We start from the raw sequence: 59,595 nt of genomic DNA, 5'->3' as shown, positions 1-59,595 counted from the left end.
AGGGGTGCCTCTGTCAATATGACTGTGCTTTTTGTAGCTACTGCTGTGGGGCACCTGTTGAGAACAGAATTTTCTGAGACCCGCTGGGTAGAGTGGGAGAAAGACTGAAGCTGTACCTTTAGGCACCAACCATGTAACTATCTATCCTTCAGTCATATACTGGTTCACACATGCAAAATAAATACTAACAACAATTGGCTGTTATATAGAACTGAAGCTATATATATATTCCTCTGAACTTTTTTCTTCTTTCATTAAAATACATTGCTTGTGTGACTGTATGGGAGAAGCAGAGTAGGCTGACTCTGGATATGTTTGTATAAGTTCTGCTATCAGTTTCTTGTGGTCCTTCCTCCAATCCTGGATGTGTACCAACTTTGACATTATTTTTTCATGTGTTGAAACTGTTCATCCCTTCAGTATAACTACTGAAGCAGGATGTGGGAAGGAAGCACTTTCAACATGATTAAAAGGGTGCAATAAAGATTCAAATTAAACGTTAAGGAAAAACTAATTTCATAAAGGCCCTTCTATGAAACTTTAATATTCTATTATTAGGACAGGTTATTTGCATAAAAAGAGCCACCATGTTAATTTTAGTATAATTTAGGTTAATAAAAACCAATTTCCAGATGGGCTAACTCTGGTTCCAGATAAGATGGAGTAAATACATTTCTGCTAATTCCTCCCACAGAGTGTCACTGAGATATTGAGTAATGAGGAAAAACATAGTTGTGAGTTCCCTGAGCTTTCCTTTTGCCTCCTCTATATCCTGGAATGGGTAGTAAAGAAGCTGGAAGACCATAAATGCCAATGCTAAAAGATCAAAAAAGCCTCAAGAAAAGCCTATTATCTCTGGCCACAAGGCAGGGAAAGGGCTAGTCTAGAAAGACAGAAACAAAGCACCACAAAAGTTATCCCCCCTCCTGTCAGCAGAGGCCTAGTGGGAAGCCAGGACTACTGTATTACCATTCCCACCTGGCAGTAATCAGATAATACACCCCTTCCTTCCCCAATGTAGTGTAAGTGGAGGCCTCCTAATTTGAAGATTTAATTATAATTCAGAGATTCATATGGTCGATTTTTTAGGACACAATGAAAAAAATTACCTGTCAGTTGGCAAGATGGCAGAGTGGGTAGAAGCCACACTAACCTCCTCCCAGGGCCAATCTGGAATTACAACTACATTGTGTAGAAATCACCGGGAACAAACAACTGAACAATAGTGAGAGAGAAGGCTTATAACCTTGGACAAACAAAAGAATCAAGAATAATCTTCACCACTAACTGACTGGTAAGGAGTAGTACAGTGGAGCCTCAAGAGTGCTGGCTGGGTGCTTACAGGTGGCAGCACCTGAGGGATAATTAAGTGGCTGGTAGAATCCCCCTGAGAAGAGTGGGATCTGAACTCTAGGCTGGGATCCCCAGCCTAGAGCACCAGAGCAAAAAATTACACAGATAACAACCAGTGATCAAAAGTGCAGGGTTGCTCTCTGCCAGAGATGGGGAGCTGGCCACACAAAAAGAGCTGTTTATAGGGCCAACACACACATTTTCATTTGCTACCACTTACCCAGGGCTCTGGGAAAAGTGGGAGCAGAGTGGCTAAAGACACCCGAGGAGAGGCTGGAGATAGACACTTTAAGGAGAGACCTGAGAGAATAGACACTGGGATCCTGGTGCTGCATCATACCCCATTAGCAGCAGCCATCCTGCTCAGGCAAACCACTCCCCTACAAGCTGCAGCAGCTTGAGGTGAAATAATACCTCAAACCCCATAAGGGATTCTGCCCCACCCTATGAGGTTTAAGCCTCACTGCTGAGTGCAGAGTGACTAGACTGACAACGGAAGGAGACAGCTGCTGACAATTTATCTCTGGCAATCTCAGGGCAGGCTGCCTAAGGTCAGATGAGGTCAACATCTGATACTGTCAGAAGTGGATCCAGAAAGAAAAAACAGTGGTAAATACTAGAGGCTACTGAGATGAAATCCATTATGGTCTTCTCCATGATTAGTGATATTTTCTTGCCTGCATAGGTTTTTAACATTCATTGCTTATCCAGCAAGTTTGTGCATATTGAATCACTAGAATTTCTACTATAGTTTATCTCTCTCCTTTCTTACAACAGTCTTAATCTCTTTACACCCTTATTAATACTGGTTCATTTGATGCTAATAGTGGGATTGTGGGAGGAGATATTTTTATGGATGAGAGTTTGTTCCCTGGGCTGTGTGGTTTTGTTCTGGCAGTACCTGCACAACAGCACACAAGATGTGGTTGGCGGAGTGACCCTCAGTCAACCAGCTGGAGGGAAGGACCCACCAAAGAAAGACTCAACAACAATAAAAACCCAAAGACACCCAGAGAGCCAACATAAATGCCATAAAGGGCATCTCGGGAGCATCAAGTTCAGGAGATCAAGGAGACTGCACCACTGATTCTCACAAGTCTCCTACCATAGAGGTTCACATCACAAACTCAGGGAGTCAGAACAGAACAATTTAGGAAGCAGAGGCTAACAATATGAGACTCACAAACAATGGGAAGACAAAGAAACAAACCCTAAACAAAAGGAAAGGAGGAAGCCTCAGAAAGAATGCTAAATGAAATAGAGGCAAGTCAACTATCAGATAGTGAGTTCAAGACAATGGTTATAAAGAAGCTCAATGAGCTCACTGAGAATTACCAAAAACTACAGGGAAACTACAAGGAGCTTACTGCAAATTAAATCAACATGAAAAAGGAAATACAGACTATCAACAAGAGCCCAGAGGAAATGAAGAATACAATTTCTGAATTGAAGAACACAGTAGAAGGAATCAAAAGCAGGCTAGATAAAGTAGAGGATTGACTCGGTGAGCTGAAGGACAAGATAGAAAAAACTCCCAAAAGAATCAGAAAAGGAAAAAAGACTCAAAAAGAACAAAGAGGGGTTAAGGGAAACGGAAGACAACATGAAACAAAATAATATCCATATAATAGGGATACCAAAGGAGAAGAAAAGGAGCAAAAGATAGAAAAACTATTTGAACAAGTAATGATGGAAAACCTCCCTAATTTGATGAAAGAAAAATCACACAAATCCAGGAAGCAGAGAGGGTCCTAATCAAGAGGAACCCAAAGAGGCCCGCTCCAAGACACATCATACTTAAAATGGCAAAATTCCAAGACAAATGAGAATCTTAAAGGTGGCAAGGGAGAAACAGGAAGTAACATACGAGGGATCCCCATAAGGCTAGCAGCTGACTTCCCAATGGAAACATTACAAGCCAGAAGGGAATGGCAAGAAATATTCCAAGTAATGAAAAGCAAAGGCAGGCAACCAAGACTACTCTACCCAGCAAAGATCTCAATTAAAAAGGAAAGAGAAACAAAGAGTTTCCCAGACCAAAGAAGACTGACAGAATACACCTCCACCAAACCAGCATTGCAAGATATGCTAAAGGGATTGCTTTAACAAGAGGAAAAAAAGAGTGTGAGAGAGAGGGGAACACAGGTACGAAGGGAGTAAAATGGAAGTAAAAAGGGAGTACCTATCAATAATAACCTTAAATGTAAATGGTTTAAATGTCCCGATCAAAAGACACAGAGTAGCTGAATGGATAAGCAAACATGACCCACACATATGCTGCCTACAAGAGACCCACCTAGACAGACTAAAAGTGAAGTGTTGGGAAAAAACACTCCAAGCAAATGAACAGTAAAAAAAATGGGGTACCAATACTTATATCAAACAAAATAGTCTTTGAAACAAAGACCATGAAAACAGACACAGAAGGACACTTCATAATACTCAAGGGAAGAATCTTTCAAGAAGACATAAACATTATAAACATATATGCACCCAACATAAGAGCACCCAAATATATAAGGAAAATTTTGGAAGATTCCAAGAAAAATATAGATAGCAACACACTTATATAGAAGATTTTAATACCCACCTATCAAAAATGGATAGATCTTCCAAACAAAGTATCAATAAGAATACTGCAGCATTGAACAATGCCTTAGATCAAATGGACTTAACTGATATTTAGAGAGAGTCTTTCATCCCAAATAAACAAATACACATTGTTTTCAAATGCACATTTGGAAACATTTTCAAAGATAGACCATATGATAGGACACAAAACAAGCCTCAACAAATTCAAGAACATTGAAATCATACCAAGCATTTTCTCTGACCACAAGGGCCTGAAAGTTGAAACCAACCTGAAAAAAAAGTCAGAAACACTCAACTTCATGGAGATTGAATAGCATGCTATTAAGCAATGAATGGGTTAAAAATGAGATCAAGGAAGAAATCAAAAAGTTTCTGAAAGCGAGTAGAAATGAACTCACAACATTCCAAAATGTATGGGATACAGCAAAGGCAATCTTGAGAAAGAAGTTCATAGTGATACAAGCCTACCTAAAAAAGATAGAAACATTTCAAATAAACAACCTAACCCTACATCTACAAGAACTGGAGGAACAATAAAGACAGCCCAGAGGTAGTAGAAGGAAAGAAATAACCAAGATCAGAGCAGAATTAAATGACATACAGACTAAAAGAACTATTCAAAGGATCAAAAAATCCAGGAGGTGGGAGGGGATATGGGGGGGAAAGAAGGAAGGGTCATCAAGGAACATGTATAAAGGACACATGGACAAAGCCAAAGGAGGGTAGGATCAAGGTGGGAGGTGGGTATGGCTGGGATGAGGGGGAGTGATGGGGGGAAATTGGAGACAACTGTACCTGAACATCAGTAAAAATGATTTTAAAAGAAAATGGATAAAAGACTGAAATAGATATTTTAGCATAAAAGACGTATCAGTGGAAAATAAACACACAAAGACATGTTTGACATTATTGACCATGAGAGAAATACATATTAAGACCACAATTGAGGTATGCTACACACCTATTAAAACAGCTGAATTGAAAAAATTTGGTAACACCAAATGCTGGCAAGGATGTAGAGAAACTGAATCTCTCATACACATAGTCATACACATAGTCATTTCTGACCCCTCACTATGTGGTAGCTGCTATTTTCCAAATGCTATCTATATACTACATTAATATTTTCACAAAAATTCAATTATTATATTATATTCATACACAAACAGCTTGTGTGTCTCAGAGTAAGCTCCCCGTGCTCTCAGCTCTGGGTAGCTCTGTTTTAGTGGCCCACTTCTTGAAAAGGGTAATGAGAAGTGCAAACTGTCACAAGTCTACTGTCTACTCTCTGTGAGAAATCATTTGATTCCGCATATGTTGAGGGGGGAAATAAAGGACCTATAAAAATAAAGTACCATTCAACACAAACATGATTTAATCAGCTTCTGAACATCCAGGGTACCTATTGTGTGACCAAATAGAAGTAGGAAGTAATCTCAGAGGTCACTGAATGCAAAGATTCTCAACTATGTGCAGGTCTTATTCTGCTACACAAACCAAAGATGGTACCATCTTATGTCTCAAATTTTAAGCCAAAAATCTGTAAATTTTCTTTTTCGGGTTTGTATTGCCACAGATGAATAGTTTACCTTAGCATAGTTGTCAAGATTCATGCCAAGAAATTGAAATTCAAATCATCCCACATTTTACAATATAAAAAAAGACCTTACCATAGCAAGCCTTCTTACAGGCTGTACAGTACAGTGGTCATTAAGAGTGTGGACTCTGTGGCAAGACTGTCCGGATTTATATACCAACTTGTCCACTTAAAGCTTTGTGACCTTGGGCAAGTTATTTCTCTGTGCTTCAGCTTCCCCAACTCTAAAATAAAGACAATAGTGGTAGTCCCCTTATAGGAATGTCATAAAAATTAGCTTAATATACATGTGGCATCTTAAACACCACCTGTGATCATCACTGATAAGCCCCACATAGATTCTGCAGACCCACCCACCCTGAGGCTGAGACATGCAAACCCAGAAATGGTAGGGCTGGCAGTGGCCAAACCCAGGAATCCCTGCCTGTCATCAATACAAAAGTTTTGAGACTATTCTCTCCAATTCCAGTTTTATCCCTGATTCCAAGGATGACTAAGAGATCCCTGTTCATTTTTCTCTCCTCTAAGCTAGGTATGCTTTGCAGCTGTTAGTCCCATATCCTACATTCTAGAGAACTAAATACAAACTAAAACCCAACAGAGAATGAAAAAAAAAAACATTGCCACCCTGTGGCTTTTCAGAGAATTCTTCACACCTCTTGCATTCGTGAAGTGTCTTCTGGTTCTGATCACTTTCACCCTCTGCAGACCCAAAACTGATGCAGGTGGTGAGAACACCTCAAAGATTGAGGTTGCTCACTCAGAACTGAAGGTTATCTGGAGACAATCTGACAATGTGCTTTTATTTACCAGTAAGAGAAAATGAGGCCCAAAGACATGAGGGGCTTGCACTAAACCAGTGCCAGAGTTGGGCTGTGGGTCTTTTGACTCCTGTTCCAAAGTCCTTTTTGCCATAGGATGTCAGAGATCACAAGCCCTGTTTGGAATTTAAATGCTCTTTAAAACAAGAAAATCAGGTCAGTGCCCCCCTTCATTCCTACATAGCTGCAAAACCACAGGCAGGGGATGTCCATGAGGCTGTGACAAATGAGGGTTATGCAGGAAATGTCACCTATTTTGCGCACTCAAGCAAGAAGAGACACAGCAGTTTCCTCCTAAAACAAAACTGTAATTGTGAAAAACAAAACTTGATTGTGAAATAGCAGACATTGCCAATAGCTATGTCTATCCTCTCTCCTGTGGCTTTAAGACTTTTTGGATTCTTGTCCTAATGTCACTGCTCCAGCAAGGTGCAGGTGTTTCTAATTCCTTGTGATTTTGTGGCAACAAAAATTTTAATGTCAACAGTTTTTTTTCCTCCTGGAAATTTCAACACTCTGAATTTTTATGTTTTTTAGTTTCGATCTCTCCGCAGAACAACAAGAACAAAAACAGTAAAAACCTTCCATGCACTAAGCTATACCACTATAGCATGGGCATAGTGGTATAGACAAAAAAAACTGGCCTCAGTTTCAAACCGACCTTATATTAAGCCATGACAACATGGGTGTTGTGCCTCCACCAACAATCCAGACAGTGAAGAAGACAATGAGGAGCGTGGTCGTGAACATCATCTGGCGAGCATAGGATGCTGTGTCTCGGATGGCGAGTGCAAATGCCATTGCTCCCCTGAGGCCTGCAAGGACCAAAGAGGAAGTTGCCCTGGTTATAATGACAAATGGCAATGTGTCCTCAAATACACTGCTACCTCTTGGGGCTCATAAACCATATCCACTTATGCTTCTGGAGTCAAGTTGTTTTATTCTGAAAGAAGAACTTTAAAGGAATATAATTTTTTCCTGTTTGAAAAAATTTTTCAAAGTTTTCAAGTTTTCTTTTGCAAAGTGTCCAAATGCAATGATAAAAACACCGTACAGGATATTTTTTATTAATACTAATAACACTTTTTCATTACTGAAATAATTATCCTGCTAGTAATACGAAATAAAAAGAAATATAAATAAGAAATAATTTAAGCTCTCCAAGTCTGTGATCCAAGCACAGACCATGCCCTACATAGTCACTATAAACTTAAGAAACAGGCTACATAGGAATATGTCAAATGTATATTTATGGTTCATGTATTATAATACCACAAAGCAGTTCAATATTTAGTTAGCAAGGCCACACAGAGAAGTAACAATATAACCTGATCCACATCAGGGGTTGGCAATATTTTCTATAAAAGATGACAAAGAGTTTATGCTTTGTGGACCATGAGGAAAAATGAAGGCTATCATGTAGGTACTTATATAAAAGAAAACAAATTTTCACAAAATTTGATTAACAAAAACTAGAATATAATAATAATGAGTACAATTATTGTAATACAGGTCTACTATTAAAAAGAAAGGAATTATTTGAGGGGGCAATGCTGATCTGACTTGCAAAGTTAATGTTCCCAATTCTTGAATAGATTATAAATATTCATCTGTAAAAGCCATTCTGAGCCCTCAGGGTATATGAACACAGGCAGCACCTAGATTTGGCTCAGGCACCACAGTTTGCTAGCCCTGACGATCTACATTAACATGTGTTAAGATTAAGCATGAACATTTTAATATTTATCTTTCTAAGCTTTTTTGTTACTTCCCCATACCATGCTCATAATTTGTTGTATAGTGAAGGCTGAATCCATGTTATTTAATACATATCTAGTTTAAATTCCTATTCACCGTGAGCAAGATTGTGTGTACAAGAATTAAAGTTATGCCCACTATATCTGTTTGCGCATTTTCCCACCTTTCCCAATAATTTCACAATTAGTCTGAGAACTTCATTACAAGTTACTAAAGAAGAATTATTTAACAAAAGTTATATTAAAAAACAGAGTGAAGTTAATGTTTTCTATTAATCTGTCCTAGGGAAATATTTATCCATATCTAGATCACCCTACAGGCCAGTTATGTCATTGACCAATCAATCAATATTTAAGCCTCTACAGAGATGTCAGCTCAAACAGGATAACTTGGGGATCATAAAAAGACAATGTTTGATATATATTTCTTCATTTTATTAGGTAAACATTGTAAGCAATATGAAAGTGAAATCTCAGGTAGTTCATGACTTTGAAGAATGAGTTCTCCCAGCAGAAAATAATTTTTATAAGAGATGTCTTTAAACAGCACTATGTACTTCTCAGTCTTTTAGCACAAAAGATAATAAACATATTTTAAGTTTATCTAGGTGACTATGTCCAATTAATCTCTTTTTTATGCCATCACTTTCCTAATACACGAGGAGGATCTTACCATTGTCCTCACAAACCCCTAATGCTTCCAAACTGCTTCTAAGTAAAACCCAAACTGGTACAGCACTAGAGCTTCTCTGTGGTCTAGACTCCAGCAGTAGTCCTCAAAGTGTGATCCTCAAACCAGTAGTAGCAGAAAACATGTTAGAAATGCACATTCCCGAGGCTTCCCTGTACCACTTTAAGCAGCCCAACAGGTGATTCCAATGCAACCTGAAGCTTCACACCACTTTACAGGTAATTTTCCATTCCAACCTTACCATCTTTCACCGTTACCCCATGTGTCTTACATGTGAACCAGACTGCTTACCTCTTTCCCTGCAAAAGCTACACGAGGCAATCCTTCCTGGACTTTCTAACCAGCTGCCTCCTGAAATCCATGTCTTCCAAGCTCAATTCAAAGGTTACCCCTTTGCAAAGATGGCCCTGGCTCCTCCTCTCCTCTGCATTTATTCTATACTTCTTTTGTGCAATTCATCCCACTCTCTTCAGAGAAAGCACTTTGTACACCTGTCTCCCACCAGAAGACTGTGAACTCCTTGAAAGGAAGCTGGTTTCTGTGTCCTCTACAACCTAGAACTGTGGCTTATAAAAGAGAATGCTCAATAAATGTTTGTCAGAGTGAAAGGCAATCATTATAGCAGGTTGTACATTTAAGGGCAGATGCAAGTAAGTACTAGATAATGACTACTTTGCTGAATAGTGCCAGTTGGTGTGGTTTCACTATGACTCTCTAAGGCCCCCAAGAATTACTGCATGGCCATAAAGAGCAGTTACTCACTTTGCCTCTTGTACAGCCCCTTCCTATCCCCCACACAGTAGAGAAGTAACTTTAAGGGTTACAGTAGCCTTTTGTGCCACCATTTCCTCCCTCTTCTCTGCAAAGATACTGTAACTTGGGTCTCATTTATCAAATCTGATGCTTACCACCCTTTGCTGCACTATCTATTCAGGCAGACTGTTCTCTCCCTTCTTTATCTGCACATATTTCCTCATTTTCCTTTATTCCCCCAGTGGCTTCTCCACACTTTCTAGCTTTATAGTAGAGAGGGGGCATCTGGGAGACAGTGTAAATCAGCAGAACTATCACAGCTGTTGTTTTCTGGTTTGGGTCCATCTTTCTTAGGAGTGTATTTTATTTCTTTTGCTCCATAGAAAGTTAGAGCTAGGAGGGACCTCAACTAATTAGCTCAATGTCATTATTTTACAAGAGGATACTGCAGCTGGGAGAGGGGTGTTGAGTGACATGGCCTATGTTCTTTCTCATTGAACACCTATTTTACTTAATTTAGTTCTGGAGCCCTTCTTGAAGATTAAGAGTTATGAACAATCTAGAGAACAATCAGGCACTTTCATATACCTCCAAGCCCCTTCGGTGATAGGAATGAAATAGAGATGCAAATATTTTAGGGGTGAACGTTCACATTTGGTAGTAGAGTTTGAAAAATCAAGATAAAGTCAGTTTACCATGTGCATCTGTCTACTCAGCACTGCAGTGTATAAAACAGATCCAGAAACTTGAATTTTTATCTTTTTATGAACGTTATCAATACTTTAATCATATTAACACTGCCTGCTTAAAAACAATCATTTTGTATGCATTTATACTGTTTTACCTGAAAACATCATCATATGCTGAAAATTCCAGCCAATCTTATGCCTTCTGCCCAAGTTGAGGAAGAAGGACAGTGGGTAGATATGCGCAGCTCTGCCCAGGAAGATGGCAACCTGAGCACCAGGTGGAAGTTAAGGGCCCAAAAGTTTTCCAGAATGCCACTGTCACACAACCTCTGGTTAAACAGAGAATTTTAGGAATGCCATGACATCTCTCTTGTATGATTAGGAGAGCTGCACCAAAAATGTTAGGCTGTCTAGTTTCCCTCTAAACAAGTCTCAACAACAAGTACGATTCAATTGACCAACTTTCCCAATCTGCTGGCCCACAGAGGTCACGCCTAGCCCATTATATACACCATTGTAGTTTCATGATTTAATTAAACTGGTATGACACATCCAATATATCTTAAAAATAAGTCTGGAAATAAGGTAAGGTACCATATCAGGGGAGGGAAGCTGAGAGAAGCAAACAGTGTGTTGGGGTCTTTTGGTTGAAAAACCACAAGAAGAAAAGATTACTAACCCCTGAGTTAAACTATAAGGAGAAAGTTTGTTGAGTAAAAAGCTCATAAGCTTTGGTTGGAAGTAAACACCAGGGGCTTGAATGACCAGAAGAGTCTACAAATAAGAGGTAGGGAAACTTAAAGTATTCATGATACTAAGACACATTTATGTTCCTCACAAGAATAAAACTGGGAAGATTTCTCTACCTAAGTGGCTAAAATGTCTTTCAGAGATATAAGAAATGGAAAACGAAGAGTGTGGAAGAGGAACTCTACTGTGGACACCAAAGAATTCAGGGAAACCAGTCATTCGTCACCTGCTGAATTTAGAACAGAGCCCAACAGAGAGCCACACATGCCCTGCTTACAGAAGGAAAGCCCAGTGGGAGCCAGAGGAACAGGGAGCTTCCGTTCCAGCAAAGCACCAGCTGCCAAAGCTGCAGCTGTTTCAGATACATGCAAGGGCAAAAGTATCTTCTGTCTTCTCCAGGGGAAAGCACTGACTAAAATTTTCTTTTTTTTTATCTTCCTTTTTTTTAGCAAAAGGAAACAGGTAGTGCGTATAAAGCCCATTCTACCCCAGAAGTCATGCAGAGATCCTCCGTGTAAGCAGCCTTCAGGATTCTCAGAGGATCTGATTGGCCACAGTCCAGGGTGCTCATTTGTAAACAAGGGCTGCTTTCTGACTCTCACAGGATGCCGTGCCAGGAATACAAAACAAAATGACATGCAAGGTCTTTCCTAATCAAGAATAAAAACACTGATCCTGCAGACTTTCAGCTATTAGACTGAAAGACTTTCAGACTTTCAGTTTGTCAATCCAAGAAAAGAACCCCAGTTGGAGCAGATAAGTGGAAGGATTCTGACATGGCATTAGACCATTGTCACTATCTAGCTGTTTGGTGAATATCATTTATTCCTGCATAAGACATGAAAAAACCAGAAGAGGAAAATGCTCCTTTTTTGCCAGCATCCCAAGACCTAAGGATATCCATGAGGCTTTGGAAAAGGCAAAAGTGAGTGCCCAGCAATATAGAACTCCTGCTTGGGATTTTGAAATCCAGACTGAGCTGTAGAACTACAGTTCCAAGCCTCAGAAGAGTTCACTTGAATGAAAACAATAGGATCTGAGGCCAAGTGAGCAAAACCCTCAGCTGTCAATCCACTGCTAGGTATTCACATTCTTCCTCACTTGAAAGAAGCCAACCCTTAAAATTGTGTCTCTCTTCCAAAAACTGCACTCCCAGTGGGACTAAATCAAGGAACCAACTGTTTTTCCATTTGATATTTTCTATGTTTCCTCCTTCTTTTTTGGGGGGGGGGGGAAGAGTCGTTTCCACCTCGATATGTTAAGCTTGGGTGAAAGCATGCTTATTACCTGCAAGCTCCCCTGGGAGGTCAGGGAGGGCTGCCCGTATCAGTGTCCAGTCAAGAACATCAGTAATAGAACCTTTGAGTCTTTTGAATGGGAAATCTCCTGGATTGAATTCATGCAGCAATGAAATAAGAATAGGAACTGACAGGAACTGACATGGGTGCCCACTCTTAGATCTGCTAACAAAGGCTCTTTAGAAAACAAACAGCCACCTGCCAGCACTGGCATAATAGAAAGGTCATTTTACACAGGAAATGCAGAAAGGGCAACCTCAGAATAAATGGTAGTCCTTTAAATCAAATACATTTAGCTTCATGAACCACTTAAGAAGCCTCCTTTTTCTCCTCATAAAAACACCATGAACTCGCCCTGGCTGGTGTAGCTCAGTGGATTGAGCGCAGGCCTGTGAAGCAAAGGATCACGGTTTGATTCCCAATCAGGGCACATGCCTGGGTTGCAGGCCAGTTCCCAGTGGGGGGACACATGAGAGGCAACCACACATTGATATTTCTCTCCTTCTCTCCCTCCCTCCCCCTCTTTCTGAAAATAAATAAATAAAATATTTTTAAAAAACACCATGAACTCATGCTGGCTCAGTCATGCACCCACAACAGAAATTATTATTACTATAGCTTCCTTGGCAATGGTCACCTCTCCGTGTAGAAAATAGTGGAACCAAAAAAGGATACAAAAGCCCCAATGATGAAAATTGGGCTGAAAACGTGCTTCTGGAAGGTAAATAGTGCCAGGCCCATGTAGGAGAAGATGAAGTTCTCTGCCAGGAAGTGCAACACCTCAAAGAGCTGCACGGAAAAAAAAAAAAAAGGAAGCATGAAGCCCGGCATCAGTCACAGGTAACTCATGAGGATGGAGGGTTCTCGCTCACCTGCTTTGTTCGACCTCTTGACTCCACCGACAGATTGTTGTAGGTATAATGAGCTTGTGTGATTCCACAGAAAAGGACAGCTACAACACCTGGCAAGAGTTTTTTTTTTTTTAATCAGTGGAATAAAAAGCAGCAGGAAAAATCCCTGTGAGACAAAAGCTTAAGGTAGGCAATCCCAGCATACCCAAGTTCCTGAATATTTTTGAGTTTCCTGTTACTGAAAGCTCCCCCTGCACCCACCACTCATATTAACCTTTCTTTGTTCCAACCCTGCTTTCCTTCAAACCCAAGGTCCCGGACCTCATCTTTTACTCCAGATTTAAGAGTATCCTCTCTCATCCTCTAAACTCCTACTGTATTACCATCTGTATTTTGCATTTAGCAATCAGAGAGACTGTGAAGTCCTATCATACACTTTTATCATATTCCTCTCTGTTCTTAGAACAAATGAGTTTAATTTCAAACCAGTGCTTTATATTTTTGCACGGTCTAGAGATTCAGACAAAATGGATCCAGAGTGCTATTCCATTTATTCAAGCCCTGATGATCTAAACTTCTGGTTAATGGTAACCAGTTTGTTATGTAAGGCAATTGATGCACTTGGGACTTAGCCTATAAATTTACAGGTAATGGTCAAGTTTTAAGGAAGTTGGGCATTTTATAATGCTGCATATAAAGACAGGTTGCAATTTTGAAAAGGTGACAAAAGAACTTCCTCACTACCTGGATTATGTGTGATATTTAAATTTTCTAATAGAAAAAAAATCAGTGATTTGGTTTTGTAATGAGAAAATGTGAGGAACTAAAACTACATGATCACTTGAAACTGGCACCATAAAAACATGGTATTGAAAAACAATGATTAAACAGGCCCAAGGAAAAAACAAGGAATATCTGTGTTCCCACTTATCTGAGTAGATACAAAATTACCTTTAAAAGGATACATATTTTGCTTATTATTGCTGCTGTTTGTAAACAAAGATAGCAATCTAAGGGAGGATACAACTAAGATGTTAATATGTTCAGTAACCCTTGCAACTAAACATATAGTTAGAATGAATACTCAAAGATATAACTGAGTTTGAAACAATAAACTTTATCCTTTAAATTTATGCAGCTTTGGTAAATAATTATTCATAAGGCAGAACATCAGCCTTGCTCAATAATCCACCACATGGACATTCGGTGAGCTGTTAATCAACTCCATGCAGCTGCTACTTAAGAATTTTTCCCTCCCCTCAAGCTCCCACAACCCCTCATACAGTGAGGGGAAAAGTGGCCCAAGGGTAGAGAAAACCCACCTGTAAACCCACAGGCTTCCGCCAAGAGGAACGTGCTCCAGGACATCAGGAAGAAGAGTGCTGTCTCCAGCAGCGGGAAGCAGTGCAGCTTCGTAAACTTGGTCACGTCAGCCCCTGTCAAGGAATTCATCTCCAGGAACAAGTACCAGAGTCACCAAGAACCACATTCTATTAGCTCAGGATTCCCTCCCTAAGGGTCATCCCTTCCCCTCAACTCTTCCTTTGGTGTCCCAAAGGCGCTGCTTGCTTTTTAAAGTAAAACAAAACCTAAGCTTTCCAGTAGAACAGAGATTATCAAGGGCTGGGAAAGGAGGATACTGTTTAATGAGTACACAATTCTGTTTGGAATCATGAAAAAGTTCTGGAAACAGATAGTAGGGATAGTTACACAACACTGTGGTTGTACTGAATGCCACTGAAATGTACATTTAAAATGGTTATAAGGAGCCCTGGCTGGTGTAGCTCAGTGGATAGAGCACAGGCCTGCGAACCAGAGGATCACGGTTTGATTCCCAGTCAGGGCACATGCCTGGGTTGCAGGCCAGTTCCCTGCAGGCCAGTTCCGAGCAGGGGATGCACAAAAGGCAACCATACATTGATGTTTCTCTCCCTCTCTCCTCCCCCTCTAAAGATAAATAAATAAATAAAATCTTTTAAAAATGGTTATAAGGGCAAATTTTATATACATTCTACTACAATTCTAAAAAATGAATAATGTCAAATACCAAAACCATCAAGTTGTACACATCAAAAGGTTGAATTGTACAGTGTGAATTTTATCTCAATAAAGCTGTTTTTTTAAAAATTAGGCTTTCTAGAGAGACTGGAAATGTGTTCTCTGGGCTCCTTGCAATGCCCGTGGGTCTGAAAGGCACAGTCTTGGCATGTGGTGTGACTGTCAGGTTAGTCCTGACAGTGCTAGGACTGCCTAGAGCTGGCCTGGGAAGATGATACTGTGAGACTTTGTCCTCTATAGGCCACTGAGGCCTGAGTCCATAGCAGGTGCCTAATGAAGGCATGAGAAAGAAAGAAATGTGTCATGCCAGGGTAACTACAAGGTATGGGTATCACCTTTTAGGACCACAGATTTTTCTCCTGACACTGTCATTCCATGGAAGGCCAGCATGGAACCATCTCATGAGTTGTTTTGCTGAACAATATAAATCTCTGATGTATCTAAAGGGACTTTGTGAAGAAAGCAATGTGCTATCTAGTATGGTAGTCACTAGCCACATGTGCCTACTGAACACTTAAAATGTGCCATATTCCAAAATACTGAACAAAATCTACACCATATTCCAAAGATTGCATATAAAAACTGAATGCATAAAAATCTCATTAATAATGTGTGCATTTTGTTCATTTGTAAATTAATTACAGGCTGCAATCTGGCTCACATATGTGGCTCCCATTACAATTGTATTTGCTGGACAGCAGCGAGCGATCTAAATGCTACTGAAAGAAGATATGATGAAGGACTCAGCACATGTGTGGAGGGGCCGCCTGCTCATTGCACACTACTTTTATGTGTGTTTGTGGGTTGGTTGGCTGGTTAGTTGGTCTTAAGCTAAATATTGTGCAGCCCACTTAAGGAAGACCACCTCATAGTAATTCCCACTAATGGCCCCCAGATAGTTATGGCCACGTTAGACCTATATGGCCCAGAATGACTGACAGGGGCAACAAGCTTGGGGCTAAAGCACTTCCCAGCCTACTTCTTCCTGGCCTTCTGTGAGGTGATTTCTGATTCCCAGCCTCCTCCTGGTTCTTTCATCCCCCTAAAATTAATCTCCTTATTTCCCACCTCCAACTGGTTCATAGGAGGGAGAGAAAAATGCAAAGGTAAGGAAATACAAAGCTAAGCCTAGAGTTACACCCCAAACATTTTCTCAGACTCTTAGCTAGACAGACACTCAATTGTCATTTTTTACCAAAGGGACATGTTAGAAGTCCCCAAACCCCAGTGGAACAATAAATTTAAGCTTCACTTTGAAAGGAAAAAAACGACAACTTTATTTTTGCAAGTGCAATGTCATATAATCATACCCACACAGGGCCAGAAATTACAAAAAGGATATTAGAGCAGTCACAACACCAGTCACAGCTCCCATGGTAAAAGAGCCACTAAATATACCTAGAAAAATGCCAACTGACTTAAAAAATGCAGCAGCATCAAATGCATGAGTGTTCAGCCCTGCTGGCTGGTAGGCAACAATAGACCTGAAATTTAAAAAGAGGAGAAAATTTAAAAGACTGTGCTGATTTTACACCATGGTACTAAAAACTATCAACAGACATATGTATGTATAGTTTACCAGGCATTTCCCGTGGTGTATTCATTTAACTTAATTTGCAGTCACCATGTTGTGCTAGTACAGCATTCTAATTGCTGCTGACTGGACAAAGCAATATCACATTATTAATAAAGTTGAGAAACCTCATTTAGAAAAACACCCAATTTAATATTTAACACTGTAAGATGGATCTCTGAATTTAGCCCAGGGCATTTAGGAAGCCAGAGTCTCTCTTCCCTGGGCAGAAATATTGTTACTTACGAGGATAGCACAATGGCAACAGCATCATTTAGGACACTTTCTCCAAACAGAAGTGCATAAAGGTCCACATCTGCATGCAACTCATTAAATATCGCCAGTACAGTCACTAAAAAGTAAGTCAAAAGCACATAAATTAGTTTCCATTTCTGGCCTTAAGCCATGGATGACAAATTTATAGAAGCAATTCTTATCTTCAGTGGGACTGGGTGGTTTGGTAGACAGGAAGTCAAAGGTGGATTGTCTGTCTATGGCAGAAACAAAAATGGCAGTCTTCTTAATCAGAATGAGTTGTGAGATGATGCTTGATTCTAATAACACTGCACCAAAACACTGCCTTTCCTACTGTAATCCCATCACAATTTCTAAAAAAACTCTTTAAAAAGGTTTAACTAATTAGCCTTGGCTGGTGTGGCTCCATGGTTTGAGCACTGGCTTTCGAACCAAAGGGTAGCTGGTTTGATTCGCAGACAGGGCACATGCGTGGGTTGTGGGTCAGGTCCCCAGAAGGGAGTACACAAGAGGCAACCACACACTGATGTTTCTCTTCCTCTCTCCTTTTCCCTCTGTCTAAAAATAAATAAATAAATACAATCTTTTTAAAAAGATATAATTAATTAATTTTTCTAGAGAGGGGAAGGGAGGGAGAAAGAGAGGGAGAGAAACATTGATGTGTGAGAGAAACATCCATTGGTTGTCTCTCTTACACACCCCAACTGGGGACCAAATTCACAACCTCAATATGTGCCCTGCCTGACTGGGAATTGAACCCACAACCTCTTGGTGTATGGGAGGAGGCCCAACGAACTGAGCCACATTGATCAGGGCTATTATGAAACTTTTAAAAATAATTCTAATTAATGTGATTCAGCTCTACTATTGGGCAGAACCTATTCTATCAACCATTGTGCTCCCAGAACCAAGCTAAACCACAGGGCACAAAGAAGGCTTTAATAACAGTTCATGAAATAAGTCTTTGTTTATGGCGGGCTATACATAACTACACTTCTCATAGTCTCCATATTTCTTAAGCATTTAAAAATATGCTAGTCTCCAGACCAGTGCTTCTCGTATTTTTGTCTTCAGGACTCCTTTTATACTCCAAAAAATTATTGAGGCCCCAAAAGAGCTTTAATTTCATAGACTATAGCTATCTATATTTATTATATTGAGAAAAACAGAAAAAAATAAATATTTGATTTAAAATTACCAATAAACCCATGATATGATAACATATTTTAATGGAAAATAGTACTTTCCAACAAAAAATAGTAGTGAGAAGAGAGACATTCTTATATGTTTTCTCAAATCTTTTAAAATCTTGATTAATGTAAGACAGATGTTTCCTGTTTCATTTGATCAACAGATAGTCAATATCACACATTATGCAGGCAGCGGAAAACTCCACTCCACTGTACACTTGTTTAAGAATGAAAGTTAACATGACAAATAATGTACTACTATTGTTATTAAATCAATTTTGACCTTATGGACCCCTAAAACATTTTTGGAGTTTCACAACTTTGGCTCCATTGCAATTTGGGACCAGGAAATTCTTTGTTGTGGGGGACTATCCTGGGCATGGTAGGATATTTAGCAGCATCCCTGGCCTCTCCCCACAAGACACCAGTAGCACTGCACATTGAGCATCTGGATGCCCGATTGTAGCAGGAGCTGTGGCACCAGCTCAGGACTGCTAGCCAAGATAAACAGCTATTTGTTTAAGCTGGCATTGCCAGATTTTTTTTCTTTGCAGCCAAATGCATTACAAACTGATATAATTAGAAAAAAGTAAACCAAACAAATGCTTAGCTTAGTGAGTTATAAGCCAACCACTCTTGTAATCATCATCCAGTTCAAGAAATCAAACTTGGCCAGCTCCACAGAACTCCTCCCATATGTTCCATCCTAATTTCAAACCCCTTCCTTCACTCAAAAAAATCACTAATATGATTTTATAATAATTGCTTTTTTTCATTCCCTTGTAGTTTGATCACCCAATGTATATCCCCTGACACTATCATTTGGTTTTGCACATATTAACATTTTTTAAAGATTTTATTTATTTACCTTTAGAGGGGAAGGGAAGGAGAGAGGGAGAGAAATATCAATGTACGGTTGCCTCTCATGTGTCTCCCGCTGGGAACTGGCCTGCAATCCAGGCATGTGCCCTGACTGGGAATCGAACCGCGATCGTCTGGTTCACAGGCTCGCACTCCATCCACTGAGCTACACCAGCCAGGGCTTATTTTTAAATATTTTTTTACATCTCTTTTACTTCACAGTTCCCCTTTCCACTCCTTTCTGTTAGCTCCCTTTTCATAAGCTCTATTGTTTAGTCCTCTCATTTCTCAATTCCCCAATACTGATATATATATATTTCATAATTTCTATCATGTTTAAAATTTTCCTTTAGGTTCTGATGCAATATTAATAAAGTTTGGTCTGACTCTGGGACCCTATTTTTTGTATGACTTCATTATTTGTAACTATTATTCAGAAGGATTAACTTCATTTTTCTTACAAAATATTTGCAAGTTCAATCTCAATCTATTTCTGCTCCTCACACTAAATTAGGGGTAGAAGGCCTAGAATACACTTCCTACTTTCATGGCTCTGGGGCTCCCTCTTCTGGTTTTACATTGAAGTATTAAAAACGTGGCCTCTGGGTGTACCCACCTCCCCAGCACTCTGAGATCTATATTCTCTGGTCTCCTCCATAGTATCTGTGCTTTCTTTCTCCTTTTTAAAGAAGATTTTATGTATTTATTTTTAGAGAGAGGTGAAGGGAGGGAGAAAGAGAGGGAGAGAAACATCAATGTGTGGCTGCCTCTTCAGTGCCCCATACTGGGGACCTGGTCCACAACCCAGGCATATGCCCTGACTGGGAATGAAACCTGTGACCCTTTGTTTCACAGGCCAGCACTCAATCCACTGAGCCATACCAGCCAGGGCTCTTTCTCCTTTAATGCTCCATCGAGGTCTGTGGTCTTAGCGGTTCATGTATAGGGAGTGGTTTCCAGATAGATCCTCCCTGTGCATTTTCTGAAAGTCCTGAGGACCCAGGTCACTCCAGAAGTCTCACACCTCCTGTAGTTTCCTTGCCATCATTCACCAAATGAAGCCAGTAATGCCTCTTCCGGTTGTTATCCAACATACCTATGAAGTTATTTACTACCTGTAGAGACCCCTCATTTTGATTGTGAATACTTGTGGGAAATTTCTGGGTTCCCTGACAGTCAAAATTATCTTCCCACCACTTCCTTAGCACAGCTGCTGTCTCTAACACTAAGTCTCAATGGTGCTAGTGGTTTTACCCCACCAATTGATAGCTGGGAATCCATGAAGATACTCTGCTAGCTAGCTGTGTCTCTGTGTTGTTCCTTTTGCTGTCCTCCTTTCTCTATTTTTGTTATAGATTAAGGGAGATTCCAAAACTACACTATCCCCATCATGCCTTCCTTTTCAAAACATTTAATTTATTGATAGTAAGCAAAGAATACATTGGATTTGAAAAGTGCACACTATATCATGAGGCTGCTCTAGATAATTATAAATATCAACTCTAAAATCACTACTCTAAGTATTCAGATGCTAACCAGATATTAACATGGGTCACTGTTAGCAGCTTTAGTTACTAAAGGACATTCATCTTCATAACACAAAACACAATGTCAGTATCTTTCATCTAGTCTTAAATACAGTTTATCAGGTTCCACAAGAGGAAAAATCCTTAAGGATTATGCTAAAAAGTTATTTTCTGGATTATTTTTTTAATATTGTATTTATTTATTTTTAGGGAGAGGGGAAAGGAAGGAGAAAGAGAGGGAGAGAAACATCAGTGTGTGGTTGCCTCTTGCACTTCCCCTACCAGGGACCTGGCCAGCAACTCAGGCATGTGCCCTGACTGGGAATCAAACCAGCTACCCTTTGGTTCACAGGCTGGCACTTAATCTACTGAGCCACACCAGCCAGAGCTATTTTCTGGATTATTTATTATATAAATAATATCTGTGGTTCCTTACAATGACCTGTAATGGTTAATTTTATGTGTCAACTTGATTGGGCCATGGGGTACCCAGATATTTGATTAAACATCATTGCAGATGTGTCTGTGAGGTTCTGGATGAGATTGATATTTGAATCAGAAGACTGAATAAAGCAGACAGCCCTCCCCAATGTGGGTGGGACTCATCCAGTCTGTTAAAGGCTTGACTTAGAACAAAGACAGAGTAAAGAAGAACTCTCTCTACCTGGCTGTCTTTGAACTGGATTGTCAGTCTCCTCCTACCTTTGGACTCGGACTGAAACTACACCATAGGCTTTCCTGGTTCTTAGGATTTTGGACTGCCAATCTTGGGACTTCTTAGCTTCCATAACTGCATGAGTCAATGCCTTATAATACCTCTCTCTCTCTCTCTCTCTCTATATATATATATATATATATATATATATATATATATATCATTTTATATATATCTTTTATATATATTTAAAAATCTCATTTTCTCACTCACTCCTATATAGNTCCTATTTGTTCTGTTTCTCTGAAGAACCCCAAGTAACACAAAACCTTTACTCTACTACTTTATCATTATGGTTGACCTTAAATGACATGAAAGTTAGGGGTGCTGACTGCCTTGCACAGTTGAAAATCCACATATAATTTTTGCCTCCCCCTAAACTTCATTGTCCCTCAGCATCCACAAAGGATTAGTACAAGGACCACCCCCTCAAATACCAGAATCTGCAGATGCTCAAGCCCCCTATATGAAGTGGGATAAATCAATGCATACATTTGACCCTCCACCTCCAGACTCCCGACTATGAATTGAAAACAGTATAAGTATTTATTGAAAAAAATGCACATATAAGTGGACCCATGCAGTTCAAACCCTTGCTCAAGGGTCAACTGTATATGACATAAGAATTGTCTTGTTTTTAACCCAATGTTGAAGAAAAATTAACAATGATAACAACTGTGCTAAACATTTCACAATCTCATTTAGTCCTTATAAAAGGGTGTGGGTAGCACTATCATTTTCCCCAATGTAGAGAAAAGAAATCAGGTCCTTCATGATGGGCTGCTTTCTACTGCAGTATCGAAATTCCTAAAATCTTGGTGTTCAACCCAGGAATAGTTTTAACTGTTAATCATACAATATGTCCACTGGGGGTTGGCACTAGAGCCCTCTGTTCACATTAGTCACTCAGGGACTCAAGACTGATGGAGATTAATCTCCACAAACATAGCGCAAGGCTGGCAGCCTGGGGCATCTGTGTCTAAGGACTTTATCAGTCAGGGTCCTGGCAGGAAACAGATGGCATCCCCAAATTAAGCAATTGAAAGAGTGTTTAATAAGGGATTATTTATACAAATGTGGTGAGAGTACAGAAAAGCCACAAGGGAGAGGGCACTACTTGAGGCTGAAACAGGGTGCTTTATACCATCCCTAGGCCCAAAGGGTCCAGGGAAGGAGTGATAGTCAGAACCAGGAACTATATGGAGAGGGTCACCTGACAAGAGCTGTAACTTTTGATCAAAGGACACAACCAGCCTTAAGGGGCCCTGCATCTCCACCTCCCTTCTTTTGATCCCCCTCGAACAAATCCAATGGGAAACTAGAAAGCAAAGGAACCTCTGAAATCTTCCATACAAATCAGCCGCTTCACATAGAGAGAAGAGTGGAGAAGGGTGACAAGTAAGTCTGGAGGGGCACATAGAAGTATGTAAGATAGCCACCAACTATGAGAACTTAGTACAAAGCAAAGATAAAGATTTCAGTAAAGTGTTTGAGCTGCCTGATTTTCAAAAGCTCTTCTGAGTTTTACATACTATTTTCCTAAAATATTACAATTACCAGTGGTAAAAAAAATGTACAGCTAACTTATATATCCACAACAATGAAGGCTAGCTTACATAATTAATAATACTAATTAGCATTTCTTTTAATTTTGTATAAATAAAATTTTTTTTCTACTGTTTACACTCATGTTCCTGCTAAGGGCCCTGGAGATTTCTGAGCAGGGAAACAGCGTAAACTGATCAATGTTTTATTTTGTTTATTTTTATTTATTTAGTTTAAAGATTTAAAAATGCTTTTTATTTTAATTGTTGTTCAAGTACAGTTTTCTGTCTTTTATTCCCATCCCAGCCCATCCCCCCAGTGCTACCCACCTCCCTCCCATTTCCACCCCCCCCTTAGTTGTTGTCCATGCGTCTTTTATACTAGTTCCTGTAAACCCTTCCCCTTTTCCCCTGAAATTCCTTCCCTTCTCCCCTCTGATCACTGTCTGCCTATTCTCTATTTCAGTGTCTTTGGTTATATTTTGCTTGTTTGTTTGTTTTGTTGTTTAGCTTCCTGTTAAAGGTGAGATCATAGGTATCTGTCTTTCACTGCCTGGCTTATTTCACTCAGCATAATATTTTCCAGTTCCATCCATGCTGTTGCAAATGGTAGGAGTTCCTTCTTTTTTGTGCTGCATAGAATTCCATTGTGCATATGTACCATAAATTTTTGATCCATTCATTTACTGACGGGCACCTAGGTTGCTTCCAACTCTTGGCTATTGTAAATTGTGCTGCTATGAACATTGGTTTGCATAGGTTCTTTTGGTTTGGTGTTTCAGGGTTCTTAGGATATAATCCTAGCAGTGAAATTGCCAGGTCAAAAGGTGGATCCATTTTTAGTTGAACTCCTTCAGTCACTTGCTCCCATAGTTCTTGAGTCATTTATTTTGTGCGCAATACTTGCTGCTTTGTACTGAGTGTTCATAAGTGCTAAGTGCTCTTTAATACACTGATGAAGTATTCAGGAAAAGTTAGTTGAATTAACTAATTACGGTTCTTGGTCTTTCCTTCTTCCTCTATCTGCTACTCTCTTATTTTTTCCACTGTTTTTTAGAAACCTGTACCAGCACTCCTCAGTCAGTTCACTGTAATTTCTCTGTTCATAATACAGTTGGAAACAGCTGTTATGACCCTGTTCTCTTTAATTCAAAGGTTCTGTTGTGGGTGGGACAATTTGTTTACTCCCCACTTTTAGAAGCCACTCAACTAGTCTGCCATCCCCCATCATCTTCCTGGTGTCAGCACCCGTATCCCTTATCATGTGTGGGCACAATCTTCCTCAGGAGGGGAAAGGCAGAGCTCCTGCCTTGTTTTATAAGATGATAGATGGAAAGAATGAGAACTGAAATTCAGAGCAGTCAAATTCAGACCACTGCTGTATAAATGCTACTTGTGGACTTCTGGCCAAGATGGAGGTATAGGTAGATACACTTTGCCTCCTCACACAACCAAACGAAGGACAACAACAAATTTAAAATAAAAAAATAACCAGAACTGCCAGAAAAAAAAAAAAAACAAATTGTGTGGAAGTCTGAAAACCAAGGAATTCAAGAAGAAACATTCATCCAGACCTGTAGGAGGGACAGAGATGGGCAGCCAGGGGAGAGAGGATGTGTGGCAAGGCAGTGGCAGGAGGACCAGGGTGGTCCCACATTTGTGTGTGTATAAGTTGGGAGGAAGAACTATGGAGCAAGACAGACTGCGCAACCCAGGGTTCCAGTGCAGGAAAATAAAGCCTCAAAACTTCAGTCTATAAAAACCTCAGTCTATAAAAACCTGTAGGGCTTCAGGTGGCAGAAGAAACTCCCAGCCTCACAGGACAGTTTGTTGAATGGATCCACAGGGTCGTAGAATGTACACAAACCCACCCACCCGGGAATCAGCGCCAGAAGGGCCCAATGTACTTGTGGTTAACAGGGGGAGTTACTGAAAGCCAGCCGAGAGCTGAGCAAGCAGCATTGTTCCCTCTCAGCCACCTCCCCCACAGACAGTGCCTTGGTGAATACCTAAGGCTTCACCCCTCAACAAGCACACTGAGACCAAAAAAAATATGTCCCAAGTGAAAAAACAGATCAAAGCTCCAAAAATAGAACTAAACAATAAGGAGATAACCAACCTATCAGATGCAGAGTTCAAAACACTGGTATTCAGGATGCTCACAGAAACAACTGTGTATGGTCACAAAATAGAGGAAGAAGTGAAGGCTATGCAAAGTGAAATAAAGACAAATATACAGAGAACCAACAGTGATGGGAAGGAAACTGTGGCTCAAATCAACAGTTTGGACCAGAAGGAAGTAATAAACATTCAACCAGAACATATTGAAGAAGCAAGAATTCAAAAAATGAGGAAAGATTTAGGAACCTCCAGGACAACTTTAAACATTCCAGCATCTGAATCATAGGGGTGCCAGAAGAAGAAGAGGAATAGCAAGAAATTGAAAACTTCTTTGAAAACACAATGGAGATCTTCCCTAATCTGGCAAGGGAAATAGACTTCCAGGAAGTCCAGGAAGCTCAGAGTCCCAAAGGATTTGGACCAAGGCACATTGTAATTACATTATGCAAGATGAAAGATAAGGAAAGAATCTTAAAAGCAGCAAGGGAAAAGGAGACAGTTACCTACAAAGGAGTTCCCATAAGACTATCAGCTGATTTCTCAAAAGAAACCTAGCAGGCAAGAAGGGGCTGGGAAGAAGTGCTCCAAGTCATAAAAGGCAAGGACCTACACACAAGATGACTCTATCCAGAAAAGCTATCATTTAGAATGAAAGGGCAGATAAAGTGCTTCCCAGATAAGATCAAGTTAAAGGAGTTCATCATCACCAAGCCCTTATTGTATGAAGTGTTAAAGGGATTTATCTAAGAAAAAGAAGAAGATCAAAAGTACAAACTGTGAAATGATAACAAACTCACAACTATCAACAACTGAACCTAAAAAAAAAAACTAAGCAAACAACTAGAACAAGAACAGATTCACAGAAATGGAGATCACATGGAGGGTTGTCAGCAGGGAGGTCAAGGAGGGAGGATGGGAGAAAATGTACAGGGATTAAGAAGCATAGTGTCAGGTACAAAATAGACAGGGGGAGGTTAAGAATAGCACAGGAAATGGAGAAGCCAAAGAACTTATATGTATGACCCATGGATATGAACTAAGGTGAGGGAATGATGATGGGTGGAATGTCACAGAGCAGAAGGGAATAAAGGGGAGAAAAATATGAGACAACTATAATAATCAAGAAAATACATTTTAAAAATAGAAGAAAAACCATGCTGAGGTTATGTGACGACTTATTATTTATTTTTAAAAATACTAGGAAAACAGAGAAATCTATGCCTGTGTCAAATGCTATGTTCAATGCTGACATGTTATTTCATTTAATCTTCACAATAGTCCTAGGAAATAGGTACCATTATTCCTACTTCATAAATGAGGAAACTGACACCAGCTCAGTGACGAGCAAGGCTAAAATGAAAACCTCTGCCTGCAACTAACTCCATATTCCACATTGTTTTCACAAAGCAGGGTGCTTTAACCAACCAATTCTTCAATGTCAATTTACTTAGGGTGTTTGGAATAAAATATAGGATTTAGAAGGTCAATGGTTTGGGGGCCACTGAGATTTTTTTGAATTACATAACTGTCTGGAGTGGTGCTATTCACATGTGGCCATTTAAATTTAAATTACTTAATATAAAATAAAATTTAAAATTGTTCTTCAGTTGCATTATCCCACATTGGAAAAATCCACATGTGACTATTGGCTACCATAATGGCCTGGGAAGTTTACAGAACATTCCTAGCATTACACAGAGGTTAATGGGATAGCTCTGATCTAGAGGATCCCCAAGAGGCATAGTGAAGTTGTAGGGAATCTTATTATCTTTAAGATCATTACTATCCAGGATACTAGAGGACATTGTAGACCTTTCCATCTCCACTATTAAGACAGGATCAGTTTTTTCTCTGTAAATTCTCCTCCTAAGGTGTACAGGAATAACCGTAACTACTTTATGCAAACTTTTTTACTTATGTTTCCAACTTGGAGAAGAGAGGTTTTTGTTTTGTTTTGCTTGTTTGCTTTTGAACTGTAGGGGACAAAAGACATATAATAAGAATTGGTTTACCTTTTAAGAATTGGTTCAACTAACACTCAAAAAATATAAGGTAAGAAATTTATGTTTAAGAACCGCATCACAATGTGCAGTCATGTAGAAACACTGCACAAAAGGAGTTTACAAATTAAATTATACTCACTACAGGTACAAGTGTGCATTTCCACTAACACAAAGTATTATTTATACCAAATGGTATGTTTCCTGAAAGAAGTCAAAAGCACATACTGAAAAATAAGACAGTTTATGTGTAAAAATTATGAACAAATTAGACATTTGCAAATGAAAGACAAAAAGGAAATAGAGGTGGAAGCAACCCAAGTGCCCACTGGCAGATGGAAGGATAAACAGAAATGCAGTATCTACACATGATGGAATATTAGGCTTAAAAAGGAAGAAAAATTTGACACATGATATAACATGGATGAACCTTAAGGATATTATATGAAGTGAAATAAGCCTGTGATAAAAAGACAAATAATATATTCCTGATACCACTTATATGAGGTATCTAGAGTAGTAAAACTCAGATATAGAAAATAGAATAGTAGTTGCTAGGGGCTGGGAGAAGAGGATACGGGGGATTGTTTACTGGGTACAAAGTTTCAGTTTTATAAGATGAAAAACTTCTGGGGGTTGGTTGAACAACAATGTGAATACACTTAACACTACTGAACTGTACACTTAAAAGTAGTTAAAGTGATCATTTTTAGCCCTGGCTGGTGTAGCTCAGTGGATTGAGCTCGGGCCTGAGAACCAGATGATTGCGGTTTGATTCCCAGTCAGGGCACATGCCTGGGTTGCAGGCCAGTTCCCATCAGGGGACTCACGAGAGGCAACCATACATTGATATTTCTCTCCTTCTCTCCTTCCCTTCCCCTCTAAAGATAAATAAATAAAATCTTAAAAATAAAGAGTAAGTGGAACAACAACAAAAAACGATAATTTTTGTTATGTGTTTTGCTACAGTTAATCATAATTAACAATAGCGAAATGAATGCATGCCTTTCTCAGAAAAGCCATCTTACTGCTCTCTTCCTCTACCATTCCATGTTAATCCTACATTCTCTCTAATACAACAAAAGTTCATGATTGCTCTGAAATTTTTAAGATTTAAATAATGAAATATCATAATGATAATGTAAAATATGCAAATACCTGGGTCGGTGGCAGAGATAATTGCTCCAAAAAAGAGACAATCTGTGTAGTAAAATTTATCTGAGAGCTGTCCCACTATCTTCATGAGCTTCACCACACCATACATGAGATTTCTATAAGGAGGGAAGATAAACTATGTCAGAAGAGGAAAAAAAAATAAAAGAAAACTCTCCTAATTGAGTAAACTAGCAAATGTGCAAGCAGAGTAGTACTAGAATACTGTACTTCAAGACAGAGTCATGAAAACATCAGTCAGCTGCTGTGGTTGAACACTTACCAGGAACATGTGCAATTAGACTTTGGCACCAAGTAATAGTTTGCAATTAACATCATCATGCTGAAACCTCTGAATATTCCATTTTTAAAAGTTGTGCTTACTTATAACCTCAAAGTGTGGTCCTCAATTAGCAATAAAGATATCTTAAGCAGCTGGGTAATAGAGAAGAAAGAGAAGGAACCCTGCATAATGGGTAAAAGATTTCTATAGCACCCACAGGAATCTAAGATAGTGTGTTTAAAGTCATGGACATCAGTGGACTGGATTAAGTTGGAGAGGAAAACAAATGAGTTTGCCACAAAGTTCAAGTGAGCAACATTTCCTGCCAAGAATTATTTCAAAAAAAGGGAAGAGGCAAAATTATCTAAACATCCAATTAAAAATCAGTGTACCCATCAACATATCTGGCTTCTTCTTTGCATGGATTTGACAGGCCAGGAGCCGTCCTCCTTATGCTATGCAGAATATGATGTGGTGCAAGAGGGACCATGAAGTTCAATATTTGAACTCCGTCTGGAGCACATTTCCTCAACTAACAAATTGGGAGGAGTGAGGGGTGTTAAAAGACCTAGTGACTTTTACTAAGGTTACTAATGTTACTAAGGTTGTATGTGTGTATATGTGCATGTGTGGGTGTGTGCCTGTGTGTGTACTGGCAGTAGCTGCAGGAGTTAAGGGAATAAAAATAACCACAAAATAGACTCTTTGCACCCTAAAGTCAATCCTCTGATAGTAACATTGATGGTCAGAACCATGTCTTGCTCACCTTTATATTCTGGGTGCCTAGAAAAAGTAGACTAAGATAGGAGCTCAAGAACTATTTGCAGAATTTAATCCTTTTGAGAATAAATAACTGTAGGTTAATGCTTGCTTTACTGTGTGCCAGTCACTGTTCCAGACACCTGAGAAGTTCTATTTCAATTTATAGTTAACTCCATGATACAGATTTGATTTGCCCTTTGTTGCTTATTTCATCTACCTTTTAAATATTTCCTAAAAGCATACCTTCCTCTTCATTTCCTTCTACCACAAACTTAGACATGGTTACCAGATTTCTTTCTGGCAGCTTTTCCCCCATCTTGCTTCCATTATCACCAATGTTTGTTTTCTGAGCATTTCCTCACTTTTGGGCATTATAAGGTTCTCCATCCTCATCTTGTATATATATGCTGCCCCAGCCCTAGAATCAGCCATGCATGCAAAGGGACATGATTCTTTTTATTGGATAATGATATTAGAAACCAAGGCCTAGGAACTAGGTGTAATTCTATTTCATTCTAATTAATGTTAATTTAATTTAAATAGCTACAAATGGCTAATTGCTACCACACTGGACAATGTAGCTATAGATTTTAACTGCAGTTACCATAAATGTCAAAATACTAGACTCTGGTGATTGCCAGGGGCTAGGGGGTGGGGAAATGGGGAACCATAGCTCAGAGCATACAACTTCCAGTAATAAGATTAACAAGTTTTTGAGACCTACAGTATGGTGATTATAGCTAATAATGCTGTGTCATATTCTTGAAATTTGATGAGAGTAGGTCTCAGATGTTCTCACTACAAAAAAAAGAAATGGTAACTATGTGACACAATGGAGGTGTTAGGTAAGCTATGGTGGAAATTATTTTGCAATTTATAAATGTATCAAATCAATACATTGTACATCTTAAACTTACACAATATTATGTGTCAATTATATCTCAATATAGCTGGGGAAATACTGTATTCTGTGGACCCATGTGGATCCCATCTCTTTGGAAAATGTGTTAAGTTATATGATAAAGCTTCCCTTACCCGATAATGAAGCAGGAAACGGCAGTCCCCAAAAAGGCGTAAGCCAGAATAGACCCAAGATTTCTGAAAAAGTGTCTCTGAATTTAAAAAAAAAGCAGGGATCAAATTGTAATTTTTGACAGTAAGCATTAGAAACACATTAATAGTCTCTAAAAAGTAAAACTTTACTTACTGCTTCTATGATATCAAGTCGTAATTGAAGTTACTCCTGAATAATGCTATTTAGCCTTAAACATCATGTTTTTTAAATATCCTTTGTCTTACCAATCACTGAGGAAGCAAGCAAGGGCTCAGTAAATTTCAGGCAAAACTACTGCAGCTACTTTTATTAAATTACATTAAATGTTTGTGTTTGTGTACACACATGCACATGTATAAGTACAGCAATCATTTCCATATATTGAAACCAAACCATTTTACTTTAGCGATTCAGCTAGTCACTTCCAGTTCTGGTGGAACCTTAGAAGATCATTACAGATATAAGTTTCAAACTAATAAAATATGAAAATGCTATCTAAGGAGGTTTCTGCTTAATTCAGTTTCAGAAAACAGAATGTCCTAAGTATCTGCTCATGGCATCTATGGTGTCTCCTGATATTCATCTGGATTAATCTTTAGAGCCTAGGAAATATAGATGTGAAGAAATGAGAAACAACTAGTTCCACTTAAGATGGGCATTTTTAAGTATATATATGTATATAAGTATGTACATTAATATACTTACAGTGATACAAGGTGTAGTAATTATTCAGAAAGAGGGGGCGAAACTGTAGTCCTCTAATTGTCTCTGTTCATTTATTGGCTACCTTAAAATGCACATACACAAATATACACACATGCACAGGTTTACTTCTCATAAATCACTGTGCCTGTGGGATATTCTGATGGGGGAAAATCACTGTTCTTGGGATTCTGAGGCATGGTTCTTACTCTTTAAGGCATTAGCTGTTTTCATTCTACAATCAAAACTATTTACCAAAAACAAACAAGCAAAATCCCCCAAACATCTTAATTAAACAGGGGCTAGGAACACTTTATCTTAAAATTAAAAAATGCAGGAGAGTTCTAGCATGCCAGCTGAGCAACATCAGGAACACACGGGGCACAAGAAGAACTCAGCCTGGATTGAGTAGCCACCATGAAGTACTACCAGACAAAGGACTGCAGGCACCCTCTGGCATGCATTCCAGAGGATCTGAGTAGTTTTGTTTGTTTTTCCCTAATGTTTGCCTCTCTCTGAGGCTGAAGAAGGTACCAAGGAATACCTGCTGTCCCTGAGCCACCTACTCAGAAGAGAAGCCTTCAAGGGCTTGCTACACCACAGTCACCAAATGAGGGTGCTGCTTGTACATATTATGGACTCACTATGTTTGCCTCTTAAACCGGTCATTTTTCAAGCTAATGCATGTTATACACCAATGTTTTGAAAAAATAGATTTCAAAAAAATCAACAACTGTGATCTTGTTTGCCTCTAAAAGCCCCATGAAGGGCTTAAATCAGAGAGGGGTTGGAGTGCATCAAGGGTGAAACATGAGACCAATAAAACTTATAGAAAGTATTCAGGAGCAAATTTTAATAGCAGATATATTTTCCCTTGCCACTCAGCTTTCTTTTGGATAACCATTCATATGGTTAGTTTGAATATATTAACTAAATTCATATTAAAGATATTAGTCAAAGCCAAAATTAGTAGTGTAAATCTGCTACCAAAATACATTTATAATATATTCTAAAACCACACATACACACAATTAGGAATCCCCATTTATATCTGCTGATATAAACTGAAATATTATTGCACCTGGAAAAGGTATAACATGCCTCTTATTTATATATTATTACACCTAGTATTTAACTGTATATTTCATGGTTTACAAAAGTACAGTTACTCCTCAAACAATTTAGAGGTTAGGAGCACCCACCTGCCCCAGTAAAAAATCCACATATAACTTTTTACTCCCCCAAAACTTCACTACTAATAGCCTACTGTCGACCAGCCTTGCTGATAACATAAATAGTCGATTAACATATTTTGTACATTGTATGCATTATATATTGTATTCATACAATAAAGTAAGCTACAGAAAACAAAATGTTATTAAGAAAATCATAAGGAAGAGAAATACATTTACAGTATTTGCTGAAAAAATCCACATATTAAGTGGGCACATGCAGTTCAAACTCATGTTGTTCAACAGTCAACTGTAAACTGTACTTTTACATACATTAGCCCATCCATTTCTCACAACAACCCCATCAGAAAAGATATCTAGGTTCAAAGGTTCACATGATGAGAGCTGCCTGAAGTCACACAGAAGTCAAACTGAAGCACCAAATCTGTGAAGCAGGCACTCTGACTTTAGGGCACTGCATTCTCATTACATTGTTTTAGGGACAAAAAAAGCAGGTGTCTACTGGAATCATATCTTTTGTTTTCTTCTTTAGTCATGACAGTACACACAGTCAGGTGCAGTTTAACTGGCCATGACTGGTTCAAGTGTCCCCTGCTTGAGCCTCTTCTTTATAGAATGGAACAAAGAGACAAAAGGAGATGGCATGCCTTGGTACAGCCTTCAAGAATATAAGCCTAAGACAGATCAGTACAAGAAAGTGTGCTTACCATGAAAACCCACCTGACCTACCAGTTCCTGTCATTCCAAGCCTTATATTCCTACTCCTTGGGAAACCTCATCTTCTGCCACTGACAAATTGTAATGTGTATGTGCATCTGTGTTTTCGTTCATTAGAGTGGACTTCACAAGCATTGATTTGGTTTCATATGAAAGCAACTTTGACCACAGTTATTATACATTAAGATTGGTTATTTAAAATACTGAGTTATTCATGACAAAATTTGATCTTTTATGAAAATAAAATTATTTTCTTTTATTATTTTTCTTTTTTATTGTTGTTCAAGTACAATTGTCTCCATTTTCACCTCATCACACCCAGCCACCCCCCCCATCTCCACCTCTCACCCTTGAACTCACCCCCTTTGGCTTTGTCCATGTGTTCTTCATACATGTTCCTTGATGCCCCCCATTATCCCCTATTATCTCTCTCCCTCTTTCTCTCTGGCTACTATCATATTGTTCTTTATTTCAATATCTCTGGTTGTATTTTGCTTGCTTGTTTGTTTTGTTGATTAGGTTCTACTTATAGGTGAGATGAAATGCTATTTGTCTTTTACCACCTGGCTTATTTCACTTACCATAATGCTCTCCAGTTCCATCCATGCTATCGAGAAGGGTAGGAGTTCCTTCTTTCTTTGTGGTGCATAGTATTCCACCGTGTAAATGTACCATTGATTTTTATTGTTATTAAATATATTTTATTGATTAGGTGATTACAGCTTTCCCAATTTTTCCCTTTGTCACCCTCCACCCTGTACTCTCCATTCCCTCCAGCAATCCCCTCTTAGTTCATGTCTATGGGTCATGCATATAAGTTCTTTGGCTTCTTCATTTCCTATACTGTTCTTAACATCCCCCTGTCTATCCTGTAACTACCAACTTATACATTTTAATCTCTGCACCTTTTCCCCTATTCTCTCTCTTCCCCCTCCCAGCTGATAACCCTCCAAATGATCTCCATATCTATGATTCTGTTTCTGTTCTGCTGTTTGCTTAGTTTGTTTTTAAGATTCAATTGTTTATAATTGTGAATTTATTGCTATTTTAATGTTCATCATTTTGATATTATTTTAGGGCAAGGGATATAAAGGACGGAATAAACAAATGGGACTAAATTGAATTAAAAAGCTTCTCCACAACTAAACAAAACATCAACAAAATGAAAAGGAAACCAACTGTATGCTAAAATATATTTGCAAATGATACCTTGGACAATGGTTTGACCTCCAAAATATATAAAGAACACATGACTCCACACCAGGACAACAAACAATCCAATAAAAAAAAATGGCAAAGGACCTGAACACAGACTTTTCCAAGGAGGACATACTATAGCCCAGAGACAAATGAAACCAGACAAATGATGTTGAGCATCATTGCCCATCAGAGATGCAAATGAAACCACAATGCGGGGGCAGGGCTGGGAATATAAGACAGAACACTGTAGTTGAACAAGAATTAAATTAAAAATAAATAAATAAATAAATAAAAATAAAAACAAATAAACAAACAAAAAAACCTACAATGAGATACCACTTCACACTGGTCAGAATGGCCATCATCATCAAATCAATAAACATGTGTTGGCGAGGGTGTGGGGAAAAGGGAACCCTGGTGCACCTTCGGTGAGAATGCAGACTGGTGCAGCCACTGTGGAAAACAGTATAAAATTTCCTCAAAAAAGCAAAAATGGAACTGCCTTTAGACCCAGCAATTTCACTGCTTGGATTATACCCTAAGAAGTCTGAAACACCAATTCAAAAAACCTTATGTACCCCAAATTGATTCATAGCAGCATTATTTACAATAACCAAGTGTTGGAAACAGCCAAAGTGCCCATCAGTAAATGAGTGGATTTAAAAACTGTGGTACACTTACACGATAGAATACTATGCAGCAGAAAGAAAGAACTATCCTTCATCACAGCGTGGACAGAACTGGAGAGTATTGTGCTAAGTGAAATAAGCCAGGAGGTGAAAGACAAATACCGTATGATCTCACCTATAAGAAGAACTTAATCAACAAAACAAACAAACAAAATAGAACCAGAGACATAGAAATAAAAAATAAACTGACAGTGACCAGAGAGTGGGGGGACAGGAGAAAGAAGGGGAAGGGCCCAGTCAAGGAACATATATAAGGATCCATGGTAATGGACAACAGGGTGGGGACTGACTATGGGAGCAGGGGGTGGGCAGGGCAGGGGAGAACAATGGGGGAGGGGTAAATGGGGACAATTCTAATAGAAAAACAATAAAAAATGGGGAAAATACCCTTTGACATTTTATATAATAATAGCTTGGTGATAATGAACTCCTTTAGTTCAGCCTTGTCTGGGAAGTACTTTATCTGCCCTTTCATTCTAAATGATAGCTTTGCTGGACAGAGTAACCTAGGTTGTACGTCTTTGCTTTTCATCACCTTGAATATTTCTTGCTAGTCTCTTCTAGCTGACACAGAAGCTACTTAGCCTATCCTCTTTTTTTACATCCTTTTTTCTTCTTGCTGTTCTGATAGAATGCTTTTTTCTTCCTTATGTTCCAAATCATTGAGTTGATTCTTGGCTTCACCCCCTCCACTGTTGGTTCTCGGTAACATTTTCTGTATTTCATTTAGTGCAACCTTCATTTCTGCCTGGGTCTTTTTTATGCTGCTGAACCCAGTAAGTTCCTTGAACATCCTAATAACTACTATTTTGAACTCTGCATCTGATAGATTGCTTATCTCCATTTCGTTTAGTTCTTTTCCTGGAGTTTTGTTCTGTTCTTTCATTTGGGCCATAGTTTTTGTCTCCTCATTTTGGCAGCCTCCCTGTGTTTGTTTCTATATATTAGGTAGAGCTGCTTTGACTCCCTGTCTTAGTAGTGTGGCCTATTATAGAAAAATGCACTGGTAAGTTGGATGGGGTGGAGCACTAGGTAATCACCAGGGCAGGGCAACCTGTGTGACCTAGATTGATAGAGTCTCAGATATGGTGTTGCTGCTCTGTGACTCTGTGTAGAGGAGGACTCAACAAAGTCACAGTGGCCATTGCCTGGCCTCTGGAGTTTTTTTTTTTCTGGGAGGGTACTGTTCCCCAGCATATGCCCCGATACCAAACACTTCAATTACTCTCTATATGCTACTAGTGCCCTTCAAGCTGCTGTGCTGGTGTTGAAACCCAAAGGGAGTAAGCTTATATAAGTCCTAAGTCTGTTGTGGGGTCTTTAAGAGGAGTCTCTTGAGAATCCCACAGTTTCTTCTGCTGCCCCAAACCCCACTGTTTTTTACAGCCAGAAGTCATGGGGACTTATCTTCCCAGAGGTGGTACCCTCGGCTGGGTGGTCTGGTGTGGAGCTGGGATCTGTCAGTCTCGAGGTATCCCTCTCAATTTTTATCCACTACATATGGGTATGGATCCACCTATTCTGTGTCTCCTCACCTCCACACCTCTCTGTGCATCTCCATATCTTTGCCCATCCTATCCATCTGAATGAATGTGGCCTCTTTAATTCCTTGGTTGTTGGACTTCCACACAGCTCAATTTTCTGATGATTTTGGGTGATATTTGTTTTTTAGTTTACTTGTAATATTTGCTGTGGTTGTGTGTGGAGGCAAGCCATGTTTACCTATGCCTCCATCTTGACCAGAAGTCCTCCCATTTGATCTTAAGAGGAGTTCCCAAATTCTTCATTTAGATAAAGAATAATATTATTCGTATCTATAAAATCATTTCATATCTGTCAATAGATATAGATTCAAATGACTTTGGCAATCCAATAGATTAGTCAGAAAAAAAGAATCATTTTTATACATAAAACATAAATCCAGAGGGAGTGTAGCACAGATGAACACACTTTGCCTTGGCATCAGACAAAGAGGCTATAACCTTGTCTCAGTCCTGCTATATAACCTCAAAGATGTCACTTAATAACTCTGAGTTTAGGTTGATTTTCAGTAAAATGCGAGACACTCTCTACATGTCTGGAAAACAAAATGTATGTGGGGCTTGTGTGCTGAAATGAAGCCTCCCACTCCTCAAGCATCCGTCGTGCAAAGGGGACTTATATTTCATCACCCCTCCCTCAAAGGTGATACAGTAAGTAATAGTCATTTGATCTATGAAGGGGGAGACTGGCTTGACCCTGACTTGCAGTCTTGAACCTCTTGTGCAAGGTGGAAAATTGTTCTTGCCCTTCTAGTCTCCACTCTGTGAGCAAAAGAGGCTGCCTTTAGTGGGTCCAGCAATTTCTAGAATCTCTCCATTTCAGCCTCCATACCTGTGACTGTGACTGACATGGGAGCTAAAGGATATCTGTCTTCAGTCCATGATGTGTAGCAAGGAGCTCTAAAACTAAGGACTAAACTACATCATCCATCATGTGTTACCAGGGACTTTGGGTCATAAATGGATCATTCAATTGCCAGTGAGCTTCTTGTGTCTGTTTATCAATGAGTTGGAAACCTGAGGGAGAAGGGGTGGAAGCTAATCTAATACCCTCACATTCTTAATAGAGTTTGTGTCAGATGGTCCATAAAGAATAACTGTATTTATATTGGTTGGAAATAGTTTTAAAACCTCTGACAATTGCAGAGTTGTTTTTGACAAAAGAACAAGCCTAATACACAGGTATCTTCTCATAAAATGAGTTGGAAATGTCCCCTCCTACATCTTCTGAAAGAGTTTGCATAAAACTAGTATTATTTCTTCATTAATTGCCAGAAAAAAATAGCAGTGGAGACATCTATGTGTGTGGAAGGGTTTTAAATCATGACCTCAATTTCTTTCATTGATATAGGGCTATTCAAGTTTTCCATCTCTTCGCAGTCAGTTTTGGTCATTTGTATCACTCAAGGAATTTTTCCATTTCACCTGTGTTAACACATTTAATTCTACAAAGTTGTTTGTAGTATTCCACTACTGTCCTTTTAATGTCTAAAGGGCCTGTAGTGACGTCCCACCTTTCATTCCTCATATAGGTAGTTTGTTTCTTTTTTTCTGGATTGATATATCTAGAGGTTTATCAATTTAAAAGACATATTCAAGTTCCTCAGGATGTCATTGAGTTGTACTGGCAGCCAAAATTTTCCTTCTCTAGGTTCACTGAAAAAGTTTCCTTTAGTCCCTATTCAGAAAGACAGCTGAACCAAGTTCCTCCCTCGAGGGAGGAAGGCCTTTTAGGAGGTGATATTTTCACAGAATACCCCCACAATGGGGGAGGAAGGGAGCCACTAACACTATTTGAAAAGGTATTCAGTATTTTTAATAATTAGGGGCTTAGGCCCACCTTGCTGCTAAGCACAATGACTCTCAACAATCAGGATGAATTTCTTTAAACTTTTTATTTTGGGGTAATTACAGATTCACAGAAGTTGCAAAGCTAGTACAGAAAGATCCCATGTACCTTTACCCAGTTTTCTCCTCTGGTTATCCCTGTAGTACAACATTAAAACCAGGAAAATTATATTGGTACAATGCATGTGTGTAGTTCTATGTCCTTTTTTTGCATGTGTAGATTCATGTAAGCTCCACTGCAATCAAGATATAGAATAGTTTGCCCTGGCCAGTGAGAATCAGTTGGTTGCAGCATTGCCCCATAAACCACAAAGTCACTGGTTCAATTCCCATTAGGACACATGCCTAGGTTATGGGCTTAGTCCCCAGTCAGGGTACATGTGAGACAGGCGACTGATGTTTCTCTCTTATACCGATGTTTTTCTCCCAGTCTCTCTTCCCCCTCCCCCTCTCATTAGAATAAGTGAGCATGCCCTTGGGTGAGGATAAAAAAAAGATGCAGAACAGTTCTAACAACACAAAAATCTCCTTCATGAGTATGACCCTTCATGACCCTTTGTGGTCATACTAATCCCCCTCTCGCTTCTGCATTCTTTTTTCTCAGAGGTTTTATTTATTTATTTTTAGAGAGAGGGGAAGAGAAGGAGAAAGAGAGTGAGAGAAACATCAATAAGTGGTTGTCTCTCGTGCAGTCCCCACTGGGGACCTGGCCTGCAAGTCAGGCTTGTGTCCCAACTGGGAATTGAACCAGTGACCCTTCGGTTCACAGGCCAGCACTCAATCCATTGAGCCACACCAGCCAGGGCTTGGTCCTGCATTCTTAATCCCTGAAAACCACTAATCTGTTCTCCATTCCTGTATTTTGTCATTTCTAGAATGCTATATAAATGATATAATATAGTATGTGACCTCTTGTGATTAGATTTTTTCACTCAGCAGAATGTCTTTCAGATTCAGCCAGATTGTTGTATGTATGAATACTTTGTTGCATTTTATTGATGAGTAGTATTCCATGGTATGGATGTTAATTTAACCATTCACCTATTGTAGGACATTTTAGTTGTTTCCAGTTTGGGGCTATTACAAATAAAGTTGCTATGAACAATCACATACAAGTTTTTGTGTGAACCTAAGTTTTCATTTCTCTGGGATAAATGCTCAGGAATAAAACTGCTGGGGAATATGGGAATTCCAACTTTAGTTTTACAAGAAACTGCAAAACTTTTTCAGAGTGGCTGTGCCACTTTATATTCCCACTGGCAATGTATGAGAGTCCCAGATTTTAAAACAGAAATAAATCACTGATGATGAGTCAACTATAGGGTCTGGATGGGTACAGAACACAGTAATAAGCAATCTTGGAGATGGAAAAAACTAGAAAATTACACAGGTAAATTAACACAGAGATTCCCATGCTTTAAGAAACACTGGTCAAAAACATCAGACTGCTTACATAATTTAAAGCCTTTCTACCTCTCAAGAGAAAATAAAACTTTAAACCAAGCAATAACACTACTAAAAGGTCAACCAGCAGGAAATCTGTTTGCCATGGGAATTCCTTCCATAGTTTCCATGAAGTTATTGGTAAAGGTAGACCCACTTATGGCATTAGCTGTATATACCACACACATGTACCATCATGAACATTATTTTGAAATGTGTTTATACTTCTTTTTTCAACTATACAAAGTTTTTGTTTTATGATAAATCACCCCATGAATGTCATTATATTGTTATTATCTATGGATAATTTATAATTATTTGTAAGCATGAAGAAAAGAAAATATTTGCAAATTTTCTTACCTTCTTTAAGCTATATCCAGCATGGAAAATAATTGGAGGCAGCAGAATGTTGAAAAAGACCTCTGGATCAAATGTTACCTAAAAGTTTAAAAAGAAAAAAAAGCCCATTATTAGTTTAATGCCAATTGGTGCTATAATATTTGCTTAATATTTTAAGCCATTGGCTAAATTTTGAATATTAAAGCATGTAATATAAATGTGAAAAATCATGAGCTCATTACAAAAGAGAAGTCACAGCTCCCCTGTGGAATAGCAAGTTCTTTTCCACATAGCACTTCTGAGTTCTGCTCTAGGTGTACCATTTAATACGTATTAAGACACAACAGTGGAATGCAGTTTTGAGACCTCAAAGGAAGTTTCTGGTCCATGTTTTTAAACAAGAAATAAAAACATCTTGATTTTTGTCACAGTTCTATGAAGGCTCAACTGCAATAAAAGATGCAGTCATAATTCTTTATTAATTTTCTGGATCTTCCCACAGAATCATTTATAGACATAATTCCACTAAATTTAAGTCTCTTTTGAGTGGTCAGCCTTTTGTGATACATGATGTGACTTAGATCAAAGTCTCCAGTGATGGTAATGGCTTCCTAAACACCAAAATAAATTCAGCAGCTCTAAGGGGACTAAAATCACCTATAGTTTTAATATAGGGAAATCACTGTGAAACTATTAGACAGCAAAAGTCTTATCACATCCAGAAAACACAACCATTCTATAAACCTCCTAACCTTTTAAAAGAATTTGTTCATGTTAGTAGATTAATTGGCTCTTATTTCAATTAATTATTTTACATTTTTGTTCTAATTATTAAGAGTAAAGTTAGCATTTCTCTTTAGAAACTAGGAATGTTAACTATTCTATTTAAAAGTTGAATGGTTCTCTCCAAATTATGCTTTATTCTAGCTTCTTGCTGAAGATAACAGTAGTCTGAAAAGCAGGGACTATCAGAATGAGAAGGGAATTTGGACAATACTTAAATAGATAAGGACACTGGGGCAAATGAGAGTGAGACTTGCTGGAAGTCACCAAACCCAGCAATGTATGAAACAGCACAAGAGTTTCCTCACACCCACTCCATCCCATGCATGTTTATGAAGTGTTGAAAGCCAAGAGCTCAGTAGAACTGCCATTCAGAACATGGAGGAAATGGGCATATTGAATGCTCCAGGTTGAGAATAATTTTCTTTAAGAATTAGGATAGATCTTGAGATTAATAATAATTTAGTTTTTGGAGTAAGGGCTACATTGTATCTTTGACTGCAAGCCTTCACACACAATAATCTTGTTCCATATTAAAAGGGGCTTCCACAACTTGGATCCTCAGACTTTATCCAGAAGCCTTCCTGCTGATAACACCAGATCTATAAGGTAATGGAATATATGAGGATAAATATGAATCTCTTGCTTATGCTGGAAATCACCCAAGTAAGGAGACATAATCCTTTTTCCTGTGGAGTATTTTAGCTACTTCCAACATCAAATGAAAACCAATTTTTGGACTCAAATTCCAAGACAAGAAGACATCTTTCCTCTGAAGAATAAGCCTCTGTTATCAATCACCAATGAGAAGGTACACTCAACAAGTATTTATAGAATATGGCAATAGAACCATGAAGAACTAAGAATTAGTTCTGAACATTGAATAAACAGTCTGAAAGTGAAGCCAATCTTAATAAAGAAACAAGCTCATCCCTAAATCATAACGAAAGACACAGTAAAAAAAAAGATTAGAGATATGAGCTGAATGGTGATGTATAAACCTACTGCACCATCAGTGGCCCAAATCAGCTACTAATCCTAGCAAAACTGAAAGGATCAAACTCAAATCTTGATCCTTCTTTTCCACATCATAGCCCAAAAGCTTCCTAGCAAAACTGAGAAGCAAGAATGCTATCTATGCTCCAGGAATTTGAAATAATTTCTCTCCATAAGTTTGAGACCAAATAGGAAATCAAACACCACATCAGGACAACAACCACTCAGTGTCCCAGCTCACCTTCCTCAGCATGTCATTCTGCTCTACACTGTTGATCTTGCCAGGGCTGATTTCTCCTTTCAAGGTGTATTCAAAGAACTTTCCACTGACATTGACTAATAATGTGCTGAAGGCCCTGTCTTCCTGAGTGCAGCTGAGTGACTTGTCATGGCCACTGGTGGCAGGGGTGCCATACCTCAGGATCACCCCGACGATGAGTCCTGAAACAAAGTGGAAAAAAAACATCAGGCCTGTGGAAGGACAGAGAAAGCATGGACATAAAGGCATGGGTGGTTTGCAACAACTAAGAAACTCAGAAGTTATCTTAGAGCCCAGGTACAGGGTGCGCACTTTAGGATCAACTACACAGTCTCTCAAAAGGTTATGCATCCATCTACTTTTAAGTCCCTCAGCCATTAGGAGGACAAGAAAGGACAGTATGTTTCATGGTTATTATGAAACTTCTTGAAAGTAGTTGAGTACTTTCAACTACTGATTACATCTTGTTTTTCATGCTTTTGGTGAAGGAAGATGGGATGATAAGAAACAATTTGGTTCCTGCTAAGGACAAAACCTTCGAGCTCTTTGATTTGCACCAGCAGCAGCCCTGAGGCCAGTCCTGCTGCCATCTGCAAACAAGGACCCTGGCTGCACAAATTCCTAGCTGCAACAAATGCAATTTGCTTTGCCATATACCAGAGGAAGAAGATAAAAAGAAATGCTTTTGTTTAGTTCATTTCAAGGACTGGGTCTCATGGAGAAAGTAATTGCATCCCTTGGGGAGCTAAACACCGCAGTGCACAGTTTTGCAGTCATGATTTAGGGACTGTGGAGGCAACTTCTTGTGCCTGTGCCTATGATATGACTAAAATAATTATCTGCAAGTCTTTAAGTCTCATTTCTTAGTAGGGTTTTCCCATTAAGAACCCCCTCTCCCCCACAAAAAGTTGTGTATAAGCTTTCAATTCCATGAGTGAAGAAAGAGTCCTGGATGAGTCACACATGCTCAAGGAAAAATGATTGAAATATGAAAAATACATAAAGCACTACCACTTTCTATACCTTTTCCCTTAAGAGGAAAAATTCAGACCTCTCTCTACATTTAGTTCTTTGCTAGCAATAGCAGAAGATAAAAGGGTAAAGTGTTCCCCTATGTCATTTTGCCATTGAAGGAGAAACTTACATGAGAAAAAGAATGAACAGTACCCACTATATTCTATGTATACGTTCTATAATGTCTCTTATCACCAACATATGAGAACTGACAACACATTGTCAAAGAAGAAACAATATACAAAATCTAAGGAAAACTTAGTTCTTCAAGCGAAACTCTGTTTTGCATTGTTATTATTATTATTATTATTATTATTATATTGACTTGTATTATTAGATACTTGCAAGTTTGCTGCCTTTGTGGAAAAAATCAAGCTATTAAATTTTATTTTATCTTTATTTTTCATTTTTTCCAGATGTTTTTATTTTTTATTCAAGTATAGTTTTCTGTCTTTTACTCCCATCCCAGACCACCCCGCAGTGCTCTCGACCTCCCTTCCATTTCCACTCCCCTTAGTTGTTGTCCATGTGTCCTTTATACTAGTTCTTGTAAATCCTTCCCCTTTTTCCCCTGAAATTCTCTCCCCTCTCCCCTCTGATCACTGTCAGCCTATTCTCTATTTCAGTGTCTTTGGTTATATTTTGCTTTCTTGTTGGTTTTGTTGTTTAGCTTCCTGTTAAAGGTGAGATCATATTGTATATGTCTTTCAACACCTGGCTTGTTTCACTCAGCATAATGTTTTCCATTTCCATCCATGCTGTTGGAGCTCCTTCTTTCTTTCTCCTGCATAAAATTCCATTGAGTAAATGTACCATAGTTTTTGATCCATTCATTTACTGCTGGGCACCTAGGTTGCTTCCAACTCTTGGCTGTTGTAAATTGTTCTGCTATATAAAATTTCATTACAAATTAAAAATCAGGTTTTGTTTTTCTTTTAAGTTTTATTTTTTAAATTTATTTTGATTATGCCATTACAGTTGTCCCATTTTCCCCCTTATTCCCCTCCCCCCTGCACACCCCTCCCCCCACATTCTCCCCCTTTAGTTCATGTCCATGTGTCTTAAGTTCTTTAGCTTTTACATTTCCCATACTATTCTTGCCCTCTACCTATTTTCTACCTACCATGTATGCGAATTATTCCCTGTACCTTTTTCCCTCTCTCTCCTCCTCCCACTCCCATGTTGCTAACTCTCCATGTGAGCTCCATTTCTGTATCTCCACTCCTGTTCTAGTTGTTTGCTTAGTTTGCTTTTGTTTTAGGTGTGGTTGTTACTAACTGTGAGTTTGCTGTCCTATCACTGCTCATATTTTTAATCTCCTTTTCCTTAGATAAGTCCCTGTAACATTTCATATAATAAGGGCTTGGTGATGATGAACTCCTTGAACTTGACCTTATCTGAGAAGCACTTTATCTGCCCTTCCATTCTAAATGAAAGCTTTGATGGACAGAGCAATCTTGGATGTAGGTCTTTGGATTTCATGACTTGGAACACTTCTTTCCAGCTCCTTCTTGCCTGGAAGGTCTCTTTTGAGAAATCAGCTGACAGTCTGATGGGAACTCCTTTGTAGGGGACTGTCCCCTTATCTCTTGCTGCTTCTAGAATTCTCTCCTTCATTTTAATCTTAAGTAATGTAATTATGATGTGCCTTGGGGTGTTCCTTCTTAGGTCCACCTTCTTTGGGACTCTCTGAGCTCCCTGGACTTCCTGGAAGTCTACTTCCTTTGCCAGATTGGGGAAGTTCTCCTTTATTATTTGTTCAAATAACTTTTCCACTTGTTGCTGTTCCTCTTCCCCTTCTGGCACCCCTATAATTCAGCTGTGGGAACGTTTAAAGATGTCCTGGAGGTTCCTAAGCCTCTCCTCATTTCTTTGAATTCTTGTTTCTTCATTCTTTTCTGTTTGGTTGTTTGTTTGTTCCTCCTGGTCCACTCATTGATTTGAGTCCCAGTTTTTTTTTCCATCACTATTGGTTTCCTGTGCATTTTGCTTCATTTCACTTAGTGTAGCCTTCATTTTTCATCTAATTTGCGACCAAAATCAACCAGTTCTGTAAGCATCCTGGTCACCAATATTTTGAACTGTGCATCCGATAGGTTGGCTATCACTTTGTTGCTTAGAAGTATTGGCTCTGAGGCTTTGAGCTGTTCTTCTGCTTGAGCCATAATGTTTTGGTCAGTTCACGCCTATTATGTATGAGGGGCAGAGGATTATGTGTTCACCAGGGCAGGTCTACCCAGTTGCTGGGCTGTGACTGGGGGCAGGGTCAGAGAGGGAGCAATGGCATTTGTTTCGCTCTCTCTTGGATTTCATTCCTCTCTGCTGCTTCCCACAAGCAAATTGGGCCCTTCTGGTGCTGGTTCCCAGGTATGGGGGCTTCTGTATGTTCTAGGACCCTGTAGGTCTCTTCAACAAACTCTCCTGTGACGCTGGGAGCCTCTCCCGGCACCTCAACCTCTGAAAGTTTTCCAATCAGTGTTTTTAGGCTTTATTTCCCATTGCTGGTGCCCTGGGTTGCATGGTCTGTCTCACTGACCATTTTAAAACTTGACTGGTTTATCTGCGCATGAATGTGTGTCTGAGGTCAGCCAGCCACCTTGTGGGCCTTACTGGGTTTTTGTCCTGAACCTGCCTGGTCTGCTAACCACAGCCTCTTCCTGCTAGGACCCCTTTCTGCTGGCTGGCCACCAATTCCGCCCCTCTTACCTGGATGAATGGTTTGTTGTTGTCGGACTTCAGTACAACTCAATTTTCTGCCTATTTTGGTTGTGTTTTTGTTTTTCTGTCTGTTTTTGTTGTGTTTTTGTTTTAAGGACAACAAAGATTTGTTGTCCTTAAATTTGGTTGTGCGAGGAGGTACAGTATTTCCACTTACGCCTCCATCTTGGCCGGAAGTCCAAAATCAGGTTCTTAATAACATCAAATTGACCAGATATGAAACAATTTTCAAAGCTTTAAAGGTATATGAAAAAATCAGACTTTAAAAAAACATGTTGGTCATTACCAAAAAGAGGTGTCTTTAGAAAAAATAAAAACCCCATAATGCAGATGGTTCTACTTGTCTGATTAATGGACATAAAGCAACACTTAAGGTCTTCAGCACCAATCATTTGTTCAGGTCTTATTGCTCAAATTTCATATTAATTTTCTTTTTTGGGCATCTAACCCGCATGATAGTACAGATTGCAAGTCCTCACTTACCCTCTTCCTGCTCAGCCTCAGAGATGAGTTTCCAACTATGGCCTCTTGCCATCTTGCAGTTTAGACTTCAGGGCTGTCTATGTTGGTAACTAAAGTTTTGGGGCACCTATGTTGAGGTGCCTGCTGACCTAGGGTATCATTAATTTTTCTGTTCCTCTTCATTGCTTTCCTAAATGAAGAGGGGCTCTGAGTCATGGTCTATATCCCCAATAGGTGATCTCTTTTCCTGGTCTACTTTGTTCTCATTCACCCTAATTATTAGCACCGTCATCATTCCTTCCTAGACAGGATTGGAATACTCTCAACAACACCCATAGTGGGGTCTCCATATGGGGAACAGAGTACACGCAGTTAGGTCTGGCATTTAGGGGCACTCTCTACAATCTCTCCTTTTCTCCACTGTCTTTATTCAAGTAATTTTGCTGGTAAACACACAGAGGACCCCCGTAATGTTTATAATGTTTATAATGGTTACGTTCTGCTGGGTTTTTATTGCCTGGCACTGGAAATCCACCAGGGCCTACAACATTGCTGCCTCTGCACCCTTTTCTCCATCAATGACATCACATTCTATAGTTTCTCTACCTCCTGGGGTGGTGCTTCCTGAGGGTAACTCTTCTTTATGGCAGGCTGGTGTACAAGTGCATATTGTTTGGCATCATTCCTGTGGATGAAGCTATTCATGTTTTTGACACTGAATGATTTTACTTTTCCCCAAATCTTCATTTTGATGACCAGTGAGCTACCACTGCCTCTTCTTCTGTCCATGGAATCACACTGATTGGTGGCAGGGCTGAGGAAGTGTATCAGACAGCTGCTGGATTTCAGCCCCACTGCTCATGGTTGCAGTAATGAGGATGTTGACTAGAGCTGACTGTGGCAGCCATAGTTCCTCCCCAGTTGTGATGGTAAAGGATGCTGGTGGCAGGAGGGCTGCTAAGGGCTCTCTGGGGTTCACTCTCCACTCTAGATCAAACTTAACATTATTTATTCTTATTTTACTCTGTAGTTAGTCATGTATATGAAAAACAAGTTCTACAGAAAGCAACCTCATGGGGGATATAATCTCAAACTCCTAATGGGGCAAGTCATGATGGGTAGTCAGGCCCCAGGCATATAACTTATTTAGTAAAAAGCTCATCTTGCCTTAAGCAAACCCAGATACTTCCAATTTGGTGAACAAGTAGAGGGTGCTGCGCTGGGAGAGTAGTAATAGAAACTCAGCGTCCCCACATACCTTGCCCTATGTTTCTCTTCTATATAGTTGTTCCTGAGTTATATCTTTTTATAAGTTAGTAAACTGTTTTTCCTGAGTTCTTTGAGATATTCTAGAAAATGATCAAACCCAAGAAAGGGATTTGAGGAAATCTCTGATTTATAGCCTATTGGTCAGAAGCACAGATGACAACCTGGACTTCCGACTTGCCACTAAAATGGGAGGGGCAGCAGTCTTCTGGGACTAAGCCTTTAACTATAGGATCTGATACAATTTCTAGGTAGATGGTATTAGAAATGAGTAAAATTGTGGGACACCCAGTCAGTATCCAGCAGAGTTTGAGAATTGCTTGGTGTGGGAAAACTCCCACACATCTTATCACAAAAGTATCCACTGTGAATACTGATAGCAAAGGAGACACAGGAGTATTTTTATTTCCTTATAGGATGTTCATATTTGCAGACAAATTTATCAAATATAGGAAATACCTTCACACTCTCCCCCATTAACCATCACCATCATATCTATAACCATTATTAGGTGATACTGTTTTCACACAGTACTTTTAAAATCTTTCCCTCCTTACCTGGGCCCAATGCATCCATGTTAAAGATTAAACGGGCAGAATGAAGGTGATGATGCTGCCTCTTGTGCTAAAATTCCTTTGCTAGGATTATACGATAAGAACCCTGAAACACCAATCCAAAAGAACCTGTGCACCCCAATGTTCATAGCAGCACAATTTACAATAGCCAAGAATTTATTTATTTATTTATTTATTTATTTATTTATTTATTAAAGATTTTATTTATTTATATTTAGAGGGGAAGGAGAGAGGGAGAGAAAGATCAATGTATGGTTGCCTTTCGTGCGTCCCCTGCTGGTAGTTGGCCTGCAAGGAACCAGCCTGCAACCCAGGCATGTGCCCTGACTGGGAATTGAACCGCGATCCTCTGGTTCGCAGGCCCGTGCTCAATCCACTGAGCTACACCAGCCAGGCCTACAATAGCCAAGAATTTAAATCAACCTAGGTGCCCATCAGTAAATGAATGGATCAAAAAATTATAGCCCTGGCTGGTGTAGCTCAGTGGATTGAGCATGGGCCTATGAAGCAAAGGGTCACTGGTTCAATTTCCAGTCGGGGCAAATGCCTGGGTTGCAGGCCAGGTCCCCAGTGGGGGACAGATGAGAGGCAACCACACATTGATGTTTCTCTCCCACTCTTTCTCCTTCCCTTCCCCTCTCTCTAAAAATAAATAAATAAAATTTTTCTTTTAAAATTATGGTACATATACACAATGGAATTCTACACAGCAAAAAGAAAGAAGGAGCTCCTCCCCTTTTCAAAAGCATGGATGGAACTGGAAAGCATTATGCTGAGTGAAATAAGCCACACAATGAAAGACAAATACCATATGATCTCACCTTTACACATGGACAAAAACAAGGAGGGGGTGGAAATGGGAGGTAGGTGGGGAGCACTGGGGGGGGTGAGTTGGGATGAAAGTAAAAGACAGAAAACTGTACTTGAACAACGATTGAAATAAATTCATTTTAAAAAACCATCCCAACAAAGATAACAAAGTTAACACCAGTCCTGGTGTTAACTTTGTTTTTTATTTTACCAAAAATATATTCTGCTGCTCCTGTACCAAACAACAGGATATATACTGCTAATTCAAGGTAGAGTTTAAGTAACTCCTCAAACATCTTAGATTCTTATTTATTGCCACTGTAGTCCATGGAGCAAATGAACAATCATTGCTATGATATTAAGTTCATTTTTAGCATCTTCCAGTTCTACAAAAAATAAGATATTAGGACAAAGGCATGGAGCAAACCTGAATGGCATATTTTCTTTTTCTTTTATTTAACTCTTGTTCAAGTACAGTTTTCTTTCTTGTATTCCCAGCCCTGACCCCCAGTGTTCCCCACCTCCCTCCCATCCCCGCCCCCCACCTTAGTTATTGTCCATGTGTCCTTTATACTTGTTCATGTGAGTCCTTCCCCTTTTCCACTGTGATTCTGTCCCCTCTCCCCTCTGGACCCTGTCAGCACGTTCTGTATTTCAGTGTCTTTGGTTACATTTTGCTTGCTTCTTTGTTTTGTTGTTTAGAATCCTGTTAAAGGTGAGATGATATGGTATTTGTCTTTCACAGCCTGGCTTATTTCGCTCAGCATGCTTTCCAATTCCATCCATGATGTGGCAAAGGGTAGGAGCTCCTTCTTCCTTTCTGCAGCATAGAATTCCATTATGTAAATGTACCACACATTTTCGATCCAGTCACTGACCGATGGGCATCTAGGTTGCTTCCAAATCTTGGCTATCATAAATTGAGCTGCTATGAACATTGGGGTGCATAGGTTCTTTGGGATTGGTGTTTCAGAGTTCTTAGGATATACTCCTGAGAGTGGAATTTCTGGGTCAAAAGGCACGTTCATTTTTAGTTTTCTTAGAAAATTCCATACTGTTTTCCATAGTGGTTGTACCAGTCTGCAATCCCACCAACAGTGAACTAGAGACCCGTTTTCCCCACAATCTCTCCAACACTTGTTGTTTGTTTCTTTGTTTATGGTAGCCATTCTGACTGGTGTTAAGTGGTATCTCATTGTGGTTTTGATTTGCATCTCTCTGATAGCTAGTGATATCGAGCATCTTTTCATGTGTCTCTGGATCCTCTGTATGTCCTCCTTGCAGAAGTGTCTGCTCAAGCCCTTTGCCCATTTTTAATTGGGTTGCTTGTCTTCCTTGAGTGGAACCATGTGAATTCTTTGCGTATTTTGGACATTAAAACTTTGTCTGAGGTGTCATTGGCAAATATGTTTTCCAAAGCTGTTGCTTCTCTTATCTTGATACTGTTTTCCTTAGCCATGCAGAAGCTTTTAATTTTGATGAGATCCCATTTGTTTATTCTTTTCTTTATAGTCCTTGCTTCCAATGCTCTTCTTCAACACTTTTGTTATTTCTTCCCTGATTTCTATCTTGACCCATTCGTTGTTTAATAGCATACCATTCAGTCTCCATGATTTTGGGTGTTTTGGGTTTTTTCCTGTGGAGTTAGTTTCCAATTTCAGTCCCTTGTGATCAGAGAAAATGCTTGGTATGATTTCTATTTTTCTAAATTTCTTGAGTCTCATTTTGTGTCCTGTTATGTGGTCTACCTTGGAAAATATTCCATGTGCACTTGAAAAGAATGTGTATTTAGCTTCTTTGGAATGAAGGGCTCTATATATATCAATTAGGTCCATTTCATCTTGAGTGTTATTTAATGCTGCAATATCTTTGTTGATATTATGTTTGGAAGATCTGTCCATTTTTGACAGTGGGGTGTTAAAATCCCCTACTATAATTGTGTTGCTGTCAACATCTTTCTTGAGGTCCTCTAGGGTTTTCTTTATATATTTGGGTGCTCCTGAGTTGGGTGCATATATATTTACGATGTTAATGTCTTCTTGCTGGATTCTTCCCTTGAGCAATATGAAGTGACCTTCTGGGTCTCTCTTTATGGCCCTTTTTTGAAGTCTACTTTGTCTGATATGAGAATTGCTACCCTGGCTTTTTTTTCTTGTCCATTTGCTTGGAAAATTTGTTTCCATCCTTTCACTTTTAGTCTGTAGTGGTCTTTTGACCTGAGGTGGGTCTCTTGTAGGAAGCATATGTGTGGGTCATGCTTTCTTATCGATTCAGCTATTCTATGTCCTTTAATTGGTGCATTTGATCCATTTACTTTTAAGGTTATTATTGAAAAGTACTTATTCATTGCCATTTCTGTACCAGTGTTCCTCTCCGTCTCTCTCTTTTCCTTCCTTTTCTTAAAGCAGCCCTTTTAGTAATTCTTGTAGAGCTGGTTTGGTGGAAGCGTATTCTTTTAGAATTCTCTTGTCTTGGAAGCTCTTTATTTGGCCTTCTATCTTGATTGAGAGCCTTCCTGGGTACAGTAGCCTTGGTTGTCGGCCTCTGGTTCTCATTACTTGGAATATTTGCTGCCATTCTCTTCTTGCTTGGAGTGTTTCTATTGAGAAGTCAGTTGGTAACCTTATTGTGGCTCCCTTGTATGTTACTTCCTTTTTCTCCCTTGCTGCCTTTAGGATTTTCTCTTTGTCTTGGAAGTTTGCCATTTTAATGATGATGTGTCTTGCAGTAGGCCTCTTTGGGTTCCACCTGCTTGGGATTCTCTGCGATTCCTGGATCCGTGTGACTTTATCTCTCCTCAACTTAGGAAAAATTTCCGTTATTACTCTTTCAAGCAGGGTTTCTATCCCTTGTTCTTCTTCCTCTCCTTCTGGTATTCCTATTATTTGGATATTATTATGTTTCCTGTTGTCTTGCATTTCTCTTAAATTCTCCTCATTTTTTCTGATTCTCTTTTCCATTACCTGGTCCCTCTGGGAGATTCTTTCTACCCTGTCTTCGATCTCACTTATGCAGTCTTCCGCCTCATCGATCCTATTCTTCATACCTCCTACTGTGTTCTTCAGTTCAGAAATTGTATTCTTCATTTCCTCTTGGCCTTTACTGATGGTTTCTATTTCCTTTTTCATGTTGGTATAGTTTGCAGAGAGTTCATTGTAGCTCCCCTGTAGTTTCTGGTAGCTTGTTGTAAGCTCTTTGAATTTCCTGATAACCAGTGCTTTGAATTCCCTATCTGATAATTGACTTGCCTCTATTTCGTCTAACATTCTTTCTGAGGCTTCCTCCTTTTCTTTCATTTGGGGATTGTTGCTTTGTCTTCCCATTGTTTGTGATACTCTTTTTGTTTTCCTCCGCTTCTTAAATTGATCTGTTCTGGTTCCCTGGGGTCATGGTGTGAACTTCTGTGATAGGATACCTGTGAGATTCAGTGGTGCAGTCTCCTGCAGATATCTTGGTGTTCTCCAATTCCACCTACTCCTTTCTTTATTGTACGTGCATGACCATTTGGAGAGGGAGGAAAAATGGTTTGTGATAGCAGAAGGTTATTTTATGTTATTTACAGACACAGTGGGCAGAGAAGAAATAGACAATCTCTAGGCTATGTATAGAGTGAACCATGCTCTTCGACCCAGCTTGCCACTTTTAGGAAAGGGTGGACATAAGTTAAGTCTCTTGTTGGGAAGCAGGGGCTTGTGAGTTGTATCTAGAAAGCAGTGTGGTTGTGGGTGGTCAGATTTGAGGTAAGGTGACAGTACAGGTTAGTAACTGGGTGTAGCGAGTGAGTAAATAGAGTAATAGAATTCAGGCACCTGTAAGGTGGTCTAAGGTCTGAGAGATGTGTTATGAAATATTACTGTTGTATAGAACAGCTCTTATTTACAATAATATTAGAGCAACACTCAAGTGATAGATTCTATGTGATCTGTCTAAACAGCGGTTATAGAGCTTGGATAGTATGGCAAAGGAAAGCAAGTGAAGTATAGAAAATTAGCAATACACTGTGGAGGAAAAAGCAGTGGGAACCTGTCAGGTAGTACAATATACCCAGCCAGGACTAAGAAACCTGTACAGAAAGAGGAGCGATACAAAGATATTCTTAAAATAAAAAAGGAGTAAGAATAATGCAAAAAAATAATAATACACCTAAAAGAAAACTAAGCAACATATAAACGAACAATCCAACACACACACACATACACACACACATACACACACACACAAAAGTCAGGAGAAAAGGGGAATAAGCGGGAAATTTGGGAAGAACGGAAGGACTAAAACTGGACAAAAAGAAAAAGAAATGAAGACAGAGTATTGAAAGATACAGCAACAATACAGTTTACAAGATATAAGATTACTTACAAAAGAAGTTGAGAGAGAAAAAAAGTGGGGGAAGGGAAAACACACACACACACACACACACACACACACACACACTAAAGAAGAAGAAAAAAGCACCCTTCCTTTGTTGGTTTCAAGCTGTCCAAACTGGTTTTTCTGGTAGCTGGGTCTCTGAGGGCGGCTATGAAGGCGCACTCGAGCAGGCTGCCAATTGGACTGTGTGGCGCACACACCCCCGGGAGGCTGCATGTGTCCCGCGGTATCCGGGACCACCCTTCTCAATCCTATGGCGGGTCCCAGGTGTTCCCACCCCTCTCCTGGATGGCTGCTGGGTGGTTTGGCCATGAGGCAAGCTGCTGTTGCAGAGCCCCTCAGTTCACTTTCCAATAGAGACTTCTCCACAAAGCCTGCCTCTCAGCCCAGCCAATCCCCAAAAGATCGGCAACGACAGTGTCCTTCTTAAATTCCCCGGGCTGGCAGGCTGGTGGGCTGGCGGGCTGGCGACCACAGAGTTCGCAGTTGCCACCCTTTACGTTATCTTAAGCCCACAGGTCTCTGCCCAGTATTAACCTGCCTGCCTAGACGGGGAGGGGGGGAGTCAGTTCTCTCCCACGGAGTCTGTTGCCGGAGTCTGTTGCTGGCCCACCGGGTGCCGGGCCTCAGGAGTTCACTCTGCCACAGGCCCCCCGGCCCTGGATTCAGATGGCGATTCTGTTTCCTCCTGATGGTGCCGGCCCAGATTGGCCACCACTTCTCGTCCCTACTCTCGCTCCACAGGAGGTCTCCTGCCTTGGGCGCGCTGCAGGCGCAGCCGCTTTTGTCCTCACTCGCCTTCTGGAGTCCTCGCCGACCTGCAGGTGTCTGGTTCCTCTGTCACACTCTCTGGTTTCTTATTTTCATAAATGTTGGGGAATTGTTGGTTGATTATGCTGTTCTTTAGTAGATCCACCCAGATTTTCTACCAGATGCATGGGAGCTGGGTTCCCTCCGTGCTACTTTGTTGCCATCTTAACCCCACCTGAATGGCATATTTTCATCTGTCAAACTGTAAAGAGATCATGACTACAAGGAATGAAAGCATGACACTAGATTTTTTTCAAAGCTCAGAATGCTCAGTATTCAGAAAAAAAATGATGGAAAGCAACAGAGGCATGAGTGATTTTCCTGGATCAACATCATAGAGTTCCAGATGACAAAGAGATATAATCTAGTATGTATGTAAGCCAGAAAATAGCACATAGATATCAGCTGGTAAATAGAGGATTACTGACTTCACAGGTTGTGACTAATGTCAGGAATGAATTTGATTTTGACCATTTACAAAAAGCAAATATGGATGAAATTCTTTTGACATTTGATGTGACTTAAACAAGATGATGACATTTGATGTAGCTTAAAACACAACTTCAAAAATTCAAGAATTTTTCAGTCAAAAAACTGAAGACATTCAACTTGTGCTGATGATATACAATACCAACTTTTCTAATTTTTAAGAGATACAACAACAAAAAAACCCTACATACAGTGTATGTATATGCCCATCCCAAAATTGGTGGTATGAGGAAGGAATTTAATTATGGACAAAATGTGGCTCAAAAATCCCATGAAGTCATTAAAGAAGCCAGCCCCCATTACTCTAGTGCCAATTTCCACTTCTGTGACTAAAGTTGTTGAGAGAATAGTTGAAAAAGTGGATTCTCCGTCACCTGTAATCCGACATCGCCATCCACCAGGTGCAATATATAGATGTCTCTATTAATAAGCCTTTGTTAAGGAATTGGGGAACGGGTGCATGGATGCACTATTCCCCTCTACTAAGACCTCAACCTTCCCTTAAAGGAGCTACTGGGAGTTAATAATCATCACTTTGGTTTGGCCACTACTGGGGGTTTTATTTACAGCACTATTGGGGGCAATCTGAGTTCTAATGCTTCATCTGAAAGCATCCCATTCCAGATCCAGTTATACACTGTTTGAAGATAATAATAATGATTTCTAATTCAGTGAATAAAGAGAATGCAAGAGATTCATGCCAGCAGTGACAATAACTTTTCAGGTTTGGGGGTCATTTAAGTGACTCTGTTTTTGACAATGAGTGTTATAGCCTTTTCAATATTTTTTACTTGTTCTGCTACTTATTATGCATCTGGGCTATTCATGGATATATTAGTTTCAAGGAGAATTCATTCAAATATTTTTGTTACTTGTTTAAATATGTAGTGAAATACTTTGAAAAATTATTGAAGTACAATTTGCATACTATAAAATTCATGAATTTTAAGCGTGCAATTTAATGACTTTTATTATATTCACAGAATTGTACAACTATCACTACCATCTAATTTTGGGAATTTTCCATTTGTAGTCACTCCCTGTTTCCTATTCCCAGCCCCAGGCAACTACTGACCTATTTTCTGTCTATATAGATTTATCTTTTCTGGACTTTTCACATAAAAATAGAATCATACAATGCAAGCAGTATTTTGCGTCTGGCCTCTTTCACCAAGCCTAATGTTTTCAAGGTTCATCCATGTGGAAGGAATGTATCAGTACTTCATTATTCTGTTGCCAAATAGTATTCTACTGTATGAATATACTATATTTTGTTTATACATTCACCAGTTGATGAACATTTAGATTGTTTCCAATTTTTGCTATTATGAATAATGCTGTTACGAACATTCGTATACAAGTGTAAACTGACATATGTTTTCATTTCTCTAGGATAGATACCCAGGAGTGGAACTGCTGTGTCATATGTAAATGTATGTTAACTATTTTTCCTTTTTATTGAATTTATTGAGGTGACTGAACTCTTCTCCATTTGGGAAAGAGTGCCATTTTATATCCCCACCAGCAATTAATGAGAGTTATAGTTTATACACATACTCAACAACACTTGTTAGGACAAATCTCTTGTCCTGCTTAAATTGGGCCATCTTATTGAATTTTAAGAATCTTTATATGTTCTTACACAAGTTCCTTATTGAGTATATGATTATAGGTGGAATCTAATCAACAAAACAAACAAGTAAGTAAAATATAACCAGAGACACTGAAATAAAGAACAAACTGACAGTAACCAGAGGGCATAGGGGAAGGGGATAATGGGAGAAAGAAAGGGAAGGGTTGTCCAAGAACATGTATAAAGGATCCATGGGCAAAGCCAAAGAGAGGAAGGATCAAGGGTGGGAGGTGGGGGTGGGCGGGAAAATGGGGACAACAGTACTGGAACAACAATAAAAAAATGCAAAATAAATATTTCCTCCTAGTCTAGGGCTTATTTTTTCTTTTCTTTCTTTTTTAAAAACTTCCTTAATGCTGTATTTTTATTTTTTACTTTTTAAATTGTCTTACAATAAAACTAATTATTTTCTTTTGTTGTACAGTTCTATGAATTTTAACTACTTATAGATTCATGTAAGCACTACCACAATCACAATACCGAACAGTTCTATAACTCCCAAGAAAATTCCCTCATACTATTCCTTAACATTTACACCGTCACCTTACCTAATCCCAGAAACCACTGATTTGTTTCCCATTACTAAAGTTTTGTATTTTCAAAGTTAAATAAATGGAACTATGCAGTATATATATGACCCTTTCAGACCGGTTTCTCTCACTCAGCATAACGTCTTTGAGATTCACCCAAGTAATATGTGAGTTAACAATCCATTACTTTTTACTATTGAATAGTACTTTATTGTATGACTATACCAAAGGTTGTTTATTCATTTACCTGTTGAACATTTGGCTTGTTTCCAGATTTCAGCTATCACAAATAAAGCTGCTACAAACATTCATGAACACGTTTGTATATGAACATGTTTCCATTTCTCTAGGGTAAATACACAGAATAGGATGGCTCAGTCATATGACAAATGCATGTTTAACTTTGTAGGAATCCACCAAACCATTGCTTAGACTTACTACACCATTTTGCATCAACCACACCAACCACAAGCAATGTGTGAGAGTTCAAGTTGCTCCAAACCTTACAACTCTCAATAATAAAACAGAAACCTGCGAACCACCAAAAAGCCAGCCCTGATAAATGGTGACTTTAATTAAAGAAATAAACTGACTTCCTACCTCTTCAAGACAAAAGTTCTGTCATATATGGGAAACTAAAATAATGAAAATCAAGCCCATTAGCCAAGAGTTCAACCTCCAATCCAATGCTCTTCTTTTTTTTTTTTAATTTTTTTATTTAATTATTTTTCAAGTACAGTTTTCTGTCTATTACTCCCATCCCGTCCCACCCCCCATGCTCCCCCCTCCCTCCCATTTCCACCCTTCTCAGTTGTTGTCCATGTATCCTTTATATAGGTTCCTCTAAATCCCTCCCTTATTTCCCCTGAAATTCCCTCCCCTCTCCCCTCTGGTCTCTGTCAGCCTGTTCTCTATTTCAGTGTCTTTGGTTATATTTTGCTTGCTTGTTTGCTTTGTTGTTTAGCTTCCTGTTAGAGGTGAGATCATATGGTATTTGTCCTTCAACACCTGGCTTATTTCACTCAGCATAATGCTTTCCAGTTCCATCCATGTTGTTGCAAAAGGTAGGAGCTCCTTCTTTCTTTCTGCAGCATAAAATTCCATTGTGTATATGTACCATAGTTTTTTGATCCATTCATTTACTGACGGGCACCTAGGTTGCTTCCAACTCTTGGCTATTGTAAATTGTGCTGCTATGAACATTGGGGTGCATAGGTTCTTTGGGATTGGTGTTTTAGGGTTCTTAGGATACAATCCCAGCAGTGGAATTGCTGGGTCAAAAGGCAAGTCCAATTTTAGTTTTCTGAGAAAATTCCATACTGTTTTCCATAATGGTTGTACCAGTCTACAATCCCACCAACAGTGGACCAGAGTCCCCTTTCCTCCACACCCTCTCCAACATTTGTTGTTTATTGCTTTGTTTATGATAGCCATTCTCACCGGTGTAAAGTGGTATCTCATTGTAGTTTTAATTTGCATCTCTCTGATAGCTAGTGATATTGAGCATCTTTTCATGTGTCTCTGGATCCTCTGTATGTCCTCCTTGCAGAAGTGTCTGTTCAAGTCCTTTCCCCATTTTTTAATTGGGTTAGTTGTCTTCTTAGAGTGAAGTCGTGTGAGTTCTTTGTATATTTTGGAGATTAAACCTTTGTCTGAGGTATCATTGGCAAATATGTTTTCCCATACAGTTGGTTGTCTTTTTATTTTAATGCTGTTTTCTTTAGCTGCGCAGAAGCTTTCTATTTTGATGAGATCCCATTTGTTTATTCTTTCCTTTATAGTCCTTGCTTCCAATGCTCTTCTTCTTCAACAGTTGACATTCCAAAGATTTGATTAAAACCAATATGCAGTAAGTTTATGTGAATCAAAAACACCACAAATTCTAAGTAGTTTCCCCAAATACAGAATGTGACAGGAATAAGATAAAAAATGATTCTAGGTCTGAGATAACTATTTGGGAAAGCCACACATGAAAAAATCATTTTACTATCCCATGAAACTTTTACATGAGACACCAGGATAAACTTCCCGTCACTGCTGTGCTATACTGCATTTCTCTGTGGGTAACTACAAATCATATATCATCTGATAGTCTTTACAAAATCAAGATGTCCATTCTAGTGTATTCTAGAATGAAAAAGCAGAAGTCTTTCATTAAAAACTAGGACCAAGGGGGCAGACACGGGCTCAATGACTAAATTTTTTACTAGAGGTGTCCTATGATATCCAAGTGTAGGTTGATTACACTTGCCTTATTCTAGATGTGGGCCTACCCTGGCTCAACATCTCCAGGGCTTAGAGGGATTGTTTCTACCTCATCTAAGGCTACAGTCTCACAAAGCCCACTGCTGCCACATACATAAACCACACTCTCCAAGTCCTGTCACTGATTTAAAAAAATACATTTTGATTTCTATCCACCTGGCTCCTTTATCTGCCAACTGGTTCCAAATTTTACTAGGGAATAGAAGAGTATTACTGATTTAACCTCTTGAAACAAAAAAATTGGATGACCAACCACCCATCTTCTTAAACATATTTTCTTTTAAATGTTTTAAAACTAAAATTCACAGATATACGTAAGCAGAAGATAATGTGAGGCCAGCAGATTCCCAGACTAGTCCAAGGACCCTTAAAAATATAGCACTGGTTTTCTGCTTTAGATCAGGTATATGATTTATTTCTTTCTGCCTCACACTCTGACATTTCCCAGAATCAATGACAGTGTACCTGTGGCTAAGTCATCATTTACAACATTTCAATTGCTATTTTATATATTTCCCTTTTAATTAAACACAATCAAATTCAAGTCAATTGCCAAAGGACTAGACTACAAAGTTACTACAGAAGACTGTCCCACACTTTCTTAACCTGTTTCCAACTATTTAAAGGCACTGGCAAAGACTTTCCACTAAACACCAGTTATTCTTTGGAATAAATTAATCAGTCTTTCCTCTGAGC

At 39.2% G+C, this 59,595-nt stretch overlaps 1 protein-coding gene across 1 annotated transcript; it reads right to left on the bottom strand.

Moving 5' to 3' along the window:
* Nucleotides 1-5,879: 5,879 nt before the first annotated feature.
* LOC119000655 (sodium/hydrogen exchanger 7-like) lies at nt 5,880-42,191 on the bottom strand. Its single transcript, XM_037065734.1, is given in 12 exon segments — nt 5,880-7,178; nt 10,409-10,520; nt 12,977-13,090; nt 13,174-13,262; nt 14,475-14,580; nt 16,553-16,694; nt 17,030-17,135; nt 28,154-28,266; nt 30,228-30,304; nt 39,940-40,017; nt 41,939-42,164; nt 42,166-42,191. Coding segments are annotated over 12 exon segments (1,353 nt in total). The 3' UTR covers nt 5,880-7,014.
* Between the last annotated feature and the right edge of the window lie 17,404 nt (nt 42,192-59,595).

This window comes from Sturnira hondurensis, unplaced genomic scaffold (assembly GCF_014824575.4).
Source record: "Sturnira hondurensis isolate 20B ecotype Veracruz unplaced genomic scaffold, ASM1482457v3 Scaffold0016098, whole genome shotgun sequence".
Classification (NCBI taxonomy): Eukaryota; Metazoa; Chordata; class Mammalia; order Chiroptera; family Phyllostomidae; genus Sturnira; species Sturnira hondurensis.
The sequence above is the reverse complement of the archived record's forward strand: the minus strand, read 5'-3'. Positions and strand labels throughout refer to the sequence as shown.